General features: G+C 33.5%; 9 protein-coding genes across 13 annotated transcripts; 4 read left to right on the forward strand and 5 right to left on the reverse strand.

Annotated features, from left to right (window-relative positions):
- Positions 1 to 4395: 4395 nt before the first annotated feature.
- LOC131625702 (actin-depolymerizing factor 2-like) lies at positions 4396 to 6436 on the reverse strand. Its single transcript, XM_058896539.1, has 3 exons — positions 6279 to 6436; positions 4977 to 5242; positions 4396 to 4886 (listed from the first exon to the last, which is right to left on the reverse strand). The coding sequence occupies exons 1-3, from the start codon at positions 6279 to 6281 to the stop codon at positions 4736 to 4738; spliced, it is 420 nt and encodes a 139-aa protein (XP_058752522.1). The 5' UTR covers positions 6282 to 6436; the 3' UTR covers positions 4396 to 4735.
- Positions 6437 to 19313: 12877 nt separating this feature from the next.
- On the reverse strand, positions 19314 to 21202 carry LOC131625666 (ras-related protein Rab11B-like). Its single transcript, XM_058896506.1, has 3 exons — positions 21065 to 21202; positions 19903 to 20004; positions 19314 to 19787 (listed from the first exon to the last, which is right to left on the reverse strand). Exons 1-3 carry the CDS (start codon positions 21200 to 21202, stop codon positions 19314 to 19316), a joined length of 714 nt encoding a protein of 237 aa, XP_058752489.1.
- A 1300-nt stretch (positions 21203 to 22502) lies between these two features.
- Positions 22503 to 27590, reverse strand: LOC131625703 (uncharacterized). Its single transcript, XM_058896540.1, has 8 exons — positions 27496 to 27590; positions 25150 to 25568; positions 24975 to 25044; positions 24693 to 24748; positions 24460 to 24535; positions 24283 to 24319; positions 22993 to 23107; positions 22503 to 22924 (listed from the first exon to the last, which is right to left on the reverse strand). Exons 2-8 carry the CDS (start codon positions 25434 to 25436, stop codon positions 22681 to 22683), a joined length of 885 nt encoding a protein of 294 aa, XP_058752523.1. The 5' UTR covers positions 25437 to 25568; positions 27496 to 27590; the 3' UTR covers positions 22503 to 22680.
- Positions 27591 to 30798: 3208 nt separating this feature from the next.
- LOC131625667 (uncharacterized) lies at positions 30799 to 31353 on the forward strand. Its single transcript, XM_058896507.1, has one exon. It carries the CDS (start codon positions 30799 to 30801, stop codon positions 31351 to 31353), a length of 555 nt encoding a protein of 184 aa, XP_058752490.1.
- Positions 31354 to 32818: 1465 nt separating this feature from the next.
- On the forward strand, positions 32819 to 35146 carry LOC131625707 (cinnamoyl-CoA reductase CAD2). 2 transcript variants are annotated; one of them, XM_058896547.1, is made up of 3 exons: positions 32819 to 33824; positions 34173 to 34244; positions 34812 to 34951. In XM_058896547.1, exons 1-2 carry the CDS (start codon positions 32983 to 32985, stop codon positions 34237 to 34239), a joined length of 909 nt encoding a protein of 302 aa, XP_058752530.1. In that variant the 5' UTR covers positions 32819 to 32982; the 3' UTR covers positions 34240 to 34244; positions 34812 to 34951. The 2 variants fall into 2 exon arrangements, with proteins under 2 accessions (XP_058752530.1, XP_058752529.1); XM_058896546.1 differs by lacking the exon at positions 34173 to 34244 and having other exon boundaries at positions 32831 to 33824; positions 34812 to 35146.
- Positions 35147 to 35266: 120 nt separating this feature from the next.
- LOC131625706 (probable methyltransferase At1g29790) lies at positions 35267 to 37732 on the forward strand. Its single transcript, XM_058896545.1, has one exon. The coding sequence runs from the start codon at positions 36274 to 36276 to the stop codon at positions 37630 to 37632; it is 1359 nt and encodes a 452-aa protein (XP_058752528.1). The 5' UTR covers positions 35267 to 36273; the 3' UTR covers positions 37633 to 37732.
- A 76-nt stretch (positions 37733 to 37808) lies between these two features.
- Positions 37809 to 43691, reverse strand: LOC131625704 (leucine-rich repeat receptor protein kinase HPCA1-like). Of its 4 annotated transcripts, none has more exons than XM_058896542.1 (19): positions 43559 to 43691; positions 42661 to 42784; positions 42501 to 42572; positions 42356 to 42430; positions 42185 to 42256; positions 41731 to 41892; positions 41574 to 41648; positions 41384 to 41455; positions 41234 to 41305; positions 41035 to 41103; positions 40870 to 40944; positions 40697 to 40768; positions 40405 to 40542; positions 39788 to 40284; positions 39526 to 39693; positions 39304 to 39440; positions 38934 to 39153; positions 38567 to 38802; positions 37809 to 38455 (listed from the first exon to the last, which is right to left on the reverse strand). In XM_058896542.1, the coding sequence occupies exons 3-19, from the start codon at positions 42557 to 42559 to the stop codon at positions 38003 to 38005; spliced, it is 2652 nt and encodes an 883-aa protein (XP_058752525.1). In that variant the 5' UTR covers positions 42560 to 42572; positions 42661 to 42784; positions 43559 to 43691; the 3' UTR covers positions 37809 to 38002. The 4 variants fall into 4 exon arrangements, with proteins under 4 accessions (XP_058752525.1, XP_058752527.1, XP_058752526.1 ...); XM_058896544.1 differs by having other exon boundaries at positions 42501 to 42580; XM_058896543.1 differs by having other exon boundaries at positions 43570 to 43677.
- A 3653-nt stretch (positions 43692 to 47344) lies between these two features.
- Positions 47345 to 51621, forward strand: LOC131625708 (kinetochore protein NDC80 homolog). Its single transcript, XM_058896548.1, has 4 exons — positions 47345 to 48491; positions 48656 to 48902; positions 50233 to 50379; positions 51173 to 51621. Exons 1-4 carry the CDS (start codon positions 47401 to 47403, stop codon positions 51419 to 51421), a joined length of 1734 nt encoding a protein of 577 aa, XP_058752531.1. The 5' UTR covers positions 47345 to 47400; the 3' UTR covers positions 51422 to 51621.
- Positions 51622 to 54171: 2550 nt separating this feature from the next.
- LOC131625678 (multifunctional methyltransferase subunit TRM112 homolog A-like) lies at positions 54172 to 55163 on the reverse strand. Its single transcript, XM_058896518.1, has 2 exons — positions 55008 to 55163; positions 54172 to 54831 (listed from the first exon to the last, which is right to left on the reverse strand). Exon 2 carries the CDS (start codon positions 54810 to 54812, stop codon positions 54444 to 54446), a length of 369 nt encoding a protein of 122 aa, XP_058752501.1. The 5' UTR covers positions 54813 to 54831; positions 55008 to 55163; the 3' UTR covers positions 54172 to 54443.
- Between the last annotated feature and the right edge of the window lie 15538 nt (positions 55164 to 70701).

The raw sequence follows: 70701 nt of genomic DNA on the forward strand, positions 1-70701 counted from the left end.
CCTCCAAAAAATTAAGACGCCCCTGGTGATTTCTATCAGAATTTATTCACATAGGAGGTTGAAACTACTAGCTTTGTCCATACTAGAAATACCCTTTTCAGGTTAGATGTTACTATGAGGTTAGATGTTACTATGTCTTCTGTGTTAAATAAGGATCTTAATGAGGATGAGATTAAGATAGCAACTTTTTACATAGACCCTTAGAATAAAGTGAGTAAAATGAAAGAGTGTTATAGACTTACTTAGTTATATAGGGGAACATGTATGCACCGCTGTTCGTGGGGGCTAGGATCAACATTCTCTACTAACCCCATATTTGAAGAAAGAAAGCGCATCCATAAAATGTACAAGTATCAATTTTGGCGTTTTTACACGGCGAACTATAAAGATTAGTCAAAACGGCGAAACCCCAACTATATTTTCCTATTTTATCAATGTCCCCAAACAAACTTAAATACATAAAATTTACACTATTACTGCTACTTTCGGGAAATAACAGGTTACCAAAGAGTTTTGTAATATAACATTTAGTTTTAATTTATTTATTTTTCTTAGCTGAATGTTCGTCTAAACTAATAGAGTTATAATACTCTTTAAGGACCTTTAGGCTAATACCTTGGCCCCTCGCACCCTCGTTTCCCTCTATCATATTCGTGCCCAAAACTTCTTCGCATAGGGCATCGGCTGGTTGAACAGACCCATTAACAGCTTTGCCATCAATCGGGAGACCTAACAACATGTACGCATCCTCTAGTTAGACGGTACATTCACCAGTTGGAAGATGAAAAGTATGGGTTTCATGTCTCTATCGTTCTAACTTCTAACAATGTGAGTATAATTTTTTTATCAATATTGTTGTTTGATATATTAATCACATGACCGAAACCCGCACGTTGTAGATACGCACAGTCCACGGGTACGGAGCAACATAATCGTGTGAACGACAATGGAATCTCGATACATCCTAATAAAAGCATATATAAAAGAATAAATATAGTGGGTTTGTTGACGATGAAAGTGAAAGTGTGTATAAATATAGTGTATGAATAAAAACTTACATATGACTGAATTTTCTCTTTAGTTTCTCTATGGCTGTCATCCATGGTTAGAAGAGACATGTTTGAAAAATTAGAGAGTTGTATTAAGATGAAAATTCAAGAAAAAGTTTGTTTGTGGGCAGATGAGAATTTAAGTGATTGAAGTTGGTATTTATATATGATTTGGTGGATGAGGTTGGTATTTGTGTGCATGACAAGTCATTTCAGCCTAATACATAGGCGCCACCCCATGTGGCTTAAACATTAAAACCTTTACATTGGCGCCATCCCATTTGGCTTAAAGGTGGCCAATTTTGTCGCGCATAGGTGGTAGGTGGGAGGCATGCATGGGTTGATAGGCTTGGGTAGCAGGCCTAGCTTGGGCAGATTCCCTGCACATAGGCGCCACCCCATGTGGCATGTGCTTGTGAATATTGCACATAGACGCCACCCCGTGTGGCGTGTGCGTTGCATGTGTCTCAGCCTAGCCTGCATGCAAGTGTCTCATCATGTGTCTCAGCCTAATACAGAAAGGCGTGGTTAGCGAGGAAATAGGCGATTGAACTTGTATATGTAAATTGGGAGAATTCATACAAAAAACTTATGTGCTTATTGGTTGCACGCTTCACACTTATGCTCCTGGCACTGTTTCTACTATAGAGACATTGCCAGCATAGGCCCCTGACGGAACGTGTGTCCATGAAAATTGTATATTCCATCAGCTGTTCTGGGCGTTTCAACCTTGCATCGGAGATTTGCATTTTGCAAACCGATTATTCAAATAGATGGAGCTTGTATGTACGATAAATACAAAGGAATGCTACTGATGGTAGTACAAGATGGAAACAATAATACTTTTCTAATTACCTTTGCTCTGGTCGAAGGAGGATCTCCTGGTGGTTGGAGTTTCTTTCTCAAGATCTTCAAACACATGTTGCTCCCCAACCTGATCTCTATTTAATTTCTCACAAGAATGCTTCTATTACAACAATCCGGCTAACGGTTGGCACAAAATTTCTTGTAGGAGATCAAAGACAAGATTATTCAGGAAACTCTTGTGAACGTGGGGTATGCATTAACTCAACCATCATTTCAACACTATCGTTGCGAGGAGATAAGATTGTCAAATCCTGATGCGGACAGGTGAGTTGATAATCTTACCAAAGAGAAATGGACGAGGGCATACGACAATGGGCAATGATGGGGCCACATGAGAACAAATTTGTGGAATCGATGAACGATATTTTCAAAGGCATCAAAAACCTTCCCATAATTGCTTTGTTGAGATCAACCTATTTTAAGATGGCTTCACTGTTCGCAAAAAGAGGTGAAAGATGGAGTGCAGTGTTACAATCAAGGCAGTTGTTCAGTGAAAGTTGCATGAAGTTTATGGAGGAAGAAACTGCCAAAGACAACACCCATCAGGTTACAGGTTTCAACCGTTTTAATCGCACTTTTAGTGTTAAAGAAGAAATTGACCACAATGAGGGGCTGCCAAGACAAGAGTATCGGGTCATACTACCAGGTAGTTGGTGCGACCGTGGAAAGTTTCAAACCTTTTGCATGCCTTGCTCCCATGTCATAGTGGCATGTTCATATGCTCACCGAGATGCATTAACACTGTTATCTCTCATTTACAAGGCCAAAACCCTTGTTCGACGTGTACAATAATGCCTTTAAAGTGATAGCCAAAGAGGATTATTGACTTGCGTATAAAGGAGAAGTAGTTTGGCACAATGACATAACGCAAAGGAAGAAAAAGGGTCGCCCCAACATCATGCGTATTAGAATCGAAAGGGATGCAGGTGACAAAATGAAAAGGAATTGTAGTATACGTCGTCATGTCGGAAACAATCGAAATAATTATCCTAATCGTGGAACAAGCTCCGCAACCTAATAATTGTATGCACTCTTTATAATATATTTTTAAAAATCAACTGAACGTTATTTATCCTTAATCATATTTGTTACAACTACACAAACACAAACAAGGCTAAAACAATAACATACTTAACACAACAAAATATCTAAGATATTACATCCATCAAAATAGTATCACTTGTTCCATGCATCATAGAACAAACATCATTGTCACTTTTGACTTCATCCCACCAACGTTCTAGTGCTCCGGTCGCAATTAAGGTGGTCATTCTAAATCTCAGAATTCTTCGAATGATTTCACCATCTTCGAACTCCCGTTTTAAAAAGTGGATCAAGGATCTCTTAAGTTGGTCCATGAAATGGTTGTTCCAAAATTTCATTTTAATCGGGAGTTTGACAGTAGAGAAACAAACATACTCATCCCTTTTAAAACTCGTGTTAGATGCCATGAAGAAGAAATTAGAGAGAAAGTGAGAAGAGGTGTGAAGAATAGTGGAGGATAGAAATGTTAAGAACATAACACATAAGAGCCATCTCATATGGCTCCTTTTCACACACATTGCACATAGGCGTCACATTGAGTGACGTCTTGCTTTTCATCTGGACATAGGCGTCATGGCCCATGGCATGTACACATAAAAATCGTCTTGCTTTTCATCTGGACATAGGCGTCATGGCCCATGGCATGTACACATAAAAATCTCACGTAGGCACCATGAGGGATGGCGCCAACACTTAAGCCAGGTTTTAGTGGTGGTGCCAACACTTATGCCAGTTTCAAAACCTGATTATTTGCATTATTTAATGGAAAACATAATTATTTAGGAATTTAAATCGAAAAATATAGTTATTGTGGAAAAAAAATCTCAAAATTACACTACCAAAAAGATTGTCTGGAATGTGTATTTTCTGTCAAGATCCTCATGAAAAAATATTTTCGGTAAACTTCGCACATCTTAAGGGTTGATTGAAAAGCTCCGTCCATTGTAACATAGTATGAAACTGTGTTTCAAATTAGTTTTAAGTTAGTTTGTACTAGTAAAAAATTCTTAAAAGGAGCTTAAACTATGTCACTTTCATAAATCTCCAATTGTAATATGAACAGCACCCGTTGGTGATTCATGGTGAACTTCAGTCTAGCTGTAAATGCACCCTATACATCATTATATCAAACTCAACTCTCATTCGAATCATAAGATAAAACCAGCAGGGAGGCATCTAACTGTCTCGTTCAGCACATACGAGCTGGGTGGTTGTTAAGAATGAGAGGGGTTATTATGCATTCAGAGATCGGAAGGCCTGGATAAAACAAAGGTCCCTCACTAATGAAAATTGGCATTGTCATTCCAATTTTGGGCAAAAACACCAAACCAATAGAATAGGATCTCAATACACAAGAGATATCAGAGTTTGCATCAACAGACTGCAGGATGCATTTGAATATCCATACCCGAAAAATACCATGAACATGAGCCAGTGACCAAGTATATCAATATTTAAAAAAATGAAGCCCATTTGTTGTCTGATCACACAAAACAGTTACAAATTCCACCTATAAGGATAGGAAACTAAAATGCCACTCAAACACAGATTGTATATATCACAAATCATAACAAAATACACAGGAACAAGAGAACAAGAGAAGACTGTCGAAGGTGCAATACACTTTATGCCACAACTTGGAAAATTGAGAGTTTGAGACCATAACCTAGTCAAATTGACCGACCCACAAACTATGGATATCTCAAATATAAGCAACTAAGGCTTAAGGGGAGACCTCCCCCACCAGAAAAGCCTATACTATTCATAATCAATATTTAATTGGCACGGCTCTTGAACACATCAAGACCCATTTCAGTAGGATCAGTTGCCTGCAACTCTATTTGAATCCCATCCAGCTCCCTCTTGAACCTGTCTTTGGAGCTTGCATAAATCATCTTGCTTCTCACCCTCGCTGTATCAGGAGACCTACGCGCAGAACCAACAACATTGATGCAGATAAAAAAATAAAGCATGGAAAGCTATAGGCAGCAGCACATATCAAAAAGCAAACATTACCAGCCAATGAAAAAAATTCTGCTCTTGGGGACATTCCCTTCTGTCAGATACTCAAAATCATAAACAGCATAACGACACTCATCAGCAGGAAGGGATGCAGTGAAATCTTCATAGCCTTGGATTGGTTCACCGAGCTTCTCCACAATGACTTGCTTCTGATTCTCCTCAATCTTATAAACAATGAACCTGTGTGTCCTTTTGGCCTTGAGCTCCATAAACCTCAACTTGCAGTCATCATGGACTGCCATACCCGATGCTGCATTTGCCTGTAGAATTGCAATAGCAAACACACCATAATCATCAATGTCAATTGTCACACCAGAATATCAGCATTCAGCAATCACATTAGATTGTACACAACTATGTAAATTGTCAATTCAATTTTTTGCATCATAGTGGCAAAAAATACATCCAAATAAAACACACGCGAATAGTTAATCTTTAAGAAGCTGGAAAATAAAGAGTAAATCCGTTCATGGCAGCTCAAATGATAAAATATTACATAAAATATGTAGCCAGCTAACAAAATGAATAAACTCATAGTACAATCATAGTATAGTCCAAATAAAAAAAAAATACACAATTAGTGATTGGTGCCAAAAATAAAGTAAACAACAACAAAACGCCTAGTTATATTTGTTTTGATGCATCTTCTTCAACCAAAAAATATATATCATGTTTTTTTTAAAAACACATCACATCCAATCTCATTTAAAAAATTCTAATAAAAGAAACTTGACCTTAATAAATCTGATAAAGAAATATTCTCTAATTTTTTTTCACAAGCGAAATATTCTCTAATTAAAAATTAGAGCAATAACTACCTCAAAAAATAAATCGAATCCTAGTGTTTAGCACAAAAAATAAATCGAATCCTAGTGCTTAGCACAAAAAATAATCAGCTCAGATCACAAAAAACACGATTCCACGGATCAAAACACATCACAATTTAGAATCAATTGTAATAATCCACTAAAAATTCATCCTATTACAAGATCAAACTGAAAATAATTCAAATAAAAAAATATGCAACTGATATCAAGATCAGATCTACAAATGACAACTAATTTACAAAAAAAATAAAAATAAATAAACGCAGCTGAAAATAAACGATCAGATCGAAGAGGAATCCAGCTCGGATTGTAGTCAACAGAGAGAGCTGAAAACGGATACGAAATCGAGAGGACTAAATTCAAATTGCATCGAATAATAATTAAAATTTAAAAAAATATATCGAAATTTGCGGAAATTGTTAAGATTAGCGGTGAAAAAGTAAGATAAGAAGATAGAGAAGAGTCTAACCATGAGTTAGTTGTGGTTGTTGGCGATTTGATTGGTAGCGATGGTGGTGGAGAAGATATAGGTGAAGATGAGTTTTGTTTTCTCGATCGAGGGTTCGATGCAGAGAGAGAAATGAGAAATGAGAAATGCGAAAGAAAAAAGTGTGTGGTGGAGCGTGACAGTGTGTTATTAATATCCACGGCGCGTGTCTTTTCATTGGCCCAATGGGCGATTATTCTGTATGGGCCAATTATGCTTTTGTGGTCCAAATTCCTTTGGGCTTGTGGCCCAAACTATTTCGTCTCTTTTTCTTGTTTGCTTTCGGTTTGAATTTGTTCAATTGTCTCTTCAAGGGTCCTACCTACACTATCGTTGCCCCGACCAAATGTGCCTTTCTTGAGGGTTACATTTCACTAAAATGTCCTCTACCCTAAACCAACGAACATGGCACCCTAAAAGTTGTTTTTGATAATATTGTTATGGGTCAGCAGCAAAGTCCAAGACACAAAAGCTTAGTAGGGAAATAAAAAGTTGCCAACTTGCCACAAGTAGCTATACCTTTTTCCTTCTATATTGCATACTATTCATCACGAGAATATCATGTCATTCATCATTTAAGAATTGGCCGCATCCCATGCACACGACGTCATCAATCGTCTCCTTTATTTAAAGAGAAAAATGAATGACTTTTCAGATATTCTAATCATTCTCATTCAAATTTCATTTTACATCTACAATAAACCGCAAATTCATCCTTACCAATCATCATATAATTTCATAGCAGAACTGTGAGATATTGGATCGAACTCTAGTATGGTCGAAGGGTAGCTTCTTGGTTCGACAGTTCGACAGAGTTAAGCATGAAGTCGAAGGTTGTTCACATGCTGGTGTCGAAGAGTGCATGCTGTAGTCGAAGATGGGTCTAGCATGCAGATGTCGAAGATGCTAGGGTTGTTAGCATGTTAAATTAGGTTTTAGTGTTTAAACCCTAATTTGTTAAGTTAGCTTGTTTATTAAGTTGGCTTGTGTAATGGGTCTTGCTGAAAAAGTCCATTAGTTAGTATGTTAGGTTTTATTATAAATAGCATACTAATCTCTCATCATTGCTAAGCTGCAAATCCTAATTTAGGGTGAGAGAGGTTATTTGTTATTCTTGTAAACTTGTAATCTTGTTTTAAGAGAAGATTGAAAGAATAGCAGTTATAACCAATTCTTGTGTTCTTCTTCTCTTCCCTAATTCCCTATTATACTTTGTTATTGGTATCGTTTTCACAACAAATTGGTGCGGTGAGCGTGGAGAAGATGCCTTCAACAAAGTATGAGATTGAAAAGTTCACCGGAGTGAATGATTTCGGTCTGTGGCGCTTGAAGATGAAAGTCTTACTGGTTCAGCAGGGTTGTTTGGAAGCGCTGAAGGGAGAGGCATCCATGAATGCAGAATTGACGGCAGCGGAGAAGACAAATATGATCGAGAAAGCACACAGCGCAATTTTGTTGAGCCTTGGTGATAAGGTTCTCAGACAGGTATCAAAGGAGACGACGGCATCAGGGTTATGGGTGAAACTTAAAAGTTTGTATATGACCAAATCGCTGGTAAATCGACTCTACCTGAAGCAAGCTTTGTATTCATTCAAGATGGTCGAAGACAAAGTGTTGGTTGAGCAGTTGGATATGTTCAACAAGCTGATTCTTGATCTTGAAAATATTGATGTGAAGATCGATGATGAAGATCAAGCGTTGTTACTATTGTGCGCTTTGCCTCAATCACATGCTCGCTTCAAAGAAACTCTCTTGTATGGAAGGGAGTCCCTGACGTTTGAAGAAGTTCAATCAGCCTTGTATTCTAAGGACTTGAATGAACGAATGAAGCATAAACCTTCGACTGTTGGTGAAGGTTTGGCCGTTAAAGGAAAATTCTTGCGAAAGAATGGTAAGTTCGACAAGAAGGGCAAAAGTCAGTCGAAGTCTTACAGTGGCGAAGCATCTGGCATTCGATGCTATCATTGTAATAAGGAGGGTCACACAAGAAAAGTGTTCCCTGAACGCCTGAAAGATGATAGAGGTAAGGATAATGGCAATGCAGCCATTGTTCAAGATGATTTCGAATCATCTGATGTTCTTGTGGTTTCAAGCAGTGACTCGAGAAGAGAGTGGATTATGGATTCAGGTTGCACTTGGCACATGACTCAAAACAAAGACTTGTTCGAGGAATTATGTGATCAAGATGGTGGATCAGCATTGCTGGGAAACAACAAGGCTTGCAAGATTGCAGGTGTTGGATCTGTGAGATTCAAACTCCATGATGAGTCAATAAGGTTGTTGACTGAAGTCAGGTATGTTCCTGATTTGAAGAGAAATCTACTTTCTCTTGGTGAATTCGACAAGAAAGGATATGTTTTCCAAGGAGAGAAAAGTATCCTAAGAGTCATGAAGGGTTCGAAGGAAGTCTTGAGAGGCGTGAAGAAACAAGGCTTGTATACCCTTGAGGCTGAAGTTGTAAGTGGTTCAACGAATGTTGCATCCACGAAACCTTTTTCGAAGACAGAAATCTGGCACATGAGATTGGGCCATGTCAGTGAAAGGGTTCTGGTCGAATTAGGGAAACAAAATTTGCTTGGTGGAGACAAAGTCGAAAAGCTGAAGTTTTGTGAACCCTGTGTACTTGGAAAATCTTGCAGAGTGAATTTCAACAAAGGCAAACAAAGAACGCATGGATCCCTTGATTACATCCATGCTGATCTTTGGGGGCCTGCAAGGTGTCCATCACATTCAGGAGCAAGGTATTTTCTATCCATAGTAGATGATTATTCCAGAAAATTATGGTTATTCATCCAGAAAACTGAGGATGAAACTTTTGAGAATTTCAAAAGTTGGAAGACTCTGGTTGAAAATCAGACTGGCAGAAAGGTCAAGAGGTTGAGAACAGACAATGGCCTTGAATTTTGCAATGAGGCACTCAACAGTTTTTGTGATGCCTCTGGTATTGCAAGACATAGAACTACTGCAGGTACTCCACAGCAAAATGGTTTGGCTGAAAGGTTTAATCGAACTATTTTGGAGTTAGTCAGATGCATGTTGACTAGTGCCGATTTAAAGAAGGTGTTTTGGGCTGAGGTTGTTTCGACAGCAACATATCTGATAAACAGATGTCCTTCGACAGTGTTAGATATGAAGACACCTAAAGAAGTTTGGTCGGGACATCCACCAGATCTCGACAAACTGAGAGTATTTGGCTGCGTAGCCTATGCTCACATTAGGCAAGACAAGGTCAAACCTATAGCTCTGAAATGCATTGTTCATGGGATACCCTGAAGGAGTCAAAGCTTATAGGCTATGGTGCCTAGAGTCAGGTCACAGGAGGTGTATCACCAGTTGAGATGTAGTTTTCAATAATGCTGAAATGGCTTTTAAGAAAACTGACGATGTTGGTCGAAGTACAGAAACATCTGACGAAGAGCTGGAACAGGTAGAGATTCCTGATGAGGTGGAGCATGTTGATGCTGAATTGCATATTCCTGATGAAGTCGAAGAAGCAGAAGATGCTGAAGAAGTTGAGGAAACTGATGATGACTACCTATTATCGAGAGATAGGTCGAGAAGAGTCATCAAGGCACCTCAGAGACTTGGATATGCAGGTCTTATAGCTTATGCCTTAATCTCTGCAAGTGTGGTTCTAGACGAAGAACCTAGAGACTACGAGGAAGTTATGAGGAGTCGAAATAAGACTGAATGGCTGAAGGCCATGGATGATGAGATGAAATCTCTTCATGATAATCATACTTGAGAACTGATCAAGAAACCTGCTGGGGCAAGGTTAGTCAGCTGTAAATGGATTTTCAAAGTTAAGGAAGGAATTGAAGGAGTGACATCGAAAAGATACAAGGCAAGGTTAGTTGCAAGGGGTTTCACTCAGAAAGAAGGTGTCGACTTCAATGACGTGTTTTCTCCTGTTGTGAAGCATAGGTCCATTCGAATTTTGCTTGCCATGGTGGCACAGTTCGATCTTGAACTAGAACAGATGGATGTGAAGACTGCATTCTTGTATGGTGATCTAGATGAAACGATCCTGATGAGGCAACCTGAAGGGTATGTCGAAAAGGGGAAGGAAGATTGTGTGTGCAAATTAAAGAGATCTTTGTATGGGCTGAAACAATCTCCTCGACAGTGGAATAGGAGATTCGACAAGTTCATGGCACACATAAGTTTCATTAAAAGTCAGTTCGACCACTGCGTTTACTTCAGATTCCGACCTGGTAATTCATTTGTTATTTTGTTGCTTTATGTGGATGATATTCTCATAGTAAGCAACAATGTCGAAGATGTAATGAGAGTGAAGGCTGAACTCAATAAGGAGTTCGATATGAAGGATCTGGGAGTTGCTTCCAAGATTCTTGGAATTGACATTCGAAGAGATAGAAAGAAGTCGAAGTTATGCTTATCTCAAGAGGCATATCTACGGAAGATTCTCGAAAAGTTTGGTATGTCGAATTCGAAGCCAGTTGTGACTCCAATAAACCCTCAATTCAAGCTGAGTATTGGTCAGTGTCCCAGTACTGATGTCGAAAGAACCTATATGAATAGCATCCCATATGCTACTATAGTTGGTTCTTTGATGTATGCTATAGTCTGTACTAGACCTGATATAGCATATGCAGTAAGCCGTGTAAGCAGATACATGACGAATCCTGGAAAGGCTCACTGGCAAGCATTGAAGTGGATTTTAAGGTACATAAAGGGGTCTCTGAACAGAGTCCTAATTTATGGTGGAGCCTTAGGTGAAGATAGTAAAGCAGCGATTGAAGGATATGTCGACTCTGGTTATGCAGGTTGTATGGGTTCCAGAAGATCTATTTCTGGATATGTTTTCACTATGTTTGGCACTGCAATTAGTTGGAAAGCAACACTTCAGAAGGTTGTTGCTCTATCAACCACTGAAACGGAGTATATTGCCCTAACTGAAGTTGTGAAAGAAGCATTGTGGCTTGAAGGTTTTGCGAAGGAGCTGAAACTTCAAGGTCGAGGTATCACTGTTAAATGTGATAGTCAGAGTGCAATACACCTATCGAAGAATTCAGCCTATCATGAGCGAACTAAGCACATTGATGTGAGACAGCATTTCATCAGAGAAGTAATCGAGCGTGGAGAAGTCCAAGTGCTGAAGGTTTCGACTGAGGATAATGCTGCAGATATGATCACCAAGACATTGCCGAGTTGCAAGTTTTTCCACTGTATGCAGTTGATAAAGCTGCATGAAGAAAGCTAGTTTATTCCCTTGATGTTGTAGAGTTAGATCCAAGGTGGAGATTTGTGAGATATTGGATCGAACTCTAGTATGGTCGAAGGGTAGCTTCTTGGTTCGACAGTTCGACAGAGTTAAGCATGAAGTCGAAGGTTGTTCACATGCTGGTGTCGAAGTGTGCATGTTGTAGTCGAAGATGGGTCTAGCATGCAGATGTCGAAGATGCTAGGGGTGTTAGTATGTTAAATTAGGTTTTAGTGTTTAAACCCTAATTTGTTAAGTTAGCTTGTTTATTAAGTTGGCTTGTATAATGGGTCTTGCTGAAAAAGCCCATTAGTTAGTATGTTAGGTTTTATTATAAATAGCATATTAGTCTCTCATCATTGCTAAGCTGCAAATCCTAATTTAGGGTGAGAGAGATTATTTGTTATTCTTGTAAACTTGTAATCTTGTTTTAAGAGAAAGTGAAAGAATAGCAGTTATAACTAATTCTTGTGTTCTTCTTCTCTTCCCTAATTCCCTATTATACTTTGTTATTGGTATCGCTTTTCACACCAAGAACAAATATGAAGAAGAAAATGAAATAAAACATGACATGATACTAAAACAAACTAGGCATAACAATAAAACTCGTACCCACAAGTACCCGCTCAAATTCACCTCGGGTTTGAGGGGAATTCCCACTTTAACTAGTTTTTCCCAAATTTAAAAGATTAATACGATGTGGATAATGAAAATACTATTACCCATCTCGAGCCCATAATTTACAATATTTATTTTCATTATTTATGATATTAATTGTTTTGTTAGTACAATGATATTTTGTTTGGTATTTTATTATTTGAAATGTATGTTAGAAAATTTTCATTATTGTTTAATTTATTATTTCTAATGTATTTTAGAGTTCAAGACAAAATATTTTGGAAAAAATGACAATTTCAATTTTAAGAAAAAAAATTGATTGTGATGTGAGGATGAGACGGGGCGGGGATACTTGAACTCGTTTGAGACGAGTTATTGGTTTAATTATTAATCTTTGTTTGAGTTTAGGTAGGATAATGAGTATTAACTAGGATTCAATTTTGGATACAGAGAATGCAAAATGTGTCCCCGTCCCTCATTGTTTTCATGCCTAAGAGAAACATGTAAATAGATAATCTCATGTTTTCTTGTAGCATAAGTGTTTATTATGTGGTATATATGAATTGTATGAATGGTTTGAATCGTATAAAAGAAATAATATTTTAAGAAGATGTTATATACATTAGATATGAGTATTATGAGATACTAATGTGAGTTGAAAGTCTCACATTGATTTAAAAAATGGATGTTAAAAACTTTATAAATGAGAGGACTCACATACTCAATGCCTTAAGATTTTGGATGAATATGTAGTATCTCTCTCACTTATATATCACTTGTGACTCAATGTGGATACTCCCCTCATAACCTTTAAGTATAACAATTTTGAATCATGTCAACAACATGAATGAAATTAGTTTCAACAATAACATAAAAATAACATAAATTAACTGCAATGTACATGTTCACTTTCACATAATCATAAAGAGGTGTTCTCAATGCATATATTGTCTATAAATATTATCATCTAAAGATGCATAATGGTTATGGGCTAACCATAAAGTCTAAAAAGATATATACGCTCAATACCAGTAGAAGGCAAAAAAAGGCGAATGGATAAATAAATTATATGTCTCGAATCACTCAAATTAGCTTACTCGTGAAACATATTCCCACGATCCAAATCCATATAATGGTCATTCGCATCTCGCATTTAAATTTTCATCTAGATGCTAACTAACTCTTCTATTTGAAGAGATAAATAGGTTATTTCTCAAATACAAATTTCATTCCCCATTTATGCTACATTTTTCACTGTCTTATGCACTTGAGTGTTGTACTGCTAACCTTATAGGTCAGTCCTTCTCCACCGCATCAGAATCTTGAACCATTGCAGCATCACACAAGTTCAATTTCTTTTATCATCATTTAGTTCCAGAGCAGAATATTGGAGTTGTCTATGAGAATCTATCTTTGATTCCTACGATTTCCATGATATATTGCTTCTTTATTTGACTGATCATATCCAAATTCCCTTTGATTTACGTACATATCTCTATCTCCAAGTTATCTCTCTTAAGTTAGAGTCGAATTCTTCGTACCAGAATTACCAAAAAATGGAATTGTCGAAAAACACTTGTTTCGGCGCTCAACGGGAAGCTGATAAAGCAGTAAGAAAATCTTGTCTACCTTCACAATGGACCAACAACCAAATCTCAACATGTACTTATGTTTTCCCTTCATCACTAAATTTTATGCAAATTAGGACAGCCAAGGGAACCTCTCAATTTTCTTCATTCATTGAATCAGATTCAATGTAAGGGAACATTCCATCAAACCTACACTACCACATAAAGTCACCAAATGCAAAGTGTTTTCTGACTTCCAGCTCTTTCACACTCATCTCATTCCATAAAGAGCTCACAAATTGTTGACCAACATGTTCAAGACAATTCTGCAGCAAAAATTTGAGGCTCTTTCAAATATGCTTAATTGGATCGAAGAAAGCCTACACAACATTATTGCAATGAACAACACCATTTAGGAGGCGGCTTCGAAGAAGGTCGTCGGGCCAAGAAAGGACCTAGAAGAGGTCCGAAAGTCCTAGATCATGAAAGACACATGTGTCACACTCCTTCTCTCAGCCTCAGAGGAGGAAAGTGGAGTCACAATCTTGTAGAAACTCGTCTGCTGAAGAAGGATCCCCCGCTCAGCTGAGGAAGAAAAATTCATTGATCGTTAACATATTGGAATGCAGAATTCCTAGGTCTCTAGGGAAGCCCAAAAAGCTTAAGATTTATAATTGAAACAAAGATCTTAACGATCATGTTGAACATGTGGATAGTTAGTCAGACTATTATCATGATGACGAAGATGTAAAGTGCAAGCTCTTTGCTTTCACTTTAATTGAGACAACTAACCACCGTGACCGCCCTTAGTGGAGTTACACATGGCAAAAAGGAAACCCAACGCATATACATCAACCACTTCAAAAAGGTGGTGGTGGTTATCATAAGATTAAATGAAAGCCTCAAGTGTTGTATCTTTGAGAAATGACTTAGGTCAAATAGTACATTCCATGAAATGTTAAGGCGCAAGGAGGCCTATAAACTGAAAAACTTGTTTAGTAGGGCATAACCCTACATTAACTATGAGGAAGAACTATTGGCGGGTGGAGTAAATTACGGACTTGGGGACTTTGGATCTAGTCGAACTTTAGAAAAATATTCCAGAAGGCCCGGGGAAAAACACTAGCGAAGAACTGCCCAAATTTTGACTCATACACTCCCCTAAACACCTTACAAGAAAGGATTTTGATTGGGTGCACTAACACAAATTTCAAGTAAGTTAGGATAAGAAACTTGTTAGGTTTTGTTTTGATGGTTGCATTTTGTTAAAATAAGTAATTCAGCAAGATGTTGGACAAGATGTTTTGGCATGTTGGTACGACATCGTAGCATGACTTGTTTTTATATTCAGAAGTTTTTTTTTTCAGATTCTCATAATATTTGTTTTGTGTTTTATGCAATACAAGAAGTGTGTAAGAATATTTCATTCTCTAAATATTTGTTTCAAAGCTGAGTTATATGAAGATTTGTTTCACAAGATTGGATGTCAAAAGATTTAGTGAAACTATAGAAAGAGAAAAATACCTCAACAGTTGGAGTAACCTCTTGTCATCGACACCGAATTTTGAAGTCCCTGATAATACCCCAAATAAAAGGCATGATTTCAGAAGGAGCAACATTGACAGTCGTTAAGAGTTTAGCCTCAAACACCGTGAAAGGGATTAAGTCCCCCAAATCATAAATAAAAGGAAGGTGGAAATAGAAATAGGTAACTAGTGAATCACCCGAGCTAGCCATGTTAGCTTTTTCCCATTCATAACAAGGTTATAAGATCATGTTTTCTTTGTGTCCCGTACTGGAAAGCCCATTCCTCTACAAAAAGGTTTATCACCATTTCTCATTACTTCTTGATAAGAACAAGACAAACATGCATGTTATTATCGAAGATGTCTGTGTCTCATCTCCTTAAGTCTCAACCTATAATATTAAAAAGTGTGACTACTCCTTGTAGGAATTCCAAAAGAAATTTAAAAATGAAATGGAAGAAAAGTGTCATACTTGTAAATATGATCAAAAGCTTGGAAGATACGCTTTACTCTTGTATAAACTCCTGGTTGTATAAATAAAGATGGAGTGAAAAAAGATTAGAGGAAGAATAGGTGGGCTTTTATAAAAGAAGGAAGTCTAGTTATATGGTTAACTTACCATTGTCCGAGTGTCCCAAAAATTACTCATATTGGAAAAGATTCCTTGTATTTGGTACACGTGTATAGAGCATGGCCAAATTTGGCTTCCCAAGAAAGATCACCATCAATTTCACCTGATGCAATGCATGCCTTGCCTTATTGATGATTCAATCTCTCTCAGTTGACTGACATTCAATTTATTTCAATTGATTGATGTTCGAATTCTCATAGATAACATGGGGGTTACAACACTGACAACTAGGATCATACCCTAGGACCAACCATACAAAGGCGACACCTCGTATTCAAAATCTCGTTTGAGAGACTCAACTAAGTCTTGTATGAGAGACTTAACTAGGTCTCTCTTGAGGGACTAAACTAAGTCTCGTCAAGAAAACTCAATTAAACCTAAAAAATTAATGGTGAGAATAAAAGCTTCAACCGACCTCTTGGAAAAGGCCCAAAAGCGAATAAAGGGCTAAAACACTACGACCCTTTGTGCTTGAGGGATTGTGTAGTGATATAACTAAAAATGATCTATAGGGCGAGGTGAAGGTATACACTTTGTCCATTATGTTTCCTAACTCTCTCTTTTGTTAGTTCAAGTACCCCATTTCTCGGATAGAGCATCCTTTTCCCGAAAATTTCACCTAGACTCTTAGTGTCTTTAACCATAACGCGTGTAGGTGAGCAAAATGGGTATTTGCTCAACAGACGTTACAAGGAAGTCGTGAGATTCAATTACACTTCCAAGATTTTAATGAATCAACTACCCACTCTCGGAGTGGCTGTTAAATCCTAGGATGATTCAATTCATGGCCCTTTAAACTATAAATACATCAATCTTGTGATACTTTAAACATACTACAACATAATGAAGGACACTGATCCATGAGATTCTCACCCCAGGTGGCTTTTAACTTTGTAACAAACTTAAAAACTTTGACAACTTTTAATCATTAAGAGTTGCCATGCATTTTTACTTTTAGCGAGTACAAAAAAAAAATTATAAATCATGTAGTTTTTTATTAAATATATATTATATTTTATATTTTAAAAATATATTTATTTATTATATAAAATATTATAATTTTATTTCCACGTACATAAAGAAACAATAATGAAATATTATTATTCATACTCAATTGTATTCTTAAACTTAAACTTGACTCTTTTGGTTACGGGTGAAGTGGTAAAACGAACTCGGTCCGTCGGGCATGTCAATTTTATCCATACTATTTTGCGAGACGAACCAAAGTTTTAGGCCCGAACCTTCTAATGTGTCAGCTTCGGTCCGTTTTTGCGAGTTTTTCCAGACATGGACATAAACATACATTTTTCATTTGTAGGTCTAAAAAATGTAATGTCTACGGGCCTATGCCGCTCTCACTATTTTGTTGGACGGTACAAGGTTTTATAACCATGCCGCTAACCATGTCTGTCTCAATTGCTCTTTTTTCGGACTTTTACAAATGAATCTAAACGGAACGGGCATGTCCATTTGTCACCCCTAATTTTAGAATTACAAAGATAAAAATATATAGAATTCTTTTACACTATACATATAGTTTTTTTTATAAGCAACTAGTAACAAACCCGTGCGTTCGCACGGGTTCTGGTACGGAACGCGCATTTGTTTTCAGATTTATATTTTTTAATAGAAAAAAATGTATATTAAAAGTAATTAACATTTTATGGAAAAAGAAAGAATAATTAACATTAAATTGTATCTTAAAAAATCAAGAACAAAATAGAAAGAACCACAATTAAATTGTGCCTAAACAACGTTTCGTAACATGAAGTTCCCGTTAATAATCAATATGTTGATCACTAACTTCATGTTCCCGTTAATATTTAATATTATGATCAATAACTTCATGTTCCCGTTAATATTCAATATTTTAATCAGTAACTTTCGGTTCCCGTTAATATTCAATATTGTGATCAGTAACTTCAGGTTCCTGTTAATATTCAATATTTTAACCAGTAACTTCATGTTCTCGTTGTTAATATTCAATATTTTAATCAGTAACTCCAGGTTCCCGTTAATATTCAATATTGTGATCAGTAACTTCATGTTTCCGTTGATATTCAATATTTTAATCAGTAACTTCAGGTTCCCGTTAATATTCAATATTGTAATCAATAATCTCATGTTCCCGTTAATATTCAATATTTTGATCAGTAATTTTATGTTCCCGTTAATATTCAATATTTTAATCAGTAACTTCAGGTTCCCGTTAATTTCAAAATATTTTGATCAGTAACTTCATGTTCTCATTAATATTCAATATTTTAAATAATGTAATATTAACGTTGTTAATTTATATAAATATTAAATTTCCATTTAATTTTTAAATATTTATTTTTAAATTTAAAATATTAATTTTTATATTTAAATATTTGAATTAATATACATTCTTGATTAAAAAAATTATTAAAATTTTAAATAAATATAATTTTTATGTTTGACTCAATAACTATATATTATGAGAAAGAGATATGCACTGACAGTGTAAAATATTTGTACACTGTCAACCAATCACAACCATGTATCCAATTAAAACACAATTTTAATTTAAAAAAAAAACTAATATGACACGGCAAGTGTAAGGATTTTGATTGGATACTAATATGACATGGCAAGTATAAGGAATTTGATTGGATGTATGTGTAAAGTTAGTTTACACTGTCAGTGCAGTACCTTTAAACTCATATTATTTACACCGACGGTGTAAAGTAGTTTTACATTGTCAGTAAATTGTAACCGTTAGATTTTAAGTTATGTTTAACTTTTATTTTAATTATATATAAAATAATAATTATGAATGGTTGTGATGAACTGACAATGTAAAACTTTTTACACTGACAGTGTATAACCATTAATCCCATAAAATAATTAAGAATATTTTATATATAAATACTATATGAGACTTTTTTGCTTCAAAAAAAAAGTTATAACTTTTAAAAAAAAATTGTGCCTAAGTTTGATAACACTTTATATTTAAACTTTGAATGCAATTAGCATTCCTCTATTCTTTTTGTAAAAAAAACCTTTTGTTTATCTCAAGGTTTTATTAGTTTATCATGTTTCTCAATAATATTGACATCGCAATTAAACAACAAAAACTTCTTTTCCTATAGTAGAATCACCATATCCATAGCTAAAACTTCATCATTCATCATATCTAAACATTGATGATTTAAAAACTAAAACAATTGCAGAAAGACAGATGAAGATAGAGAAACTTGAAGATAACAACACCTGAATTGTAAGTTACACAATAACAATTGGCTCTTGTAGCAAATCAATGTATCTCAGTAAACAAAAACGCATCATAAAGCAATAATTTTCTCACAACAAATAAGAAAAATGTTCAATGGCAAAAAAAAGGTAATCCATCAAATACCAAAACATTTTCATATGGATCCAAAATAATGATAATTTTACTCTATAACTAACATCTTCTTTCAGTCCAAACTATGTTGTACTGCAGCATGTACTCTTCTTAACCTTTGATACATCATCTTTACCAATATTGATAGTCTCTCCCTTAGCCACTGATGCGGAGCCATTCTCTTTCTTAAGAGCCCTTTTACTCACAACATTGTATATCTGAATGAGCACTTCCACAAAAGCACTGTCCACATTCACCGACTGGAGTGCAGAAGTTTCCATGAAATATATGTTTTCTTTTTCAGCAAATGCGGTGGCTTCTTCTGTGGACACGACACACAAGTGTCGAAGATCTGTTTTGTTTCCTATAAGCATGATTACAACGTATGCGCCTGTGTGATCTCGAAGCTCCTTCAACCATCTCTCCACGTTTTCAAATGTCACGTGCCTGGTTGAGTCGTACACGAGCAATGCACCAACAGCTCCACAGTAGTAAGCACTTGTGATTGCACGATATTTGTGATACATAAACCAACACCCTCTCTTAATTCTGGATTTCTATCAGACAATTCAAGGTTTAGCAGACAGTCAAGTATTCATAAATGAACAAATTTATAACATGTACAGCTCAAGACAAGACACAAGAAGGTTACATTTTGATTAAGAAGATTACCTTGTAGTATCTCTTTGAATCAGGTGGAAGAACTTCACCAGTTTCATAATCTACAACTTTGAATTCTATATGCTTTAATGGATATCGCACAGATCCAAAAACCTTTAAAAGATACCATTAAAGCATTATCAGATAAAAACACTACTTTTTGTAAACTTAACAAACTAATTTAAAATAATGACATGTTAAACTATTCAATATCAGTAGAAAAAATAAGTTTTAAGCAATGGATCTACGAAATTCCTGGAACTCGTAGAAGAGAGTCGAGAAGCCGCATCTGTTCCAAGGTAGTCTTCCCATCTAGTGACGAATCCTGATTTGATGATTTTTACCTCGACTTCGCCATGAACTAATTAGCCGTCTCTGCACATCAAGTTTACCAGAAAAAAATTCATGTGCTAAGTATAATCAATCATCACCAATACCATAATAACTCCTCATTTTACAATACCATTATTATCATATTCAAGTACACATCCAATTCCAATAGCTCCTCATTTTACACGCATTAGAAAGAAAACATAATTGTATATAGTCATGTTAAAAGTAATACTCACTGTAGTATGATTCAAAATGTACATTCAATAATGTCTTCACATGATTAAGATAGAAAGAAAACACATAAATTAAACACTGCATTCATCAGAAAATGTAAGTGCAACAAAATCAGAAAACTGAGTGATTCACAACTAAGTGAATAAGTAAATACAACAGCCTTCTTGAGCAACAACCAAATCCTGCTCTCCTTTTCATCTTGCAATCGATCTCATCCAGGCACAAGAACAAACACACCCAAGTATATGATCCAGGGAGTCTAATGTGAACCATGTAATACTAACAACATCTGTGCTGAAGATCAATATGAAGTAAAACAAAACCAGTATTTTTTGTGTGTAATAATAAAACAACAACAACAACAGAAAACGATAAGAAACCGATACGAAAACCAGTATTTCCAAATGTTCAGAAGATTCCAGTATTTTTAAAGAATGACCCCTTTAATTTGTGAATCAAACAACAACAGCAGAAAACGATATGAAACCGTCAAATGAAGTAGAAGTAAGAGTAAACCCTAAAAATGAAAATTGCAAATCAAACAGCAAATCTAAAACAAAACCCTAACTTTAAATGTCAAATATTTTCATCAAATTAATTGGCAAACCTCTTTATCAACCACAATCAAATCGAAGTTCTCTTTGGTCTTTGACAAAACTGTCCATTTATGATGGATTCTGACGACGATTTCCCAGAGTTCCTTATTTTCATTGATTTCCTTCAAATTCGCACAAGGTCTTGCCATAGTGAAGCTCAGAGCCCGAAGTCTTTGTTGCGTAGAGAGATGGAGAAGAGATGGATGTATTTGTTGTGGAGAGATAGAGATATTTGTTGGTGAGACAACTGGTAGGATTGTGTGTAGGATAAAAAGCAAATCGGTAGCGTGTGAAATGCTTCATGTTTGCAGCCGAATAGTAGCTATTTTGCAGCCAATATTAGAGTTTCAAGAAAAAATTGGGGAAGAACAGTTATAAGGGTATGCACGGGTCTGAATTGTCGTGTAGTGGAGAAAAGAGGTTTGGGAAAAATAAAATTGGTCTGACAAAAAGTAAATAGTTAATAAATTGTACAGATTTTGCCATAGAAAATTATTACTATACAAATAAGAAAAAGACTTTTTTTGCCCCAAAATTATTACTTTAAACTAAGTTAATCTAAGGGTATTTTTGAGAAATCAAGAACAGTAAATTTTCTTATATTATAGATGGGATAAGATTTAACATTAACAAAGTACAAGGGTTTTGACACCAGAAGTAAAAATTAGAGGGTTTTAACTCCATAAGTAAAAATTAGTTCGAACACATCTGCGACAACCGCCACCTCGTTTTTAAAAATTGCTGCATTACGCTTGCACCAAATTGTCCAACAAGATGCCAACCATAATAACTGCTTCTTCTTCACCGGAACTCTCCCTTCTACGGATTCGGCAAATAACTATACATATAGTTTTTATGACATTAAGTATTCGTTATTTGTTGTAGTTTTTTTAATTGCTTTCCACAAAATACTATTTTCAAGTGATTAGACGGCTAACATGTATTTACTTTTGAATACGGCAGCTTAACTTCCGCATATAATGAGTGGTTGAAATGAGACCCATAAAATTGAATTGATACGACATCTTGACACAATTTCTATGCAATATATTCGATGTATTTACATTTATAGTCTTTGCTTAATCTGATGCCAATCTGCCTATGCGGAACATTCACAACTCTACACTTACACTTTACAACACATCCCTTCCCACCCCCTCAAATCCATCCAAAAAATCAAAGATAGGTGATAATGTTAGGCTCATTTCCACGTCTAACAGATCAATCATCCACCTATAATATCAGTCACATTTTGCAAGTTTTAATTAGTACTGAGATTATATGAAAAATCAATTAGTTCAAGTGTTTTTAATCAATTTCTTAAGTGTTTAATGAGAAACTTATCTCAACCAGCCCGGTAAGTGATGTAATCATCACCAAACGCGAGCAATGTGCACAGTGAAACTAAAATAACTACAGAAAAAATAAAAGGGTTTAATATCGATCTCATAAAGCAGCTTAATAGTCCTCTTAATTACCTTCTAATAAAAAAGGTGCCACATAGCTTTTCAACTCTCAAATTGATAAATACTATTCCATTTTAAGTAACTAGTAGGAATGCTAAAGTTGTATATGATCACTCTTAATGTATAAACACTTACAACACTACGCCGTTTCTAGGAATGTATCAAAGTTCATCACGTATTTGTTGTTCTAAAGGAGGAGCATGTATATTATTAACATGATCAACTCTGATTTGATGAAGATTCATGTCCTCTACAACAGCTTGTGGTCTTAGCTCTGCATGGCTCATCATACCAGCCTTTATGGCCTCAGTAACCTTTCTCTGTAAGGTAAGTATTCCGATACGCTTGGAAACAACATAAAGAACGGCAAGGGAGAACAATAGAAAGCCAACCCCAAGTATCACCCTGTTCATATACATACAAGTTGATTGTTAGGATTAAAAAATTCAGTGAAGAATCAAATTTTTCCTTACCTGTCTATGATGTCTTGACGTTGCATTGTGGAGAGAAGATTTCTAGTTCTCATCAACAATGAGCGGTGCCCTTTATATTCACCTTCAGCCTTTGTTAACACTCCTGTTGATTCATCTATATATCCAAGCAATTTGCAAAACAAACAGATAGAGTATGATAATTTTATACTCCTCAGAATCATAATCATATTGATGAAAGCAATATCAGCACCTAAACTCATCAAGTCAATAGTATAATAATTCAATTCAACTAATATTTCAACAAGCATACCAGCAGAAATAGTGAACAAAAAACATTTTCATTTATACAAAAAGGAGAATTCAGGTGTCATGGGATTGGTTAACTGCATTAAATGTGTATTGTACACTCCTACATGTTTAATCACAATTTTGACGACAAGAACTATGACAGAGTAGAAGAGACAAGATGAAGAATTGTTCATGGGTATTTGGAGAGGAAACCAAGATTAAATTCCAATGTCATCACTCTCCCCTTTTGATCCTTCAATTCTATCCCTTGTCAACTATCCTAAGTCCTAAGTACTAAACAGGAGTTAGTTTATTCTGTTTACAATGCCTAAACTACTTCAGAGGCTAGGCTAGGATTTCTGCCTAAAAGTATAGTCTCCCCCACTATAAGACGTAAATAAAAAGTTCCTTGAATGCTGACTGAAGTCTTCCCGATGTTCTCCCAATCAGGTAGTGAACCCATTTGAATAAAGCACCGATTACCATACGGAGTTCCATCACAATGGGGCAGAGGCTGGGTGGCTGCCGTGTCACTATTTCTTTAGCAAATAAACATGAAATATTGGATGGATTCTGGCTGTGATCTGACAACTCCAGTTATGCAATCTGTTCCACCCTTTCCAGGACATGACAAGAGCCGCAGAAATGATAGCTCAGCTTTTTATTAGGTTGCTTAGACAATGACCTAAGTTTGCAAGGACGTAGCTAGAGAAAACAGACAAATTCAACTTTCCTATCCCACTGCCCTCTTATGTCTGTTAGCATGGGCTCTCAACTGATCTTTGAAACTTGATTACATTGTCAATCCCTATACAAACCCTTTCAAAGTGCAAATCCTTTCAGATAAGAAGTCAATCCCTATGCACACTTATATAACCCAGCTTAAAGTTATTTTATGCATTTTTCTTTGTCTCGACATAAATTTCATATTCACCAAAAAGAAAACATAGTGTATGCCTGTATAAATTAAAAACTAGATGTAGAACAATAAAACAAACATCATTAATATAAAAGAGGAGAGAAGGAGAAAAATATACCTACCAAGAGTCATAAGTGTGCTTGTGTTTCTTTCAACTTCCTGATAAACACACAGATACAATGAGTACACTAATTAATCCATTTTTATGAAGGAAAAAGCATTTATGAAATAATGATGGAGAAAAATATTACAATACAAGAACATGATCAAACTAAGGTTTAGAAAGAAAGATAACTAACCTGAACCATCAATTGACGAGTACGGCGTAGGCTTTCTGTGATGCTCTCTGCTGCAGAGGTCATTCCAGCTTTTGTCCTGGACAAAGAAGACAGATTTGAGAACTAAACTACTTAACCCCAGTATCATGCCAAGTCCCAAACAAAATTTCTAATGAAATGGCACTAAAAATACAAATAAAACTGGTAGAACAAGTTAACCCAAGCTGAAAATTGAAGCAAGTTCAATGACGTACTGCAAATTGCGTCTGCGGACTGTGGATTCTTCTCCACCGCCTAGAAGTAATTCTCGCTGCATCATATAGAAACAAAATCAGTCACATTGCACTCTCCAACCCATGGTCGGTCAATTTAAACCAACACAAAACATACATATCAACAACTACAATATCACTAATAGGTTCATTGTTCACATTCGATGATTAGAAGATGACGTCCCAATAAGCAAAATATCAAATCAGAAAAGTAGTCAACCAAAATGAACAGCACAATTAAAGGTATTCAAGTAAGAATATTGCCTCCTCCTGAGCAGCTTTCCTTAAATTAGCCTTGGCCTGTAGATTAGCATTCCTTAAACTCATTCGCAAACTGTTCAAAACACACAAAGAAAACGCAACTCATGACTATTCCAACTATTTTGAAGCTAGTGAATCACCGATAAAAACCAAGCAGAGAAAGAGACAGGGATAGTACTTTTGAGTTAGGGTTTTCCATGATTGAAGCAATTCACGGGCAGAATCAACCTCTTGTTGAGTAGGCAACTGTGGAGTGTGAAGATCGAGGTTGAAATGCAGAGATGAAAGAAGCGCTAAACCATCTTGAGCAATACCATTCAATCTAGCAAGTGAATTCCTTTCATCCTCTTTGGATCTTCCTGATTTACCGTACTCTCCAATTGATTTAATGTGATCTTGTGTTTTGCTGTAAGCTTCATCCCATTCCTTCTTCACTTTTTCAACCTCTTCCACAACCTTGTCCATTTCTCACAATAGAAGAAAAGCAATCGAGATGGTGAGAGAGTACGAATGAAGAGGGGTTGGGATTGAGTGCCTTTATACCAATCTGGTCCTTCCTATGAATCAAACAATCCTTAACAAGACCCGTGTTCAGAACTGAAAAGGAATTAAACGGTAAACACGTTAGTAAAATGCACACAACCAAAAGATACCATTGTTGTTGTATTTGAATCAAGCTTCATTGACATGCATATGTAATTAAAAGGTAAACACGTTAGGAAAATTGGCATGCAAATGTAAGTAACCACCACTCACAACAATCCACACATACAAATAACATATGAATTGCAGAGCAAATAAAAAATTACTACAAGGTGCAACTTCTTTTAATCTTCTTAAAACTATTGCTGATTGCTCATAAAAACCAAAATGAAAAAAGCAATTAGAATTTCTTAGAAGCAAAAGAGAGAAATGGTTTTTCCCATGATATTCAAAGCAGAAAGAATACTAAGATTTTCAGGATGATACACAATTCAGAAAACTTGTTTTCTTATTGAGATAAACAAATATATTTCAGTATTTTGGTGGATGTATGCAATTCGGACTGAATCACAAATAATGCTTCCTATCTACGTTATCGATAGCTCGCTATAGCTGCATAGCATAGCAGTAGAGGACCTCAGCACCACACTTTTGGGCTGCTAACCGCAATCTGTAATAGTAGAAATAGCGGCCGCTATTTGTGGAGTCGTGGCGGCGCTTTAGCGATGCAATAGAGGTTTTGTAGCGGTTTACAGACCGCTATTGTGAAGATGAGGGCAATATTGTATGTTTGAATTTTTTTTTAAAAAGCAAATTGGTATTTTTTTTTCCCTTTTATTTGACTAATATAAAAGCTGCTAGTGATGCTTTAGGTCCTTTTCCAGTTCTCTCTTCACTCAAATCAGCACGCGGTGGATATTTTGACCTAAAAATTTGTTGTTCTCTCTTCGCAAAATTTTCTTCTTCCACATTCTTCTAAAATCAGGGAACATTCGTCTTTCTCATCCATTCTTTTTCTCAAATCAGCAAACATCCATCTTTCTCGTCCATTCTTCCATATTCCTCTTCACCTATACATCTTTTCTTCACTTTCTCATCCATTCACATCTATTTCTCCCTTGTTTTGCCGATTTCTCATCTATTAGCAACTAAGGCATCATCTTCTGCAAGTTTAACACGAACTTCCAACAAGAAAGGTTTTTTTAAGCCTATTAGTGACAATATTGACATAGGGTAACAATAGACCATTCACATCTATTTTGTTTATGTTCGTTTTAGAATTTGATTTAGTCATTTTGAGCACATTTATAATTTGATTTTGATGGAAACTTATATTGTGGTGTTGTTGGAAGTTATGCATGTTGTTGCAACTTCTGTTTTTAATGCATTATGTATGTTGTTGGAACTTATTTTAAGTATTTATGTATTAATGTTAAGTATTTTCCTTGGTTTTTAAAGCTCACAATAGCGGTCGTCCCGCTATTCACTATGCCGCTATAGCATTTTGGGGGTCCAGTGTTACGCCCCGCTATCATAGATTAACAACCTAGCTTCCTATCTTAGATCCTTAGGATGTCTTGTGTATATTTCTATCTTAGATCCTTAGATTGCAAGATGACATTCAGAAAATTTTACGGCATTGGTAAACTTAGCTCAAAAACGAATTTTATGCATACAAAAATACAACATTTGAAGTAAAACACAACCTTTAACTAAATCAATTCAGTAGAATCATTATCATCTAAAACCTAGATTATGGATTAGCATAACCATCAAATAGCAATGCATTGAATAAAAATGAAATTTCAACCTAGACAGCAATGAATCAAACCTTAAAAAGCCTAATAAATAAATAAAAATAAAAACTAGTAGATAATGATTGAAAGTATGAAATAGTAAAAAGCGTAGAATATGGAAAAAGGGACATGCAAGGGTTTATTGATGAATTTAAGATCTGGAAAAATAAATAATAAAGGAAGTGGAAGAAGGAACATTGAATCGACGAAGATCGGATCTAAGAGAGAAGAGAATAGAAGAATACCGCGCGATCGAAGGAAGGCTGACGCGGAAAAGCTATGATTGTGCCAAACGGAGGAGTAGGAGTGCTATAAGTTAAACCGATTAATAATATGGAAAAGAAAAAGGAAATATAATAAAAAATCAAATTTTGGACATTTTTATAGTTTTTTCATATTCAAAATTAAAAATCAAATTTGTCATTAATTTTCAAAATTCTCAAAAAATTTACTTTATAAAAAATTGAATAGATACTTATTCGGCCGCACAGTTGATATAATTGTTTTAATAAAAATTTATAACCTAAATAGTATAAATGCAAAATAGATATATAATCTAAATTAATGTTAAAGTGGATGGTTCATTTGGTTAAGTTGTCTAAGGCGCGTCAAATTAGTGTGGCTGTTGAGAATATGGTTGAGGAAATGGTGATCGTTAAAGAAGCTGTCAGGACTAAGTTAGAGGCCAATGGGCAGAAGAATAAACAGCTGCTGAAAAACACAAGAGAGTCAAAGTTTTCAATGTAGGAGACGACATGATGGTGTTTATGCGTAAAGAGAGGTTTCCGTTTGGTACTTACAACAAGATGCAGCCACCTAAGTATGGACCCTTCAAAGTGACATGAGAGATCAATGATAATGCTTATGTGGTAGCTCTTCCAGATGCCACGAATATACTCCCTCTAGTCCTATTTATAAGAAAATATTCTCTTTTCAGATACATTGAATAAATAATGTATCTAGACAATATATTGTCCACATACATTATTTATTCGATGTATCTAAAAAATGAATCTTTTCTTATAAATAGGACCAGAGGTAGTATCTAATATCTTTAATGTTACTAACATTCATGAGTATCAAACAGATAAAACTCTTTATCAAGAAGAGAGCTCGAGGTTGAGTTCTTCATAGGTGGAATAGTCTGGTTTAGAAAGGTTAGTTGTGTGTATCGAAGAAGAAATCGCGCGTCCGAAAGCATTTTAATATTTAAATATTTTTTTAATATTTAAGCAATTTTTATTTTTTTTTTGTTTTATTTAATTTTGTTTTGGATTAAAGACCCATAAGACCATTAGAGTTTCTTTGTTTTCTGTATTTAAAGATCTTTGGTGTGACCATAAGGATTATCTTTCATTATTATAAAATAAAGAGTTTTCTTTTCTCTTTCTGGTGGATTGTAAAACTTATCTGACATACTTTACGCTTGCAACTAGGGGTGATCGTATCCGAACCAATCCAAAAGCAAAACCGCAAATCGAACCAATCCAAACCGAAACCGCAAAAAACCGCGTTTGGTTTGGATGACTTTTAGACTGAACCGCGCGGGTCGGTTTGGTTCGCGGTTTTTATTTCACAAAACCGAATTGAACCGAACCAAACCGCATATTTAACTTAAGTTTTGAATTTTATAATTAATTTATTATCTTTACTAATCCAATTGCACACAACCACACCTCATGTTTTGAATTTTAATAATTAATTTATTAACTTAAGTTTTGGCATAATCCACATAGTTTTTGTATTTTATTGAGCTACATATATATATATGTAATTCTCTACTGTCTGTCTACTATATGTATTTCATTTATAATGCATTTTTAGTTCTCTAAGGTTCTTGTAATATAACTTTTTTTTATGGTATAATATCATATATTATATTGACATTAAATTACTTTCCTTTTTCTTTTTATTTCAGTACATTTTTATTTTATAGTGTAAACCGCGGTCCACCGAACCGATCCTAACCGCATTGGTTTGGTTTGGTTTGGTTTGGATGAATTTTTAAAAATCAACCGAACCAAACCGAACCGCATGCATTTTTATCTCGCGGTTAGGATGACTTTTATGCTCAAAACCGAACCAAACCGCACCGCGAACACCCCTACTTGCAACTTTGTGTTTTTATTTTAAATTTAGCGGTTGTTATTCCATATGCCTTTTGACTGCATCACAATCATAAACTTTGACCTAATTTTTAAGAATAAATAAAATAAATAAATAAAACAGAAGGGAGAATCAAAACATAGAAAGTTGGAGAAAATCAAACTAAAACTAAAAATAAAAAAGATTAATTAAAAAAAACACAATGGAGAGAACCAAAAATTAAAATAACATAAACACAAATGAAATATTTTTTTATTTAAAAAAGTTCATAATAAAAAAAAGTATAAAGCAAATCACAAAAGTTTAAAAATCAAATTTAAATTCACATAAGTTTAATGATATACGTTTGATCTATTATTGGCTCCACATTCAAAATTTCATACATAATATTTTTTAGAATTAAAGAAGAAAATGGAAGACGGACAAAGACACAAATTTCAATCTATGAAATATTAGATCAATTTTAAATTTTGAAACGAAAAAGAGATAAAAATTTGCAAAATCCCTAAGCACTGTAAGTATACACACAAACTATACCCAACAATAACGAAGGTAAGATTGAAACAGTTAAACCATACCTTGTGTTAAAGAAACGCTAAACCTCATAATAGAAATCCACACTTAAATTGTTTATAATAAAAACTCAAGTTAAACATATGTCACAATTTTTTATTTATATTGGGGACGTTGTTTTGATACTCGTTTCCTTCCATGTATCTCCTTATTTATGAACAAAGTGAAAAAATAAAGGAACTAAGTATGTTAAAAAAATGGTGAGAAAGAGAAAAAGATATGCTCTCTGTCTCAAAATAAATGTCATATTCGGAAGAAAAAAATTTGTCCAAAAATACTTGTCACTTTACATTACCAATGCAATTTTATATTTAATCTTCCAATTGTACCCTCTATTAATTACTCTTAATTTATTGTTTTCTCACTTAATATTAATGTTATTTTGAATACCCCAACAATTAATCATGATTATTTGGTAAAGTCACAGTTCTCTTTCTTTAATTTATTACTGTTTTTAAATTCATGTGAAGTGGATCATTGCCACAGATAATTTGAGATGGAGAGAGTAGATATGTGATATGGATTTAGATGGGAGAGGTATTAGTGAGATAGTACTTAAGAAGTAAAAATATAGGAGAAAAGTGAACAAAAGAGATAGACAGAGCATGAATGCTTATGTGTATGTGTGTTTGTGAGAGAAAGATATATGAGATTTGAAACATTGAAGATAAAAACTTGTGATAGAAATGAGGCTGAAAGATTTGACAGGAACACGATTTTAAACATGAAAAATTATAAATCATTGAAATATGGAAAAGGAAGAGATATTGGTGTGTTAAGAAAAGATAATGACATATTCATTTCAAATGAACTACAACATTATGTCTTTGTGGAGATTCAAAAATCTTGCTGATTTAATTGGGTTTACTATGGCTACAACACCTTTTGTGTATCTGGGGGTACCTATATTTATTGGTAGACCTAAGCCTGTGCATTTTTTGTTTGTTACTGTTGGTAAAGCTAGCCTTCTTACAATGGCTGGAAGATTACTGTTGGTAAAATTTGTGATTCAAAGCATGTTGGTACACTACATATCTATATACCACTGGCCTGGATCTCTTACAAAGCAAGTAACAACTTGGATGCACAATTTTATATGGAGTGGCAACTTAGAGCAGAAAAAAGTAGTAAATGTAGCTTGGAAAAATTGTTGTAAAAGTTTAAAGAATGGAGGCCTTGGGCTAAGATCTCTTGAGGGGTTTAATGAGGGCACAAAGCTTCACCTTTGCTGGCAATTTGTTAAAAGTGGTAAAAGTTGGACTACATTACTGGCTGAGAGGGTTCTTAGAAATAGAAGAGCAATATCATACCACATAAGTTCCACTATGTGGACTAGCATAAAGGAGTGTTATCAAAAGGTGTTATCATACCACATAAGTTCCACTATGTGGACTAGCAGCTCCGGCGATGATGCCAATATTTGAGGATTTACTGGATTTCACCGGACCTTCTTCAATTACTAAATGACAAGAAAAATTCAATGTTAAAATGAAGAACTTGTAATAACATAATTGATTTCATCGTTTTAAGAATCCATAAGTTGACTTCGTGCAAGGAGTTGAGCAGGAACCGAAGCTGATTGGAAGTTGTGGGTGAAAAATTAGCCATGATTCGCGAGGAATTGAGAGTCATCACACGAAGTGATCGAAAAGAGAAATCGGAAAATAGAGATTCCGTCGAAGATTTGGATCAAAAAATGGCCTCGTCATCAGCATCATAATCTACTTCCAGTAACTTGTAATAATCCTGCAAATCACAAATTAGTGACAAAACAAAACAAACCCTAAATTGATAAAAGAAAACCCTAAAGAAGATGACAGAGGGTGAGGGTTTGGAGAACCTTGTGTTTGGAGAGAGGTGAGAAGAAATCGAAGTTGAGATAGGAGTTATGGTAGGGGATTTGGTCGGGTTTTGGAGAAGTGGTGTGGTGGTGGTGGTGTTCATCGTGTTCACGTTCCCACATCATGGTTGTGGTTGAAGATGGAGGGTGAGAGTGGTTTGGTTTGTGAGGAGAAATTATGGAAGTTGTGGTGAGGGGATTTTGACGTGGGTGTGATTTGGAGAGGGAGAAGAGGTGAACCGGCTTGTTTCTTCCTCTTCCCCAAATCGATTTTGGTGAAGGTGGTTTTGGTTGTTTCCAAGGCACAAAATCGATTTCCCAATAGTCCAAGTAGTAAATACTTTGCGTATGAAGAGGAAAGGAAATGTTTCTAATTCCCAAAACTGAATAATGATAATAAATAAATATAACTAAAAAAATAAAATGTTAAAATATAAATAAAGAAGTAAAAGAATTTACTATAAATAGAATGGAAAAAATTGTGAGAATGCATAAGAGAGTGACACTTGGCAAACTTGCCAAAGAACTCATCTTGCTTTATTCTATTGTATGATTACTCCCTCCGTCTCGTGTCTCATTTGCATTTTTTCTTTGTCTCAAATTAATTGTCCATTTACAATTCTAATGCATCAATCATTATTATTTTTCTACTATTATACCCTTATTTATTAACTTTTACATTATTCAACTACTATTAATAGGGATATTCTAGTAAATGACATTAATATTTTTACTAAAACCAACCCATCCAATCATTTTCTTAAAAACCGCGCATTGCTCAAATAAAACATTTATTATGAGACGGTGGGAGTATATAAAAAGTTGATTAAAAATTTGAATTTAAATATACATAACTTCATATAAATTCCTGTAAAAAAAAATTCATATAAATTGGGAGTATGAGGATTCTTTTTAAATTTTCTTTTAAACTTGAGGTCTGTCATGATCATGAAAAATTCCTAAACTCATTTTACCTAAACTTGTTTCCGGTAAGAAATTGGGAGTAACATCAAAGAGTATTTGGACATGAGGTTTGTCCGATCAATAAAACTTCAACTTAAATACCTCTATTAACGGCCTTGGCCTTATCTAAACCTTTTTCAATTAAAAAAGAAATGAAAAAACACTTACTATATCTGGAATCTGGATAAAGACATGAACCGAAAGTTCCGTCACTGTCCAAAAATCATGAGCTAGATGCAGAGACAGAAACATGGCTAACCAAAACAGAGAAGAGGTTGTATGCGTAACCGGAGCAAACGGTTTCATCGGTTCATGGCTAGTTCAAACCCTATTACACAAACAAAACCCACACTACAAAATCCACGCCACAATCTTCCCTGGTTCCGATCCTTCCCACCTCTTCACACTCCACCCCGAAGCCCAATCCCGCATCACCATCTTCCCCGTCAACATCCTCGACTCCGCCGCCGTATCAGCCGCCATCCAAAACTGCTCCGGCGTCTTCCACGTCGCCTCCCCATGCACACTCGAAGACCCAACCGATCCACAAAAGGAACTTCTCGAACCCGCTCTACACGGAACGCTAAACGTTCTAGAAGCATCCAAGCGCGCGGGTGTGAAGCGCGTGGTTCTCACTTCCTCCATTTCTGCCATGGTGCCAAACCCTAACTGGCCGGAAAACAAACCGATCGACGAATCTTCGTGGACGGACGTTGAGTACTGTTCGTCGAGAGGGAAGTGGTATCCGGTATCGAAAACAGAGGCGGAGAAGGCCGCGTGGGAGTTTTGCGAGAAGAACGACGCCACCATCGACGTGGTGGCGATTCATCCGGGGACTTGTTTGGGAGCGTTGCTTCAGAAGGAGATGAATGCGAGTTCTGCTGTTTTGCAGAGGTTGATGATGGGGTTTGAGGATACGCAGGAGTGTTATTGGTTGGGTGCTGTTCATGTGAAAGATGTTGCTAGTGCTCATGTTTTGGTTTATGAAACTCCAACTGCTGCTGGTAGATATCTTTGTACTAATGGTATCTATCAGTTTTCTAGTTTTGCCAAAATTGTTTCTGAATTGTACCCTCATTTTCCTATTCACAGGTTAGTTTGTTGCTTCATTTCATTCCCATGTCATGTTAGGTTTTCTTCTTGTTTAAAGCCATTCATCATATACTCAATTTTTTGTTTAAAATTCAAAGTTAGTTTAGTTTTAGAAGAGTAGTATTTGATTAGTTTAGTTTTAGAAGAGTAATATTTGATTAGTTTAGTTTTAGAAGACTAGTATTTGATTAGTTTTGATTGAAATCACTTTTGTCAGGGCGGGAACCATCATTACCTAAATTGGAACTTTATTGTGCCTTGATAACATCTATGAAGTAAAGAACTATTTCAAACCCATACTTTAAACTGCAGGCGCGTCCATGTAACTTCAATTGTTCCATTTGTTAGGTGTGGAACCACAAACTCATTTTTACAAGCTCCAAACGTGTTTCCCAGCACCATGATGGAACAGTGAGCAAGGTAGTTAAAATCAAGATTTTACACAAAATCAGGATGGGAAAGTAAAATTATAGAATCTTAACACTAATAGTAAGATTATACAAATTCTATAAACTAGCACTAGTGAGACAAAGGAAACCTTAAATCTCTTGAAATACTCGCGTCATTTAAATTCACAAGTATAGCTCACAAGTAAGATAACTAAAACCTTGAATCTCACTTCAAATACTAATACAAATTTAATATCATTCATAAGCTTAATCTCAGAAACATTTCAAAGATCGCAGATTATATGATTCAACAATTAATAAGAGATTCCACTTGAATCCTGATTACACCAAATTGCCGTCTTCAGGACAGAAATTATTACACATGGTTAACTTAGAGAAAAGTGATGCTATGACATACTCTATCATAAGTCTTAATTGTTTCAGGCAATCAAGATTTATCAGTATATCAATATTAATCCAAATAGATTTTCTAACTAAGCCAATATTAACTCATATTTAGATTTTTGTTTTTATACCTTTGTTCTGAAGTTTTTCCTACATAGTATGCTAGTTTTCTCTGAACAAGAATTTGGTGCAGTTTCCCTGATGAAACTCAGCCTGGTTTGACACCATGTAAAGATGCAGCAAAGAGGCTAATAGACTTGGGCCTAGTCTTCACACCCATTCAAGATGCTATTACAGAAGCAGCTGAAAGCCTTATGGCTAAAGGATTCCTGCAGAGAACACCCTCAGCCTCTCAGAATTAGAATTACAGTTCATTTAGATCTTCTCTCGAGGATAAATAGTCTTAGTTTTTCCCCTTCTCTCATTTAAGGTATAAGCAATAATAAATGTAATTATTTAATGTATAAGCAATAATGAATGTAATTATATTACACTATGTTTATCTAGTAAATAATCTCTTTATCCTCACTTTTGTTATACTTCTTTTCTCATTTGATTTTGCCCATAATAATGGAGTAATTTTCAATTATTATTATTACATTACAAGCAAGCTGCTTACCTTTAATGAACCCAAAAATATAAAACTAAATCAGAGTAGTCAACGGCGGCCAATAGCGGCGCTATTCCACTTTAGCGAAGCGTAGGCCGACCGCAATGGGAAGAGTCTTAGTGGTGCAGAACACTACAACGGCCGCTTTAGGGTATATAGCGGATAGCGGGAACAAGGTATTTTCTGGCCCGGAGCGGTTTCTATCCTGTTATCCTTTTCTCTGAAAAATCAAAATTACCCCTTAATTTTAAAACGTTTTAAGGGTAATTTTGAGTTTTTCAATCAAATTTGAGTAGACTCAACTCTAACCTTCATTCACCTGCATTCCAGCCATTCCAAAAAAAAATCTCTGCACTTCATATGTCTATTATTATTATTATAATTATTATTATTATTATTATTATTATTATTATTATTATTATTATTATTATTATTATTATTATTATTATTATTATTATTATTATTATTCAGGTAATTTGTCTAAAAGGTGATCAAATAGCGACCATTCTTTTATACGTTATCCCATTTTTGGAGTCGGCCACAACACTCTGCTATCTGGAATTGGCTACTTTAAACCGACCTGTCAATACTAACCATAACCAAATCTCACATGGAATCAAGTTAATCACTGAGAAAATTGTCAAACAATGTAAGGTCGACATGAAATACCAAGAATAATAAATACCAAGAATAATTGTTGACTAATTTACCAGCTAGTGTGTGAGATCCGAAGATAGTGCACAAGTAACAAGAAGCCAGTCATAAATGAGAAGAATTTGTAACATGCAAGTGCTACAATATGTCATTTAATATAGCCAAATTATTAGCCATTACATTCCTTCAACACCCATTCCGGCGCTTCACAATGACCAATGTGCATGCTTATTATGAAATGCATAGAACGTGGAATTATTTTAACCTTTCTTGGATCTACACATCTGAAAAGTTCCCTTACTATAGCAACCTTAAATTACACAAACTTTTTTGTACATTTTAATCTATCTCTTCTTTGTTTCTTTCTCTTAAGCCATTGAGAATAAAAAACATGGGGAATGAAACTCATGACCAACAATACTCAAAAAAGCTTCCATCTTATAATCAACAGAGTCATTCTCAAACACAGAAGCAGAAGCTGAATTCTTTTATGCTAATCCTATTTACCAACCTTGTAACCATTTACATTTTCATTGGTCCATTTAGTTTCATGTACAAGTACTCCTCTATGAGTACAAGTGACTCAAACTCCATCTTGCAGGAACTCAACTCCACCAAAGCTCAACTAGCTGCAAGCCACACAATCTTATCTGAGCTGCATCAGAGACTCAACTCAACTAACTTACTTGTCCAGGCTCTGCTTATTGATCTTACCCGCGAACAAGAAAAACAATCCAACCGTGTAGAGGAGAATCCTTCGGCTGTGAACCTCGGAAGCGATGATTCCACTATATCTGACGAGTTTAATATTGCACTTGGCCCTCACAAGCTCCCTTTCGGGTACTCACCAAAGATCGGTTCAGGTGAAATTCACATGCCTATTGGTGAAGCCTGCTCGAGGCACCATGACGAGTTAAAGCAATATATGACATATGATATTGGAGGAGAATGTCCTGGAGATGATGTACTTGCACAAGGACTCTTGCTCAAAGGGTGCGAACCATTACCTCGTCGGAGATGCCACGCGAAGTCTCCTATAAACTATGTAGAGCCAACGCCTCTGCCGGATAGTCTTTGGAGGATTCCACCAGACACAAGCATTACCTGGGAGTCCTATAGTTGTAAAAGCTACCGATGTCTTGTTGATAGAAAGAATGAGCCAGGTTCTTATGACTGCAAAGGTTGCTTTGACTTAGAGAAAGAAGAGAAGATTAAATGGATCTTTGATGATGGTGGACTTGATTTTGGAATTGACCAAGTTCTTGCAACAAAAACGGCTGGAACAATTCGTATTGGGCTTGACATAGGTGGTGGAACCGGAACATTTGCAGCTAGAATGAAGGAGCGAAACGTGACGATCATTACAACTACACTGAATTTGGATGGTCCATTCAACAACATGGTTGCATCAAGAGGTTTAATACCAATGTATATTACCGTTTCTCAAAGGCTTCCGTTCTTCGAAAACACACTGGATATTGTGCACTCTATGGATGTCATTGGCAATTGGATGCCAGACACCATGCTTGAGTTTTTTTTGTATGATATATACAGGGTGCTGAGGCCAGGAGGTCTATTCTGGCTTGACCATTTCTTCTGCTTCGGTTCACAGTTCAACCAAACTTACGTGCCAATGTTCGATCAGGTTGGATTCAATAAACTGCGATGGCATGTTGAAGTGAAACTTGATCCCGGGGTTCGAAAGAATGTATGGTACATTTCAGCTCTAATGGAAAAACCAATGCTTTGAGATAGGCATATGAATGTATTATGTATATGCTATATTTAATCCACAGAGTTTTTTTCCGTTTTAAAAGTGATTATGCAAGAAAAAAATGCAAAGAGGAAAAATCGGCTCCTACACACCAACCATCTCGAACAGAATCCATTTCAATATTATGTTCAAAAGTAATGTATGTTACACAACTCATCCAACAAAAATTCTGAAAGTAAACAAGAAACTAACATCAAACTTCACCTTCAATCATCTTAAATCTTAAATCTTAAGCTAACAATATAATACAGAAGATCAATACCCTCCTCCCTTTATACATTATAATTTATATCAACAAGTTACTTTTCAATTGAAAAGTGAAAAGAAAATCTTACATAGGTACACTTTATGCGCGTGGAAGTACCACACTTGAATCAAAGTACTCATTTTCATAAGGATGCATAGAATTTCCACTAGCATTATAACTAGATGAAGGAGATGCTGATTCAGCATTAGGGTTAGTGCCAGCCAACAGCAACATGTTTTCGATTTCTTTCAGTGCATAATTCATTGAAGGCCTATTTGAACTTGACTCTTCCACACATTTCATTGTTAGACCTATAAATTTTTCAAAACTGTTCAACGATGCCTTAAAATCAATGACAGGATCAAGGATTTCCGTAAGACCATTTAACTCTTTTGTCTTGTCAATTGCATTCTTAACAACTTTCACGATATATTTCCCTCTTTCTATTGGCCTTCTTGCTGTTATCAACTCCAACATTAGTACTCCAAAGCTATAAACATCACTTTTCTCTGTCAATTGCTGTGTCATGTAATATTCTGGATCCAAGTAACCCTATATGATCAAATACAAAAGTTTATCATCATTACTTAATTCATTAATCGAGATATGATTTTATCAGATATTGTTTAAAGGTTTAGAAGATTAGTTATATAATATACTAACCATTGTCCCTTTGACTTGAGTTGTGATATAACCTTTTGCACCATCACCCAATGGCTTGGATAGACCGAAATCGGATACTTTAGCATTCAAGCGCTCGTCGAGTAAAATGTTTGTCGATTTGACGTCTCTATGTATGATAGGAGGATTAGCATGTTCATGAAGATAATCCAACCCCCGAGCAGCACCAAGGGCTATTTTTAGCCTTCTAATCCAGTCCAATCTAATTCCTGACTTACCTGCATTGATAGGAAGATTAGCATGTTCATGAAGATAATATATTATTTGGTTTTCTACTTTAAATAATTATCTGAATACTATATGGTGATTTTCAAGCACATGTTTAATCGAAAAATGACGCAAAAAGTACCTGAAAGAGCATCTGTCAAAGTACCATTTACAACATACTCATAAACCAATATTTGTTCGCCTTGCTCAAAGCAAAAACCAATAAGGCTAACAAGATTTTTATGGTGGACCCTCGATAGAAGTTCAATCTCCGTTTTGAATTCCAACCCTCCTTGGATTGATTCCTTTTGAGCTCGTTTTACTGCAATTAGTTGTCCATTGAGAAGAGTTCCCCTATAAACCTGCCATCATCATTATAGATTCAAGACACTTTTGCGAATTTGATATTAAAAGCTTAGGTAGTACAAAGTTTTGTAAAATAGCAGTTGTAATATTGTAGCATATCCGAATATGAACAAACCACTACTTTTCGGCAAGGAAACATTCAATACCTTCCCATATCCCCCAGATCCTATGTAATTGAGTTGTGAAAACTTTTTGGTGCAGTTCTGAATCTCCTCGAAACTGAAGCGCCTCGCACCTTTCAACTGTGGGATGCTACTATTGCTCTCATCAGGACCCCATTGTTCTGCATTTTATGAAATGGAATATGTAATAAAGTACTAAATTCAAACACACTCGCATTCAAAATTCCCTTGATAAAGTTATCTTACCAAAAAGGCTGCTTTTCTTAGCTTCTCTTTTTGCCTTGTTCTTTTGGCGGAAACCGTAAACAACTGCAAGGAGTAATAACACAACCAGGACACAACCGCCAATAGCAGCTCCAGCGATGATGCCAATATTTGACGATTTACTGGATTTCACAGGACCTTCTTCTATTACTAATTGACAAGAAAAATTCAATATTAAAATGAAGAACTTGTAATAACATAACTGATTTCATTACTAAATGTAGAGCCAGATATATATACATACCCGAGTCATTCAGATAATGTTCATACTTATCAGCAAGGAAATAAAATGGTCCAAAAATGTCAGCTTGAGGCTTGTATGTTTGGTTGCTGAGCATAAAGCCTATGCCAGAAATACCGGTTCTATTGAAAGAATCTTGGGCTGATGGAAATATTTCTAAACTCAAATCAAGATACTGATACACATTCTTCCTCGGATTGCTTAAGGAAACTGAATCCACGGGTTTGTCGTGATTTCTAAAAGACTCCATAAGAGTGAAACCTAGCATATCAAACACTGTCTTGTTTCCCAAGTCAGAGAAAGAAGGAGCTCTAAGAGTTAAAGTTCCGGTGTAAGGGTATGTACATTTGCAATTCGGGCTTAATATCTGATTCGAGTCGCAGGAAACTGGCACACAGTTATTTAGCGGCGTTGTATATGAGTCATTGTTTTTTGCAATGGAGCAGTAGGTTTGTTTCGCCGCTGGGAGTCCTTCATCACAATAAGGATTTTCTACAAGTCTGCAAATAAACATGCATTCAATAATATACCTTAAAAGAGAAGAAACAAAGACAAGATGGAAAAATTGAAATTTATGCATCACAAATTGAAATAAACTAACTGCTATAATTATGACTTACGTTATCTCCACTTTAGAGACATCGATCCGTGGATCAAATTTTTCAATAAAATTAGTCTGCAAATCAATGACTCCCAGTTGGTCACTAATGGTTGTGCCAATATCTAAAGTTCCATTCAGCTGGTTGTTTTTCAGCATCCTATGAGTCAGTAAAAAAATTAGCTTATGCCGCAAAATATGAAACAGGAACAAATACTTGAAACGAGTTTAAACTTTGAGAACCCTGTAATATTTTCCCGCATTAATCGTCATCTTAAGGTTGAACTGTCAAAATCAATACAGTTGGTACTTACACTGTCTGTAACTGTCCCAGGCTGAACAAAGAAACGGGAATAGATCCTTGAAGTTGTGTTTTCTCCATCATTCTGTCGTAAAAAAAAAAAAGATAATCACGAGAATTTAGCCGTTGTATCCGACAGAGAGAGGGAAAAGTTATAGCTTAAAGAGTATAGAAAGAAAACCATACATTGTTGTTAGAGACTGAAGAGTTGATAACCATGATGGAAAGTCTGATTGATCAAATTGGTTATCGCTCATATCCCTTCAAAATAATTTAAATAACCAACTCAGTCATAACAAAAGGTTATGCAGAAAATTTAAAATTATATCAGATTAATGATTTGCTAATTACAGGTAACTGAGGACGTTCATTCCAGTAAGGTTTGGCAGGGAACCGGATAGGTGATTAGAGGACAGGAACCTGACAGACATAATTTCAAAAACCTCTATTAACATATTTGAAATTCATCGCGATGAATTGTATCATTACACATGAAGGAAAGAAGGGGTAATGAAAAAATTTCGGCAAAACATGTGTTTTTTGTACTTACAATTCTCTAACGTTTGTAAGATTGTTGATGTTTTGAGGCACAGGTCCATTTAACGAATTGTTATCCAAGCGCCTGCAGACGTAAAATCATATTTCAAGACAAAATAAAAACGCGAATTTTAGTTATTAAATATGAAATACAGACACTCACACCACTTCCAGTGTCTTCACAAGTCCAAGTGTAGATGGAATGCTGCCAGTAAATTTGTTGCTTTCAAAAAGCCTGCAAAAAATATATTACTATGTAAATGCCTTTAGGAAACTGGTTAGGAAAAATCCTACTCGAGTTTTTTCAATAATGTAAACAAATTCTTGATGATAATCTTTGGGATGAATCTTACACATGTATCAACGACATTTCAGAACTAAAAAGTTTAGCTGGAATAGTCCCTGAAAGCTTATTCTTCCCAAAATGACTGGAAAATGGCAATATGTTACAATGAGTTTGATAGATATGAAGCAAATTACCGTAAATATTACAGAAATAATGTCACATACAAGTGTTTTGTTTTGTGCAACATATCGAGACCGGGAGTAGTTCCACTAGATATTGGGATAGGACCCTGGAGCTGGTTTTCTGCTAAGTCTAGCCAGTTAATACTTGAGAGATTACCAATAGAAGCTGGAATTGTTCCGCTAAATCTATTAGAATTCAAAGATCTGCCATTGAAATTGACTTAGTTATCAGTAGCATAATAAAATATAAGACTGCAAAAACATGATAAGGAAATATTGTACTCAAAATATAAAGATCAACATAGGAAGTACATAAACTTCAAATGTAATCATATTTTTTGAGTCTTAACCCTTCGGTTTCCAAGGGAAGAGACCCTGGTAATCTGGATTTCGGACAAAAGATAAGTAAATTTTGGTCAAAGATTGTTCCGATCAAGATTCGATTTCGGATTCTTCTGAACGATTTGTCCTTGACTAGAGTTCATTAAGCACTTACAGGAATACAAGCTGTTTTAGATTTCCTATTGTATCTGGGATAGGACCGCTGAAGCCGCAGTTAATAAGCTGTCTGGAAGAGTAAAAAATAGCGCATAGTTAAAGTTGTTGAATGTTGATCAAGTGTATGGATTGAGGATTCTAATCTTAACAACATTAAATACTGCCTTACAAGTTTCTCAGCTTTTTCAAATTTCCAATTTCGGCCGGAAGCGGTCCTGTTAAATTCTTGTTGTAGGACAGAACCCTGCAAAGGAAGAATCATGAAAAATTGTTTCCAATTCTCAAATCAGATACTAAGAAAATAGAACACATACAAAATCTGCAATTCGGAGAGTGATCCAATTTCTGATGAAAGCTGGCCAGACAAATCCATGCTAGACAATGATCTGAAACACTAACAAACAATTGTAAACTCACACAAAACAATTCAGAAGAACCTAGGTTGAACTCATGTAAGAATTTAAGAAAAAGTACATGGTGATAACGCGCGAATTGAAGCACTCAATGCCCTCCCAATGTCCACCACAAGGATCCTGCGAGCGCTCCCAACTTGGCGGCGTATTCTTCCACTCAAACTTTAAAGCCGAAAGTGCAAGGTCTGCAACAAAGCCAAATTTTAATCACTAACTAATAAGGATAAGGTCTTTCTCTGAAATGTGACCGTTATCAAATACTCAATTTTTTCTCAACAAAAAACGAGCCGAACATTTCTAATTTCACGATGTTATAGACTGAATTTCGTAGATGAATGATTCGAAAAACATTAACCATAGAGCATATCCTTGAGAAAAAAAACTTACAATCTTCATTTGAAGTTTTTGTTACTACAACTACAAAAAAATAACTGAAAAGGAAGAGTAGGAACACTAGAATTCTTTCACCCATGATCAACCTAAAAGATGACACAGAACTTGGCTACTCATAAAAAAACTTCACAATGCTGAACAGAAAGATGACACAATCCTCATTTAAATCCATTCCATCACTTCATTACATCAATAGAAAAAAAAGTCAACATAATCAAAAGTTCTTTTATTTATCCAATTGAGAATCACAACTAGAAAACAATGATGCTGATTCCAACATTTGAACAGAAGTATAAAATAATGAACCAACTGTATTAAGAATATGTAAAGTCAACAATCACATTAATATAAAAGTTATGCAAATTCTAACAAGAGTTGAAACGGCTTTGCCATGGAGACTAACGAGATTATGTTATATGGAAAAATAGAAACTTGGACCGAGTCTGAAAGGTTTTTTAAACCATCGCAATAAGCAAATATAGTTAATGGTGCATCACTACATGCAACTTGGTTACTTGAGTTTATCAAATTTTGAATGTTTCTGCGTTGACATAACTAGCTTTCACCTGCAGACAACCTTAGTTGTCATTTTCTGGACAGCATAAGTATGGAGAAGACTGTGTCCTTGCTTCATAGTTGGCTTGCTTTCTTTTCGAGGACCCGATTTCACATTTTTAAGAGCAAGTGAATTGTTGCAGTTTTGAATCCACCCCTACAACAATCGAATGTTATGTTAAATGGACCGGTCCCGCCCAACCCACTTCGGTCCGGAGGACAGAAACATATAAAGGAGTTGAAGTTGGTCGGCCCGATTATTTCATTGGCCGCAAAAAATGAGCCCAACCTAGTTTCTAATAGGCCTTGTGGCCTGATGGGTCGGTCAGTCCCTTATTTCAATATTATAGTTTCAAATTTATAAAAAAGATGTAATGGATAAAAGTTACATAACATAAGTAGATAGAGTAATTATAAATTTAGTTTAGTGATATTTAAATTATGGGTAATCCTAACTTGTGTCCTAAGAGTACAAGTTAAAAACTAATTGAAGAAAGAATATTTTGGAAATTGTGCGTTGATTTTAATGAAAGTATAAAAAAAATTATTGTTTTTTTCAAAACAAAGTTTCTCTAAGTGTGTTTGTTAACTTGTGTCCTTGAGACACATGTTAGCATTAACCTTAAATTATTCATCACATCAATATATATATATATATATATATATATATATATATATATATATATATATATATATATATATATATATATAAAAGTAGGAGAGGAACTTAGTATTATCTCCAATATATATCAAACTTTCTCTTCAATTCACAACCATTTCTTTAATCACATCATCTTGAAAACATATATTCATACTTTTTAGCTTTTTTTTTTAATTTGAAACACACTTATGCAATCATATCTTAACTCAATCTTTTTTCTTCAAAATTTACTAAAATTATTTTATAAATTTATTTTTAATGGGCCAGCTTGAAGCCCGCTTGGTCGGCTCAGCCCGACCCATGAAAACATAGGTCCGATGAACTCAACAAAAAAATAGGGTTGTGTTTTTTTAAATATTTTGCGACTTGATACACGATAAAATATAAGGCTCATGGGTCGGTCTGATAGGCTGAGCCCATTTTGACAACTCTATTCAGTAATCATGATCAAACTCTCAACTCAACCAAACAACGGTGCTAAACCTACAAAATCTATCACTTGTGCCCCAATATAAGAAAGTGTCACTAAGTTCATAGTTACTCACCAAACCGTTTACCAAAGCACTCAGACAACCCATAACAATCAGGGGTGTTCAAAACCAAATCAGTCCAGTAGAAAATTGCAAAACTGAACCAAATCAAACCGCAAAAAATACATTTTGTTCAGATGTGTTTGAGTCATTTTTTGACAAACCGCGCGATTTGGTTCGGTTTGCAGTTTGTATTTTACAAACCAAACCAAACCGCATTATGTTACAACCCCCAAACTTCACTTAACTTATATCCAATCCAAACTCAAACCTATTATGTTTTAACCTTACGATAACAAATGATTTTCTCTTCTTCATATTAAAGGTTTCAGTTTAAGTCTTCTCAAATATCTCATAGCGTTATTGCACTTTCTTCTCATCTTCATTTGCAAGTACATATCATCTCTTCTTTTCTAATCTTTCATCTCTTAAGTTCTTTTTTTTCATCTTATTATTTTTATTCTACTGTTCTCTTTTTCAATTACGTTTTTAATGTTCCTCTTCTTATCTAATCTCTCATCTCTTCTGCTATTTCTTTATCACCTTCTCTAATCTTTCATCTTTTTTTTTTTCCTTTCTATTTCATTATAATATTTTTGATATTGTTTTATGCTACTATTTTATGTTTTTATTCCATTTTTATCTATCTTTTTTTTTTTTATGTATTAAGTGGAAAGTTGTTATGAATTTTGCTGTTATTTGATAACGCATAAATGACTAAATACAAAGTTATGTTGTCATTTATATGTGTATGTATGACTCAATAGATTTTTGTAAAAAAACTGAGCCAACCGAACCAACCAAACCGCATTGGTTTGGTTCAGTTTTATTTCTAAAAGTCAACCGAACCAAACCGTACACTTTATTCTCTTGCGTTTCAGATGATTTATTTACGTCAAAACCAGAACTACAAGAAAGGGAGACACCACATCTCAGCCTGATTGCTTAATGGACTACATAAAATGAGTCTGTCTCATTTTTATTTCAATATTATAGTTTTAATTTTATAAAAAGAGATGTAATGGATAAATGCAACACAACATAAGTAGAGAGTCATCATAAACGTATATAAGTGATGTTCAAAATATTTATCCATAAATATATATGAATACCATAAAATCATCCATGTAAAAGTACAAAGTAACTTAATATTATTACCAATACTTATCAAATTTTCTCTTCATCGCACAATCATTTTCTTGATCACATCATCTTGAAAATATATCTTCATCCTCTTTAACTTTTCTTTATTACTTAAAAACACATTTATGCAATCATAACTTATCTCGATCTTTTTTCCCAAAATTTACCAAAATATTTTTTTAATGGGTCAATCTGAAGCCCGCTAGGCCGACCCGACCCAACCCATGAAAAACATAGGTCCGATGGACTGATCCAAAAAGACAGGGTCGTGTTTTTTAAGGTATTTTACAGTCTGACCCGCGCTAAATTGTTGGGTTTATGGGTGTTATCCTAAGATTTCGACTTGCTAATAATGGTAAGTAATATCTAAAATATATGAGATCATTAAACATTCCAAGTCAAAACAGTTTGACTAAGAAGTTCTTTTAGTCAAGACTGTTCGACTAAAAAGGCTATAATTGCCATGGTCATTCGACTAAAAGGTGTAAAAAACTTAGGCGTTTTGCCAAGTGTAGAGTTGAAGTCGGAAGACACCAGTAGCCAAAGGTGACGGTTTTCAGACGGTTTTTAGCAGTTCCCAAAAGACGCGTGGAAGTCTCCCAGACGAAGATGCTGCATGTCGAGGACACGTGTTGGCTAGTAATTAGTCGACTGTTAGCAGTAGTTATTTTATTTTCACTATTTAAGCAAGTTTCAAATGAATAGTTTAGGGTCCGCATTTTCTACAGAACACAAGTAAAACTCAAATCTCTGTGCAAAATGAGTAATAAGTGCAACTTTGGAATGTATGTATGCGTACCAATTTAAGTTTATACAATCATCGTTTTATGCATTACTTTCAGTACTGATTTACTGCATTTATTACAATTTATAGTCTCTATTTAGTGCAATTATTTGTTACTTTCAGTGCGTTCATTTACGTTACTTTATTACTGCATTTAGTACCGGTTAAATTCATACAAACAACAAAGAAAAGCAATTAGTCCTAGAATATTCTAGTTGATTCCGCAAAAGTAACCTTTAAAAAGGAAACTAGCGATTGTTTACCATATTTCTGGGTAAACAATGGGTCGGCCTGATAGATCGAGTACATTTTGAGAGCTATACACTAAAGCTATGTATGGGAGTTTGGAGGGAAGGGGAGGCGAGGGGAGGACTTTGAGAACGAAAATGTTGAGTTTGGTAGAGTTTACTTTTATTCATAACACTCAAAATCCCCTATTTTAAATGAAGGTTTTGGAGGACTTTTTACATGAAATTTCAAAATATTTTTTTATGTTAATTATAATATTCAAAAAATTAAAAATATATAAATATATCCTCTTTTATCATTTTAAACAAAATCACTTTTTCAAAAAAATTTCAAATAATTTTTTACATTTCATTTTTTTCAAAAAATATCAAGCACATTTTTATATTTTTTTAAAAATTCCTTTTTGAAAAACTCTCAAATATAGCCTAACTGCACTGAAAGAGAAGAGCGTGAGCGCGAAGAACAAGTTTCAAACGGCCGAAGAAGATGAGACCTCCGGTGGGAAGCAGCAACGTCCGTCGGCAACCGAAAGAGTTGTCCTACTTACCACCAACTCCCCTCAACAGCCACCGCGACTCCGACGTGAGTTTAGCCAGTAGCCTTCCATCCTCCATCGGAATCCATTCTCTGGACGTTTACAAAGAGCGTTCCTACCAACACAACGCAACCGCAACCATCAATTCATTCCTGGCCTCTCACGATTTCAACATCTCTTTCAAACCATCTTCCTCTCCTTCCGCTAAACAAATCCACCAAACCCTTATCTTCCTCGTTGGACTCCTCGATTTCAATATAAGCAAAATTGAAGATCTTCCACCACTTCTCAAATTCCTTAATTACCCTCACAAACTCAACATTTCTGTTCTCAAATCCCCCGCTGCTCCTCATCAATGGCCTTCCATTCTTGCTCTCATTCATTGGCTTGTTCAGGCTTCTCTACTTCATCTCTCTTTTTCTTCTTCCTCCCAAACCACCTCTCTCCAAACCAACAACATCGTCTTCCAATACTATCTCAATGCATATCTCAATTTCATTAGAGGTGACGACGAAGCCATCTCCGAACTCGACGAGGAAATTCAAACCAGGATTCTCCATGAGAAGTCTAACACTGAGAACAGACTTGCCGCCACCGAGCAAAAGGTCTCTCAATTGGAGGCTGAATTGGAGGGATTGAGGTCTGCTCCTTCTCAGAAGGATTTACTCGAGAAGGGGAAGGAAATGCTTGAAGATAATGTCATTAAGTTTCACAAAATTATTGATGAGCTTGGGTCGCAGATTGAGTCGGAAGAGAGGGATTTGGTGGAGAAGGAGAAACAGTTGGAGGCTAAGGCCGTGGAGAGTGACAACATCTGTGAAGAGAATAAAATGCTAAAGAAGAAGGTGGAGTCACAGCCTTTCAAAATTAGAGATGTCGAGAGGATGAAAAGAGAGTTACAGGCTGCTGAGACGGATGCTGGAGAGGCTGAACTTGCTAGAAATGATTGGGAGGAAAAGTGTTGGGAGCTTGATCGTACTCTCGCAAATAACATCCGCGACTTAGAACCTATCATCAGGGATTGCAACCAAGCCCTTAAGAGGTTCTTTTCTTTATTGCGCCCCATTTTGTTTTATTAGCATAATTGCTAGTTGAATGTCTCCTATTTGGCTATTTACATCTAAACTAGATAAATTCATTCACTGCTGTGCCAATGTTAATAGGGAATCAATTATTAAGCAAACTCTTACTTTCATGTGCTTCTAGATTGAAGATTGGGAATGACATTCAATATGTGTTGAATCCCAAGGGAACCACACCTGCTGAGATCATGGGTATTGATTACAAAGTCACGCTGAAGCCTGCACTTAACTCATTCGCGGATGACATCAAGAAGAGTACTGTGGTGAAATTGGAAGAGGTGATTGCTCTTCAGCAAAAGTCCAACGAAAATGCTGCTAGGATTGAGGAGAAAAGAAATCAGCTTGCTGCGCTGCAGTTTCACATCAATCAAGTAAGTCTGTTGTGTCTTTCTTAGCGCCGATTGTCTGATTTTAATGCTTAGTGGTGGTCATGCTTTCCGTAAAGGATACAAATCTTGATTTTAACTTTTTGGCTGTACAAGTGGAATATTTAGTTTTGGTAAAGATATTCATTGTTGTGTGAATTTGGATAGAGATTGATTATCCAGTGATTTTTTTTCCAGACCTAAATAAGAACAAAGATAGAATTGTGCTGAATCAACATATAACTGCACAAGAATAAAATCAACCGTTGAGTAAATTGGTAATCTTTCAGAAATAAAATCAATCATTGAGTTATAGCCAAAGAGTAAGGAGCTTAATATGAATACACCATAAAAAGTTGAAATAAGAGCGTTTTGCTCCAACAAAATACACTTTCATATGGAACCACAAATTGGTAACATTCAGCTCATGTAAAAGCTTACCTAAATAGGAGTATAGTAAATAAAAAGATATGAAAAGGGGAAATGTATACTTTATAAGTATGGATGTATAAACTATTTATTCAAACCAATAGTACGAAACTTTCAATCAATTTCATTGTCATATTAACAATGCTTCCAAAAAAATTGGATTCATGGAACTGTTCCATGCGCATATCATTATAGAACATCACACTCACAATTACAAAGAGAGATTAAGGGCATAGTGATAAATAATCAACATATTAACTCTTCTAGCATTCAACAGAAGTAAGTAATTTACTTAATTAAGTTCTGTTGATACACTATGAAGACATGATGAAGCTTCTAGTTGTGGTAACTTCTAAGAACAGTCTTCTGCAGGAACTGTCTCCTAAACAAATTGCAGAGAAGACTCACCCATTAAATGAAGCAGTAACATACTAAATTGCAGCCAGCACATCATTCAAAATTAAACTTGGTTCCCAATACTATGTCCTCTTTGTTCCCAATCAATATTCTAATTCAGAATTTTACTGCGGTCTTTCCTTTCTAGCGTGTACTAAACCTTATACTTGTCACCTGATTTTAGTATGACTCCACGTGACCATCTGTAAATACTAATAGTAGGACAATGGTCCATTCCAAAGTATTTATTTTAGGTAACTAACTTTTTTTTTATTTGACATCTTTACATTTGTGGTTGTGGAGAATGATATAATATGTGACCCAAAAACAAAATACTGTTAAAATGTTGTATTGATGACAAATCAAATTTTATCCTGACTCTTCTTTTTTCTGTCAATGTTATGCTACACTCTTTGTTGGAGTTAGACGGGTACTTGAAACATGAATTATCTTGTCTTGTAAAGACAGTTGTTTGACTTTTTTCCCTATCATATGTTGATTTGTTCATTAGCTGGAAACTCAAATGGACACGATAAAGAAGGAAACTCAGGACTACACAAGTAGATGTGAGGCTGAAGCTAAGAACACGACGGAGGATATCCAGCAAGCAGATCATGATATAGGTGTTATGGAAAGAGAGTCAGCTGAGATTTTAAAGGTAAAATCTGGATTCTTATATTTTTTTTTCTTTAATATTAAACTCAATTATATTTGAACAACATTGTGGGAAACGAGTTTGATAGTTGTTGAATGTTTGAACATTTATCCGAACTTAATACTCCATATTCGTTGGGTGATTTCTTGCTAGTCAAGTTTTTGAATTAATTTTTTTTCTAATATGCTCTCCATTTCTTGCTTGCAGTTTAAAAATATGAGTGCTTGTTTATGAGCATTTTTAGTTCATAATTTCACTGCCTGTTATGTTTTTCCTACATTATGTTTACGCTTTGCTCAAGTGCTTGTGAGTAAGAGAGCAAGTATTTTTTTTTAATCTTTCTGCGTTTAGTTTTTACTCATTTCCACGCAAGCTGGGTCTTACATGGTAAATGTTATTCAAACTGGGAAGCATGTAAGAATAAAACACTAAAAGTTAATTACATGTGTATACAAATGATATGTAACATGTAATTTGCCGCTTTATATTTGTTCAAGGGCCATCAAGCTTGACAAAATATCACCAAGCTTGGTAAAGGGATATTTTGTTATTAAATGGCCATCAAGCTTGACAAAATATCACCAAGCTTGGTAAAGGGATATTTTGTTATTAAATGGCCATCAAGCTTGACAAAATATCACCAAGCTTGGTAAAGGGATATTTTGTTATTAAATGGCCATCAAGCTTGACAAAATATCACCAAGCTTGGTAAAGGGATATTTTGTTATTAAATCTAACCTGATGTATCTGACAACATTGCATCTAATGATGAACTTTTGTTGTTGTTGTTGTTAAGGCATCTGAATTGAAATTGGCGGAAACAGCCAGACAATGTGAAGAAGAGATTCAAATGCACGGTCTAGAACTCTATAAGGTGATTGATTCAGTCACCAAATACAAAGAACAGTTGGGATCTAAAGTCTCAAAGATTAAAAGGGAGCTCTTGGAAACTGTAACTGAAGTCGCAGCTATATATAGAGAGGCATTCCCAAAAAAATACAGTTATATATTGGAGGCGTGCCGCCAAATTGAGAAAATTGAATGAGCGTACCTCTATGCTTACACAATCTTCTCAGCATTTTTTTTCTTGTGCATACTTTTTTTTTTTGATTAATTTTCTTGTGCATACTTAGTCTATGATTTTGTGAACAAGTCAATCTAACAATTTTCTAGTTGTGGATTGTAAAATGACTGTCCAATCCTTGTCCATTCAGCTCCATATTTGGCCCTTATATTCTCATCTTGTTCCATCAGCTCCAGCTCCATATTATTAATTGTTTTTTACTAACACATTTTTAATTATCTTACATCTTTTTCTATACTATATAATAATAGTTTTTCTTATAAATCTGAACTAATTCTCTCCTTAAGAGTAAAGAAATGAAAGTATACAAGTTGTTAACGAAATTAATGTTACAAACCACTTTTTAATTTTCGTAAATTATTCAAATGATTTTATATTTAGAAAAGTAGGTAGTATAAGTTATTTGTATATTTGAATTTATTGACCTCTTCATTAAATCTGCTATGTACATATTTTATGTTTGAAAGGATTTTCTGTTTTTATATTTTAATAGTTATTTAGCTTTTGCATAAAGAAAAAACAAGTCATTTTAAGATTAAGTCGATTTATACCTGTACATTTTTTAAGGTACTTAAATTTCAATTTCACATTTGTGATAGTATCTGAAAACTTAGAACAAGACAAAACTAAAAGTAAACAAGCAAACCAGTAACAAGTATTTCGACTACACATAGTAACAAGTGAACCTCCTATAAATGTCAGATTTTTACTTTCGCATTATCATTTAATCACTTTTCTCTCTCAAGTTTAGTGTATCATGATATTTCTATATATATTAATTATTTTGTTTCTATGGATGATCAAGTTTAATATTGCGGATTGAAGGGTAGCAAAGAATGACAAAATGGCGTGCTAGAATATTGATATGGATATATACAAATTTAGTCCCTACTTTCTGATAAAAATTGATGTTTTAGTTGGTACCTTTTATAATAAGGAATACCTTTTGTCTCTCTTTAGGTATTATTGGATTAACAACCGCCATTTTTATAAAAGTTTATATATTAGACTAGAGCTCATGAAGTTTTCAAACATATTGAATAAACAGTTATTATAAGTTTTGTAAACATGTTTGATTGTTGGGTATAATTATTGAAATGATTCAAAGACTATCCTCAAGAAGAATAATGATGAGTCATGGACAATTTGATAAATTTTCTAGTTTTTAAATTTACTAGAGATTAACTACGACTTTGAATTCGGATTAACTTCGATTGTTTATGGGCTCAAGTATGTTCTTGAACTTAGCCACATGACATGACATGTCAGCATCTTGCCACGCTGCCACTGCCACATGGCATGCCACATCAATTTCTGTTAACGGATATTGACATGAAAGACCAAAAGTGTGGGCGAAAAATTCTAAGAAAACCATTTTTTAAAGGAAATATTTTAAAGGACTAAAAATGAAATTAACTATGTTTAGAGTAACCAAAAACATATTTATCCTTAAAAATAAACAACATAAAAGAGCACAGTGAAATTTATCCGCTTGAATTTAAGATCTTTGTACGTTTTAAGTTTACGAAGAACACGTAGAATTTAAACCAATTAAAAAATGTGAATAACAAGTGTATGTTTAAATACTTGTTTTTTGGCATATAATAATTCTTATGCTCATATACTTTCATTTTACTTTTGAAAAGGAAGGTCATATATTGATAAAATATCATCATTGTTAACAAAGTCATCTCGAATAATTTGAAAGTCCTATTTACACACCCACAACTCCAACCTTTACTATTAAGCCAGAAAAATAAAGGATGGTTCAGGTGATTTAATTATGATAATATTTTACATAATTTATGAATTCATGATTTCTAGTTCAGCATATGCAATTCTTCACGTATATGTATGAACTATGATGATATTTTACATAATCTATATTTTATATCCATATTTATGATATCTATGTTGTTACATAGATGATTATGCTATTTCCATTGGTGATAGCATATAGAATAGAACAAAGTTGTTCATAAATTTAAATTTTGAAGATGTTCAAAAGTTTTTCCAACATGTTATATACCACTAACATTGCATTGATAATTTATATTCATTTTGTTTATTTGGTTTCTTATGTTATGATAATATGTTAGACTTTTCTTTATGTCTCATTGCAATTTAAGAAATTGTAGGTAAAGAAAAAATAGAAGGTTCATATCCTTTTTCCTTTCTGTTGCAGGTTTAGCAGACAACATACACATGCCTTTATTAAAACAAAGTTACCAAAAGCCTCCAAAGATATCAACATGATTTGAAGTTAGATGTTGAAATACCAATGTGTCAACTTGACTTTAAAGTCTGATGTTGAAATACCAAAATTGTGTTGAAAATAGTAATGATGAATGTAAAATCCATGCTTGAAGATTCTACTCTTTTAGCAATGCAAATATAGTTTAATCAAATGACAATCTTGTCACTCATCATCATGGCACAAGAAACACTACTTGCTGAGAGCAATAAACAACCCAGAATCCAATTCTCATCTCCACTAGCACTAACATGTTTAGAACCATGAGAGAACTCCTGGTGTAAAAACTTATGTCCTTTGATAAATATCATTGCTAAGGTTCCACTAACACAACAATATTGTTTCTATGTATGTATAGTTTTGTTTTAAATAGTAGTAATTAGTAATTACTAGATAATGCTTGGCTAATATTGTAGTCTTGGTGGTATCTATTATCCATTGAAAATTCTGGAATATCTTACCATCAATTAACCATTACTGCCACACAAGTAATAACAGAAACTAATCAAGACCAAAACACTACAATGCTCTAGTTGCAGTTCAATATAACATGCAGTTGGAAATAGTGAAATCATCAAGCAATGTCCCAACAGGGAAGCCATACTAACAACAGTTAACGAATCAACTTGATTAAAACAACGAATCCTAACCGATGTTGATTTCTTTCCATTACCAGCAAACAGTATACAAGAAAACAGGTGAATAATGTGCGGGCTAATTACAAAAATTTCAGACCTCATCTTCATGAAGAAGCATATTTGGAATACCCTTTCTAACAGGGAAACGTCGTCCAGTCTCCGGGCAAACAAGGGCACCTTCTTCAAGGTGAAGTTCCAACAGGGCATGATGGAAACGGCTCAGAAACTCGTCTGAATCCAGCATGGAAGAGTCAGCCTCCTCGGGTAGTTCAGTGTATCCCATTCCCCGCGATGCTTCCACAAAAGCCTTCCACTCAATCTTCTCAAACATCTTTTTCAAAAAGTCGCTATTCATTTCCACGTTCTTTTCCAGCACTTTCTCGGCTTCTATACGCAACGGAAACCCATTCACCACACCCCTAATGTTTGAAGATAGCATATTGTGTGTTAACAATCTCATCTTTTCAAACAGGTCAAATCTGCACAAAAAAAAATTACAAAAATACATGGTAACGCATTTTTAATCCAATTGAAACCAAATCCATTGCATAATTTAAATTGTTTGAGTAATAAAAAAAATAAAAATCAATTACAGAAAATATAAATTGGAATCATAAACTAGTTATCTATATCAATGAAGGTAAAACTCACTCACCGGAACGGTGTTGGTAGGATGAAGATTGCGGAAACGGCGAGGTTGATCGACGGGAAGAAAGGTCTGTAAGTCTTAGTTTCCGGTTGGGATTTGCTGGTGAAGAAAGTTTTTGATTATAATGTGGCTGTGAGTTAGATCAATTAGGGTTCATGTATAGCTATTGGGCCCTAATTAATTTTATGGTTTTTTATTGGGCCTTGTGAAAAACAATCAATCCTTTTTAGGTTATTTATTTATTTGTTATATTTGTTTCAGCATTTTATTTTATAAATAGTGATATGAATTAATTTGATGATGATGATTAATATTATATATTTTTTATTTTAAATTAAATAGGCGGTATTGAATCGATTCAACTGATTGATTCATGACTCATACATCTTATCGGTTCACTCTCTAATCTAATTTTTAAAATATTAATTCACACTTTTTTATACGCCTAATTCATCTCCTCGTTTTGCTACTTAATTTTTAAGGAAATTTCTTATCCCATCCTATAAAGTGGAAAAGAACTCTATGAAAATTTTAGGGGTGTTTGCAGTGTGGTTTGGGCAGTTTTGACGAAAAAATATCTGAACCGCAAGAAAAAAAATCGTGCGTTTTAGTTTGGTTCGGTTGGCTTTTAAAAAAAATCCGAACCAAACCAAACCAAGCTAATGCGGTTTGGTTTGGTTCGGTTGGTTCGGTTTTTTACAAATATTTTATTAAACCATTCATATACATATAGATGACAACATAACTCTATATTTAGGCATTCATACACTATCAAATAACAACAAAATTCGTGACATTTTGACAACCAGGACCGGCCCTGGGCCAGGGCAAACAGGCCCACAGCCCAGGGGGCCTCATACTTTCAAATTATAGATTTTGTAAATTAAATATAAAGTTATTATATATATTTTACATATTTAAGAAATGTATAACTTGTAATAGTAGTGCAGCGGAAGCGTGTCATCAAATATTTGATTCTTGTATAATACTAAATTCTTAACCTATTCAACTTTCTGTTATTTTTTTTTAATTAAATATTTAAATTTTTTTATTATGTATGATTTTATCTATTATTTTTATATAAAAGGATATATTACTTAATTTTATTATAGTAATATTAAAATTTTAACAATATAGTGTTTATTTTAACAAAATATTTAAGATTAAATATATAATAAATAATATTAACACAGTATAATTTATAAAAGTTTTATAATTTTTCTAATTAATTCAAGTTTCTTTATACTACTTTGAACTCTAATTAAATTTCGAGACTATTATTGCAATTGCAATGTCTCAAATTTTCGAGAGTCTTGTAATTTTAAGTATACTTGTAAGATATAAATATTTCAATATTTATATTATTCTATAGGTATAAATTAACACACAGTTATTATTACACCGATAATTTGTGAGATTCATGAAAACAAAGGGTCGTGAGAGATTTTACTATTTTACGACTTCAAATTATTTTTATTAATTATAATATTTTGTTTTTGAGATTGCAGAAAAAATTAAATAACCGATTTTCATTTATAAATGATACAGATTTCTCCGTATACGCTTTTAGAGTGTGTTTGGATGAAGCATTTTAATGAGGTAATGTAATGTTTTGAGGGAATTTAAAATGATTTGCACAAAATTTATTGTTTGGATACAAAAATGAAGAATTGTTAAAATGATGGAAATTTATAGAATATTTTAACTAAGTTAAATTTAATCATTTTGAAATGACACTAAAAACCAAAGAATTTGAAATTCCTCTCATACTCCATAGAATGTGTTTGTTACTATTATTTTTTCAAAATTTGCAAATTGGTCCTCATATTTTCCAAAATTACAAAATTGATCCAAAAAATTGCAAATTGGTCCTTAATAATTTTTAAAATTTACAATTTGGTCCTTCAAATTTTTAAAAATTGCAAATTGGTCCCTACTTTTCAATTTTTAATTTAGTCCAAAAATTTTTAATTTTATAAAAAATGACCCTAAAAATTTAACAATAAATTATCTTAATACTTCATCCAAACAACTCATTTTAAAATGAATGAATTTTAATTGAATCATTTGAATTACTTTGAATTTTAAATTCCTTTAAAATTTGAAATTACCTCATCCAAACACACTCTTATATTTATTTATAATCATTTTTTAATAAGATTAATGTAAATTTTAAATAATATTTTTTATAGCAAAATTTAAAATTAATTTTTCAGGGTCCATTTTTCGTATTAGCCCTGGGCCTCTAAAAAGTCAGGACCGGTCCTGTTGACAACAACTTTCTATTTAATATGTAAAAATTAAATTAGACAAAAGTGGAATAATAAACATAAAATAATAGCATAAAACAATATAAAAATTATTAGAATGAAAAAAAAAAATAGAAGACACGAGAGATTAGTGAAGGTGAAAAAACAAAAACAAAAGAGTTGAGAAATTAGAGAAGAAAATGTGTGATAAAAACGAAACTAAAATAGGGAACATTTGCATAAAAATGAGAAGGTGAAAAAGAAAGAATATAAGAGAGTAGAGATTATAGAAAAAGAGGGAAGATGTATGTGGCATAGAATGCGCGATAATGCTATTAGATATTTGAGAAGATCGGGACTAAAATTATATGTGTAAGAATGAGAAAATTGTTCGTAATCATAAGGCTAAGGTGTAATAGATTTAAGTTTGGGTTGGATGTGAGTTAAGTAAAAGTTAGGTTGTAACATAATGCGGTTTGATTCGGTTTGGTTTGGTTTACAAAATGCAAACCGCAAACCGAACCGAACCATGCAGTTTTGTTAAAAGATGACCCAAACTAATTCGATCCAAATGCGGTTTTTTGCGGTTTTTTGCGGTTTCGGGTTGGTTTGGTTAGCGGTTTTCTATTGGGTTGGTTTGGTTTTGAACACCCATAGAAAATTCGAAAGTGTCTCTCAGTTTCCGAAAATACATTTTCGGACGCACCTTTTGTATAAAACAATAATGCACAAAAATAGTGTCGCCCTATTGTCAAAAATAATCGGAGATACATCTTTGTTGTATAGAATTCAAAGTATTTTTCGTCGCGCATTCCAGTGAATTATCTATAGATATATTCTATGTATCAATTGTGTAAGATTCGATCACTACAAAAGATTGTCAAGATAAACAACCATAGAAGGAGAATGACACAGTTACAAATGTGAAACAAGTCTAGGTAAAAAAAAATAATAGGTTACCTCATCTTCTTCGTGATTTTCTATGAGGCACATGCTTGCTTTCTCTTTTATCATCATTGTCGTACCAAGATATATATTGAAGGTGGAGAAAAACACAAGAAAGGGGGGGTTTGAATTGTGTTCTTCAATATTTATTTACCTTTCTATAAATGCATGACCAACGAGATAACCATCCATTTAGTTTCTTTTCTTCCTCAGAACTTTTGACTTTGCTAAGCACCATTCCGAATAAGTTCTGCGTGGAAATTCTGGGTTAAATGAAAGTTCAAAAGGTAAAAGACACATTCATTTTTATCCTGGTTCACCTTCTCAACAAGGCTACCTCCAGTCCACCCTCCTCAGGTGATTTTGCATCTTTCCATAGAGGACTTAATCCACTATAATCAATCTTGATTACAACTGCGCAACGAACTATCATGACTAACCATCTGCACAAGTTACCAGCGAGTGACTAACCCTAGATGATAAATCGTTTAGTGATCTCGACAAGATATAACATTCATCAACCTAGAAACTTCTGCACAAGCTACCCGCAAGTGACTAACCCCAATGAACTGTTTTGTGATTTGCTTCACAAATATAACATTCATTGACCCCTTTGAACTTCTGACCTTCACTTGGTCTTCTAAGAGGATTTTCACAATGACCACAGTCACTATCATCTCAAGCTTCTGACCTTTACTTGGTCACTTAAGGAATAATCGATATCAAGTTTGTTTATAATACGATGCTTCTCAACAAGAAGATTTTCAAGTCATCTAGGTACATATTGTTTCTTGACTCATTGACAAGTAACCTCTTCTGGTGTCTAAATAAGTGATTAGAAGATTCGTAAAAGATAACACAATATAATTAATAACTCTTGTGTCATATGTATTCTTACAATAATTATCTTGTAGTCTTCTAATCTTCGTCTTCAGGACGAGATCTTCACTTCTTTGTGGATAAGCAGAGTAAGAGCATTAGCTCATTGTATTGAGTGCTTTTTCAACCTGATATTCGTATTCATTTATCTGAAAGCTGATTAAGAGCAACAACTCTTGATTTGAATTGATTCTGGTGTAATGATCTTTCTTTTCACTCTTTAACTGATCATGGAGCTTGTCAATCTAGAACCACATTAATGAACTTAAGCAAACATACTACACTGTAGAGCAACAACTCGGTGTATTTTGTTTCTTTGGCCATCGAATGTGAGGATTTAAATATTGATCATGTATTTGTGGATTTCTTTCAGATATATTTCCAACTTTCATTACTCCACAAGAGCATACTGCATAACATGCAAAATTTTCTTTTCTTCACTCGGTTTTCTTCATATGGACATGTTGTAGTACTTAAAACACTCTTACTTTCTTTTTCTTCTTTCTGTATTTGTGGATTTCTTTAGTGTAACTTGGTGCAATTATGTATGCGTTCCACACACTTTGATTTGAAGCTTTTGTTCTTTTAAAGCCACTTGAAAAGTACCGTTGGAACATTTTATTTGTTTCAATAAATGCATTGTAACTCATGTACTTCAAGGAGATGCTTTTACGGCATATCTTATCTTGAATATAGAGATAACTTGTAAGCTGAGCTTGTATCTACTTTCGTGTGGTTCCAAGGTTCACATGTGACTTTATCATTATTGTTTTTATCGATCACTGTGTTTGAATCGGATGTGCTGAAACTAAATCCTTCAGAACTTCTGATCTGTCTTTTGGACCTGGTAGATTCCTGATATAATCATGCTTGTTTCATATCTCGCATGTTGAATGAGTCTTGTAAGAACATTCAGGTACTTAATGAAATCAATAGTAATAAAATTGTTACTAACAAAATTATATGCTTGTTATCATCAAAACCATATTTTGAACATAGATCTCAATCTTGTTCTAACATATATGCTTTCTTAACTTCTTTTTGTGATTTCTTGGATCTTCTTTGATTCTGATTTTGAGAGTAGTTTGATCTTATGCGACTTTCCTTTCCACATTGGTGGCATGGGGAAAGAAATATGATTTTTCTTCGTTTTTATTTTAAAAATTTTGTTTCTATTGCCTTAGGAACTCCATGAATTTATGAAACATGAGTTTCATGTATTTATCAATCTTGATTTGATATTATTTATTTTTTGATTCTATATATTTGATGTTAGTAGCTTTTAGTACAATATTTTTCTTAACTTAATGTCACAATCTTCTTCATCAGGAAGTCTCTTCAACTCCATCTCATATTCCGGTAATTTACCAAAAAGAGTGTGTGTTTGTTTCTGTGTGTATCCATGGTTGCTAAATCCCTTGATTTAAAAATCTTAGGTTTCCAACTATGACTTGGGCATCTCATGATTTTCACAACCAATTTCTTACTTAAAAAAGTTTTTGTTAGAGTTCTAATATGACTCACGATATGGAAAAATTGTGTTTGCATTTGATTTATGTTCCCTTCATGTTTTATTTTAAAAGGTTCCAACTCATGAGTAAATGTTCAAAATTTCCGAATTTACCTTAGTAGTTCCTTCATGGGTAATTTGGAGGATGTCTCGCATTTCTTTTACAGTCTCACAGTTAGGGGTGGAAATAGGCTAGGCTAGGCTTTTGAAGGCCTGAGCCTAACCTACGATAAACTTACATGGCCTGAGTCTGGCCTATGACCTACTATTGGCTCTTTTTTCCGGCCTGGCCTAGCCTAAAAGTCTGTTTCTCATTAAGGTTTTTAATTAATTCATATTACTTAAGAAGCATTATAGGTCGGCACACACACACACACACACACACACACAGATATATATATATATATATATATATATATATATATATATATATATATATATATATATATATGCCAATCTATTTAGTCTTTTTTATAATATATATGCATATATAGGTCATTATATTTAAACTATTTTTAATATATATGAAAATATAGGCCGATCTATAAGACTTTATAGGCTTTTTTTAATAGCCTAAGCATGTCCTATTAAATTAAATAGGCTTTTAAAAAAGTCTAAGCCTAGCCTTTTTCTTAAATAGGCCCCGCCTGGCCTGACCTTAAATAGGCTAGGCTATAGGTCTCTGTAGGTCGGCCTGGCATATTCCCACCCCTATTCACAGTGAGAAACTCACAAAAATTCATCAAGATCGAGAGCGACATTGATGAAAAATTTTGCTTTTAAACCGCGTTGCACATTTTTTTATTATCTTTGGTCCAATCCTTTTCTGATTTTTTTAGTACAACACCGTTAACATTTTGTGTAGGAATAAATGGATATTCCTTTACAGCCTTTCAAATACCACAAACCATCTCTTCTATGAAAATTTTCATTTTCTCTTTCCACAAACTATACCCTTATCGATTAAAGGATGAAGGTTTATTTAATGAATAACTTGGAGTCATTTTTTCTCCTGAAACTATTAGTCTTTAGGTTAAATTACTCCTATGGTCCTTTAAGTTATTTAATTGTACCAGTTTGGTCCTTCAATTTTTTTTTAACAACTTGGTCCTTTTGGGTGATAACTGTCTCCTTTTTCTCTCATTTTAATCATTTAGAAATGTTGATTGTTGTGTTTTTGGAAGCAATTCATCATTTTTACATCCCTCAAAATAGTTGCATGCACAATTATCACATTTTCTCGGTTAAAAAAGGATAATGGTGCACACATTTGATAACATAAAGGACCTAGTTGTAGCGAAATTAACATGAAGGACCAAACTGTTACAATTAAATAACTTAAAGGACCTTGAGAGTAATTTAACCTAGTCTTTAACACAAGTTAGTTTATGATACCACTCAATTGACAAGTGACTTCAAGCACAAGAGGGAGGGTGAATTGTGGTATTCAAAATTTGCAGTTAAATTTAAATTTTTGTTACTTAAAAAATGAATTGTGTTAGTATTCTTTAAGATTAGAGTAAAATGAATAGTGGAAAATAAAAACAGAAAAGTAACTGGCATAAAATAAGAGATAAAGGTTTAGAGAGATGACACCGGTGATTTATCCATGTTCGGCCGAGAGATCTTCTTAAGACGTTGACTATAAACTTGAGTTTTTACATGTTATGTGTAACATCCCAATTTTATTAACTATTTTATTAATTAGCTTATTTGGTGTTTTTATTAATTATTTATTTTATTTAATTATTAGTGTGATATTTATTTAACATGAGTTTTGTGCTAATTAGATTAATGGGATTATTAGTAAATATTATGAGATAATATGTTATTGGGCCTAATTGGTAGAAATATGACACTAGGTGGAATGATGGGTTAAGCCCAATTAATTAAGAGAGGATAGTAAGGAAATAGGGTTTTAGAGGTTACTATCATTTTGGTAGAAAGAAGAATAGAAGAGAGAAGAGAAGAGAAAGGATTTGTGAGATTCTTGGAGATAGAAGGAGGTTAAATTGAGGTAAGGGTTAGAATCTAAGTCATTATAGGTTTATATAATTGAGTAATGTTGTGTGTATGCTTTGTGTATGATCTCTTTCTTTCTCATAACTTTCTAATGTTAGGGTTTAGGTATGAACCATGAAATTAAGTGATAATCCATGAAATTGTATGCTTATACATGTTTTGATATAATTGTTGATAGTATGTGATAAATACTGGTTGTTTGTACCACACATCTTTGTATGCAAGTGGTTTAGAGGGGGGAAGCACCCATTTTGCAGAACTGATTGCTCTGCAGTTTTCTGCAAAATCTCGAGTCCGCTAAGCGAGCCCAGGCCACTAAGCGAAGTCTGGGAGTGAATTTTAGAAATCGTGAGTCTGCTAAGCGAACTTGGCTCGCTAAGCGGGATTTTGGAAACCAAACTTTCTGGATTTTCTTTTAGCTAGCGCGCTGGAAGCCCGCTAAGCGAACCCTGTTATGCAGAATTTTCTGAAACTTCTAAATGTCATAACTTTTGATCCGTAACTCCGTTTTATGCATCGTTCAAAGCCTTAGGAAGATAATGTAATTATCTATATGATATAATAGAATTGGCTGGAAATTTATGAATTAATTATGATGTTGATGTGTGAATAACATGTATTTATGTGTTGTACATTATAACATGATAAGAGATGAATAACAATTGTTAGCATGATATGTGGTATGGTGTTCATGATATGCGTGAACGAATATATGCTATTCGAATGTGTTATGATGGGAATAATTATTCGAAATATGTATGTATTGAGATGTGAGTTGATAAATAATGATGCAGTACATGTTATGAGATGCTTGAATACATGTGACTGAATTGCTATATGCTAATTGATGATTTGATGATTGGTTTGAAGTCATATTGTGTAATGGGGTATAATGTGTGATTATGTAGTTTAAGAGGTTGAGAACCATCTTATTTGCATAAGTCTTATTTGTTGCACACTTAGACTAGCATGAGTCTTTGAAAGAGGCAATATCGGGTAATGTCGTGAAGATTATTTGTTTGTCTCAAACCTAACGAGTATGGGGTTTGAAAGCTTAACGAGTATGGGGCTTTGAGGTGGTTATCTAGATCGAGAGATGGATAATCGGCTTGCCGGAAATGATAACGGAGAGATCCACATGCATATCACATAGAGTCACACTTGAGTCGCACGTGTCAGTGTGAAATGTTGTTGTGTGTAATTATGTGATATGATTGTGTGGATATGATTTTGGTTTATATGCATGTATGTGGATGTTTTGAATTGGTATTGTATATTTAATTGTATTTCGTTTGGACTACAATTGTTGATTTTGGTATTTGGATAGGATTATTCGAAGTATGAAACCTTGTTGAAAGAGCTAAACATGTGAATCTTGATATATGGTATATGAATTCATGTTTTGGGAAGAGTGATGAATTTGTGAAATGCATTCTTGTTGTGTTTTACATTTCTCATTATTATGTTTATCTATAATGATTTGAATTCTTACCCTTCTGTTTGAATGATGTTCATCGTGACATCGTGTAAGTTCTGACGAGTAGTGACCTTATCTGAGGATTTAGCCGAGGAGCTTTGGTTTATCTTTTGATTAGGTAGAGTCAAATGCTCTGGTCATATAAAACTTGGGAGTTTATTTGAACTCATGTTTTGGTCATTTAGATATTGTTATCTTCTTGTATTTTAACATTATAATTTGGATATGTTGTTAAATGATATGTTGCCTAGATCTTGGATTTCATATAGCACAGTGATTATGTTATTTTGAATTAGTAGATGAATATAGTATGGGATATATTCATTGAAATTGTTTGGATTGTATTTATTCTTCCACGTGCGATATGCATTATATATGAAAGCATGAAGTATCAAATTGTGTTACAATATGATTAGTGCATGATTTGTATGGTTGTTCTAGGTTTTCATTGCGGTGAAAATAACATGTGACACCCTTTTATTATATGCATATGAATACTCTGTGAATATTTGTTATAATTTGGGATTAGAAAAGGGGTGTTACATTATGATCACAAACCCTTAATACAAGCAGATCTAGAGATTTTGCAATGGCTTATCCCCTACCAAAAATAATGTTTTTCCCTAAGCTGAGCTAACGAATCAATTAGAGATTTTCCATGCTAATCTCAATAACCAAAAAGAACTTTTCACTACTAAGTTCTAGAACCAAACAAATATTTTAAGACTAGTTTATCTCAAGAATTAAACTCAATTTAACAAGAGTATTGTACTCTTGAAAGTAATGACAATAGCACGACGCCAATAGAATTTCTTCCTAACAAGTTATTTTCACTCAAAGACACTAAGGAAGCTTAGATGAAAAGAAATAGGCTAAATTACCTCCAGGGTCCTTTAAGTTATTTAATCGTAACAATTCGGTCCTTTATGTTTTTTACGTTACATGTGGGTCCTTTATGTTAATTAACGTATGCACCGTTGACCTATTTCTACTTTATTTTGTTCTATTACATTTATTTTAACTTCTAAAATTCATATTAAATTCGTTTTTGGTCCAAAAATTATGAAAAAATTTCTAAAAATACTGCTTCTCATTTTACACTTCATGTAATTTTATGAGAATTTTATTTTCTGTTTTACTATTTTTCTTTAATTTTTTCTTTTGCATGCATTTTAATTAGTTTAAAAATACTTTTATGCACTAAAAAGTTCTGAAAATTTTATTATATGATCCAATGATGCTCTATCACCTATGTTATGTGATATATCAGTACCATTAATGTTTCTTCAGCTTTTTTGGAAAGGATTTTGAGAAAAACGTTAATGGTGCAAACGTTAGTTAATATAAAGGACTTACATGTAGCGAAAAAGGACTAACTTGTTACAATTAAATAACTTAAAGGACCCAGGAGGTAATTTAGCCAAAGAAATATATATATATATATATATATATATATATATATATATATATATATATATATATATATATATATAGAGAGAGAGAGAGAGAGAGAGAGAGAGAGAGAGAGAGAGAGAGAGAGAGAGAGAGAGAGAGAGAGAGAGAGAGAGAGAGAGAGAGAGAGAGAGAGAAGGGATAAATCCCAAAGAAATCGAGAAATTCAGAATTCACGTGTTAAATGAGGAGGAAAGGTGTCTCCTTTATATGGGAGAAGAGAAAGTTAAACAAGAAAACCATCCATGGGCAATATCAATGGCTCGATCGACTGGGTCCTTATTCCAATCGATTGGACGATCTGAATAATCGATTATCTTTGGCAATTTTAAATTTTTTGGATAAGATCTGCTACCAATCATTAAGATACTGTCATAATCAATTTTACTTATTCTAATTAATTGGCTTAAGGTTCTAATTGTTTCGGTAGCTCAAAAAAATACTATAAAAAGAAATCCACAAATTTCTAATCAACTATCATCTAAATAAAAACAAAATATAATTCAAAGACACCCCTAAAAAAATTCCATCCTATATCCCAATAATTAATTTTCATCCCTTTGTTAAAATGAATCATAATTTTTATAATGTGATTGTTATTTTTTAGTGTGCCTATAATTTTTAACTAAATTAAATTTTTCTTAAAAACAATTAGAATTTTAAAAGATATCATGTGATGTGATAACAAATACTTCAGTACTAATAATAATAATAATAATAATAATAATAATAATAATAATAATAATTATTATTATTATTATTATTATTATTATTATTAAAAACTAATTGAAATGTGTGATTAAATGGTTAAGAAAGGTTAAAAACTATTTTGTTTAAATGGGGAGTAATTAAGTATTTTTTATAAAATTAGTTATTGCTATTATTTTTTATTGAAACATGGAGTTAAATAGTTAAAGGGGGTTAAAATTTAATTTTTTAATGAGGGAGTTAAAATTTGTTCGAATGGAAGTTATTAGTTTTTTTTTTTTATAAAATTTATGATTGTTATTAGGTATTTATTTATTTAATTATTTGTACTATTATTAATACAAATAAATTGAAAGGTGAGTTACACCAGTGGGGTTAACTAAATGAAAGGTGGTTATGAAAGCTATTTCTTATATTTTTTATTAAAGAGCTATTTCTTGCTACTTAGTCCTTTATAACCCACCCACTAAAGACCTATTAGCTTTTCAACTACTATAATAAGAACTAGTAGGAAATTCGTGCTATCACACGGGTCTAGTCGAAGTTTCACATTACATGTATTCAAATATCACTTGTAAAGTTTTTTTCTATAAATCAATCATATATATTTAACCAAAATGCAAACAAATTTTGATTTTTTTTTTTGAATAACCAGTTTTTTTAAAAAAAATTCCAGAAATAACAAGTATTTCAAATAAATTACATAAATAGCAACTTTTTTTTAAAAAAATACACGTCGCCAGGGGGGTGGCAACAACACTCCAATTTCAATGAATTCGCCAATGGGCTTGGCGACTATGTGCAAATGCTTAGTGTTGTCGCCACCCCTGGCGACAACACCTCCCCTTTATTTTTTTTCTATTTTTTTATATTATTTTTTTTAGCTGTTTTTTTTTTCAATTTTTTATATTATTTTTTTTTAGCTGCATCCAGCTATCCCGGTCGCCTCCTTGGGTGGCGACAACACCTAATATTTTTGCCTATATATAGCAGCTCATCATGCAATCAATCTTCATTATTTTCTCCTTCAATTTTTCCATTTTCACTTCACATTATTGATCATGTCTCGCATAAGGCCGCAGTCATGGCAACGAACATCATCCAGTCGTCCTGTGCCGGCGCCGGAATACAAGAGATGTTATAGGCATGTAGTTTTTTCCACGGTCAAACCCCCTATGGCGGTGACGTTTTGGAACATCCGCGACTTTTAATGTACTTTTTTAATTTTAATGTACTTTTGTAATTTTAATGTACTTTTTTACTTATGATTAATGGTTAATGTATTTGGTACTTTTTTATTTATTGATATTATTTTTCCAAACTAAAAATATAGTTAAGAATAATAGGTAAAAAAAATAATATAAAAAAAATTGAAAAATAAATAAATAAAGGGGAGGTGTTGTCGCCAGGGGGTGGCGACAACACTATGCATTTGTACATAGTCGTCAGGCCCATTGGCGACATCATTGGGCTTTAAGTGTTGTCGCCACCCCCCTGGCGACAACGTGTATTTTTTTTAAAAAAAGTTGCTATTTGTGTAATTTATTTGAAATACTTGTTATTTCTGGAATTTTAAAAAAAAAACTGGTTATTAAAAAAAAATTCACAAATTTTAGTCAATGTTAATCCCAAAAAGATCTAATAATACATCAAATTTTTTAGCTCTTTAAGTAAAAAGAATAAACATATGGATTCATATTACACGTATCAATGACTAAATTATTAAATATGACATCATATTTTCCGTTAGATAACATTAATATATTTATAACTTATAATCATTTATCAAAATCTAATTCATGTGTTTGGAATATCAAACATAATATAACTTATTTTGCAGTTCATAAGTATTCACGTAATTTCAATTATATACTAATAATATGTATCAACTTTTAAGCATTGATTCATATTTATAATAAATCGTACAATTATTTTTATAACTTCAATATTATAAAATAGTGACAAAAGAAATAGTTAAAAGGTAGACATTAAAATGATCAGTCAAAAGGTAGACATTAAAATGATCAGTCAATAACTGATATCTCATAGATACATTCACATTTACCCGTCAATTATTTTTATAACTTTAAATTTATAAAACAATCCGTCAATTGAAACCCTAGTTGAATCCAAATGAGTTAATTCTAAAAATTTATTAAACTATTTGAGATATTAGCACATTTTCCCAAACGTAAAATGTATGACAACTCCCGTCAAATGCTTAAGAGTTTCTACTTTTAATGTATATTATTATAATATAATAAAATATAATTTTATAAGTTAAAAAAATATAGTTTTAATTAAGAAGTTAAACATAGTTTGAGAATAAAATTTATTAAACATATTTGAGATATTAGCTCATTTTTTCAAACCTAAAATGTATGACATCTCCCGTCAAATATTAAAAGGTTATACCTTTAATGTATACTTAAAATATTTAAAAATTAAATAAATAATAAAAATATGAGTATGTTAATAGAGTAATTAGATTTTGAATATGTATAATTATAAAAAAAATAGAAATTTAAAACCTATGTATGGTAAATAATATATATTTATTCTCATATATTAAATATAATCACATTAAGTAGTCTCCATTGGATAGTGTAATAAATATAAAATCTCAAATTTAAAATGTTTTGTAACTTATTCTCGTTTATAAAAACAATCGTAGATTATTCAATTTATAAAATTGACTATATTAATAAATTTTTATCTTTTATCATTATTTTTTATGATTATCATTTATCATTAAATTCTCATGACTACCGATTAACATATTTTTAACATGATTACAATTATGAAATTAATTTGAAAATTATTTTTTATGATTACCATTTATCATTAAATTTTCATGACTACCGATTAACATATTTTTAACATGATTACAATCATGAAGTTAATTTGAAAAAATTCTGAGAAGTTTTAGTTATTTCATAAGTTTACAAAAATTACAAAATCTCAAATGATTTTGTTTTGTTTTATTAACCTTTCTATAAAAGTCTAAATAATTTCAAAATATATTTTATCTCAAATAAGGATCTAAATAATTACAAAATAATTTTTATTCTTATATTTTAATAATGAAAAACTAAATATATAACTTTGGAATAAAAAAAGTTATAAGTTGTAGTAAAAACTTATAAATTTTATCTCTATTGATTTTGATTTGTTTTTATTAACCTTTTTCTAATAATCTAAATAATTACAAAATATATTTTATTTCAAGTTAGAACTTTTAATTTTAATAAAAAAATTAAATAAAAAACAAATTAGTAGTATAAGTAAATTACATAACTTTAAACAAAAATTAGTAAATATATTTGAAATTGAATATTAATAAAAAAAATCAAAGATTAAATTGAGTATTAAATTTTATATATGAAAGAGAAAAACAAAAATCTTTTTGTTCTAAGAATATTGAATAATTATAAATAGGTAAATTAAATTATAATAATTTAATATTTATTAATTAGAGTAGATATCAGTTGGTAAATAAAAAATTAGATCTAAGAATAACTGAAATCAATTAAAATATTGTATAATAATTTCATTTATTTTTTTATACTTAATACATATTTATTAATTTTATAGAAATTCAAAAATTTAGGTATAAAGTTAACGGACTTTTAGGGTTAATAATCTCATCTTTTCAAAGAGGTCTAAATTCATGGTAATACATTTTTAATTCAAATGAAACCAAATCCATTGCATAATTTAAATTGTTTGAGTAATAAAAAAAATAAAAATCAATTACAGAATATTTAAATTCGAATCAGAAACTAGTTATCTATATCAATGAATGAATACACAATTGAGATTCAACTGCCAGTAATTGAAGACATAAACACTTAATTCTTATGCTGCACTTTAGAGTTTTGTAATGGAAATTACAGGGAAACTATACAATGAAAATTAGTAAGTAAAGCATAGAGCTAAAACTCTCTCACCGGATTGGTGTTGGTACGATGCAGATTGCGGAAACGGCGAGGTTAATCGACGGGAAGAAAGGTTTGTAAGTCTTAGTTTCCGGTTGGGGTTGGGATTGGCTGGTGAAGAAAGTTTTTGATTATGATGTGGCTGTGATGGACCCTAATTAATTTTATGGTTTGTTACTGGGCCTTGTGAAAAACAATCAATCCTTTTTTCAGGTTTATTTATTTATTATATTTGTTTGAGCATTTATTTTATAAATAATAATATGAATTAATTTGATCATGATGATTAATATTCTATTTATTTATTTTTTATTTTAAATTAAATAGGCGGTTTAACCACAGTTGAATCGATTCAACTAATTGATTCATGACTCATACATCTTATCGGTTCGCTCTCTAATCTAATTTTTAAAATATTAATTCATACTTTTTTTATAGGCCTAAATCATCTCCTCGTTTTGATACTTAATTTTTAAAGAAATTTCTTATCCCATCCTATAAGGTGGAAAAGAACTTTATG

Source organism: Vicia villosa, unplaced genomic scaffold (assembly GCF_029867415.1).
Source record: "Vicia villosa cultivar HV-30 ecotype Madison, WI unplaced genomic scaffold, Vvil1.0 ctg.000233F_1_1, whole genome shotgun sequence".
Classification (NCBI taxonomy): Eukaryota; Viridiplantae; Streptophyta; class Magnoliopsida; order Fabales; family Fabaceae; genus Vicia; species Vicia villosa.

Excerpts from the sequence above, each read along its gene's own strand:
- LOC131625678 (XM_058896518.1), bottom strand. The coding sequence starts at position 54,812 with ATGAGATTGTTAACACACAATATGCTATCTTCAAACATTAGGGGTGTG.
- LOC131625707 (XM_058896546.1), top strand. The coding sequence starts at position 32,983 with ATGGCTAACCAAAACAGAGAAGAGGTTGTATGCGTAACCGGAGCAAAC. Across the intron at positions 33,825-34,811 it reads CCTCATTTTCCTATTCACAG|TTTCCCTGATGAAACTCAGC; the intron begins GTTAGTTTGTTG and ends AATTTGGTGCAG.
- LOC131625708 (XM_058896548.1), top strand. The coding sequence starts at position 47,401 with ATGAGACCTCCGGTGGGAAGCAGCAACGTCCGTCGGCAACCGAAAGAG. Across the intron at positions 48,903-50,232 it reads TGCAGTTTCACATCAATCAA|CTGGAAACTCAAATGGACAC; the intron begins GTAAGTCTGTTG and ends TTTGTTCATTAG. Across the intron at positions 50,380-51,172 it reads AGTCAGCTGAGATTTTAAAG|GCATCTGAATTGAAATTGGC; the intron begins GTAAAATCTGGA and ends GTTGTTGTTAAG.
- LOC131625703 (XM_058896540.1), bottom strand. The coding sequence starts at position 25,436 with ATGGACAAGGTTGTGGAAGAGGTTGAAAAAGTGAAGAAGGAATGGGAT. Across the intron at positions 25,045-25,149 it reads TGGAAAACCCTAACTCAAAA|TTTGCGAATGAGTTTAAGGA; the intron begins GTACTATCCCTG and ends TGTTTTGAACAG. Across the intron at positions 22,925-22,992 it reads CGTCAAGACATCATAGACAG|GGTGATACTTGGGGTTGGCT; the intron begins GTAAGGAAAAAT and ends GTATATGAACAG.
- LOC131625702 (XM_058896539.1), bottom strand. Across the intron at positions 4,887-4,976 it reads AGAATTTTTTTCATTGGCTG|GTCTCCTGATACAGCGAGGG; the intron begins GTAATGTTTGCT and ends TTCTGCGCGTAG.
- LOC131625666 (XM_058896506.1), bottom strand. The coding sequence starts at position 21,202 with ATGGCAAGACCTTGTGCGAATTTGAAGGAAATCAATGAAAATAAGGAA. Across the intron at positions 20,005-21,064 it reads TGATTGTGGTTGATAAAGAG|GTTTTTGGATCTGTGCGATA; the intron begins GTTTGCCAATTA and ends TATCTTTTAAAG. Across the intron at positions 19,788-19,902 it reads ATTCAAAGAGATACTACAAG|AAATCCAGAATTAAGAGAGG; the intron begins GTAATCTTCTTA and ends ATTGTCTGATAG.
- LOC131625706 (XM_058896545.1), top strand. The coding sequence starts at position 36,274 with ATGGGGAATGAAACTCATGACCAACAATACTCAAAAAAGCTTCCATCT.
- LOC131625704 (XM_058896541.1), bottom strand. The coding sequence starts at position 43,071 with ATGGGTGAAAGAATTCTAGTGTTCCTACTCTTCCTTTTCAGTTATTTT. Across the intron at positions 41,104-41,233 it reads CTTACAAACGTTAGAGAATT|GTTCCTGTCCTCTAATCACC; the intron begins GTAAGTACAAAA and ends TATGTCTGTCAG. Across the intron at positions 38,803-38,933 it reads TTTGACAGATGCTCTTTCAG|GTAAGTCAGGAATTAGATTG; the intron begins GTACTTTTTGCG and ends CTATCAATGCAG.
- LOC131625667 (XM_058896507.1), top strand. The coding sequence starts at position 30,799 with ATGGCTACAACACCTTTTGTGTATCTGGGGGTACCTATATTTATTGGT.